At 35.9% G+C, this 72,089-nt stretch overlaps 4 protein-coding genes across 4 annotated transcripts; 2 read left to right on the top strand and 2 right to left on the bottom strand.

The window, feature by feature from the left end:
* Positions 1–333: 333 nt before the first annotated feature.
* On the bottom strand, positions 334–10,559 carry LOC139143108 (perlucin-like protein). The gene is made up of 6 exons (XM_070713265.1): positions 10,495–10,559; positions 3,221–3,307; positions 2,727–2,879; positions 2,384–2,469; positions 1,536–1,695; positions 334–878 (listed from the first exon to the last, which is right to left on the bottom strand). Exons 2-5 carry the CDS (start codon positions 3,276–3,278, stop codon positions 1,537–1,539), a joined length of 456 nt encoding a protein of 151 aa, XP_070569366.1. The 5' UTR covers positions 3,279–3,307; positions 10,495–10,559; the 3' UTR covers positions 334–878; position 1,536.
* Positions 10,560–23,757: 13,198 nt separating this feature from the next.
* Positions 23,758–31,190, top strand: LOC139144041 (perlucin-like protein). The gene is made up of 6 exons (XM_070714690.1): positions 23,758–23,894; positions 24,861–24,940; positions 26,681–26,833; positions 27,102–27,187; positions 29,642–29,801; positions 30,616–31,190. The coding sequence occupies exons 2-5, from the start codon at positions 24,883–24,885 to the stop codon at positions 29,786–29,788; spliced, it is 444 nt and encodes a 147-aa protein (XP_070570791.1). The 5' UTR covers positions 23,758–23,894; positions 24,861–24,882; the 3' UTR covers positions 29,789–29,801; positions 30,616–31,190.
* An 11,075-nt stretch (positions 31,191–42,265) lies between these two features.
* On the top strand, positions 42,266–45,697 carry LOC139144040 (perlucin-like protein). The gene is made up of 6 exons (XM_070714688.1): positions 42,266–42,350; positions 43,105–43,191; positions 43,522–43,674; positions 43,933–44,018; positions 44,499–44,658; positions 45,145–45,697. Exons 2-5 carry the CDS (start codon positions 43,134–43,136, stop codon positions 44,655–44,657), a joined length of 456 nt encoding a protein of 151 aa, XP_070570789.1. The 5' UTR covers positions 42,266–42,350; positions 43,105–43,133; the 3' UTR covers position 44,658; positions 45,145–45,697.
* A 2,946-nt stretch (positions 45,698–48,643) lies between these two features.
* Positions 48,644–63,553, bottom strand: LOC139143107 (adhesion G protein-coupled receptor B1-like). Its single transcript, XM_070713264.1, has 22 exons — positions 63,322–63,553; positions 63,030–63,203; positions 62,623–62,718; positions 61,641–61,735; positions 61,020–61,205; positions 60,420–60,488; positions 58,906–59,026; positions 58,597–58,767; positions 57,647–57,722; positions 57,386–57,530; positions 57,181–57,230; positions 56,647–56,773; positions 56,362–56,459; positions 55,911–56,016; positions 55,578–55,705; positions 55,121–55,210; positions 54,239–54,305; positions 53,056–53,141; positions 52,741–52,870; positions 51,915–51,956; positions 50,876–51,061; positions 48,644–50,455 (listed from the first exon to the last, which is right to left on the bottom strand). Exons 4-22 carry the CDS (start codon positions 61,728–61,730, stop codon positions 50,360–50,362), a joined length of 2,064 nt encoding a protein of 687 aa, XP_070569365.1. The 5' UTR covers positions 61,731–61,735; positions 62,623–62,718; positions 63,030–63,203; positions 63,322–63,553; the 3' UTR covers positions 48,644–50,359.
* Positions 63,554–72,089: the final 8,536 nt, after the last annotated feature.

Raw genomic sequence — 72,089 nt, 5'->3', positions numbered from 1 at the left:
GTTGGATTCTTGTTCGGTGATAAATTTGTCGATTTTTAGCGATGACTTGGCTGTTTACGGCTCGTGACGAGATTTCACAGTGCAGTGGTAGTAGCAAACGTAGGGAGCAGACGACAGTGAACCCTCTCGTTTTCTCCAGTTGAAAAAAAAACAACTTTCACAATCATCGGTACCAAAAGCTTTGACGATTTCGCTATTTATTACCTTTACCGCATTTTTCAGAATACTCCTTTGTGCCCATTCAAATTTCATCTGCACGAGAATGCTTACAAACAGAAACCCTTATGAAGAAGTGGTAACACATTATTAAGTAAAACATACATAGACAAGAACTAATTTTTATTTTGAGACAATGTTTATTTGGATACCGAAAGGAAGTCAGCAATCGTCATAACCCTGACATTATGCAACAGGTCCATTTTCGAATGACTTTTCTGTGGCTGGAACACTCACACCTTCCGTTGTTATGATACGTTATTAAAACACAACAATGTCTAAATTTGATGGCATAACAAAATGTAACTGTCACCACACAATATCTTCAGGTAAACGTTTTTCTATGTTTAGCCCTATCTTAAATTAATGTTTAAAACGCCAGCTTAATTTTAACATCTGCCTTTATGTATTTTATTAGCCATCACGGTGATTAGTACATTTAGCCTGTTTTTGATTGCTGATTGATGCCCCTTACAAAGTTAAACAAGAAGATCAGTACGGAATAATTTAATAATGTGTACATTTTACTATTTTACGGTTGCATTACCCGAACACAAAATGAGGCCAGAAATTAGATAAATCAATGAATATTCAAATTGGTATATTGTTAGTATTTGACATCGCAGTGAGTAACTTGGACGATAACTTTTCTTAGCCATATCCTGCAAAGAAAAGATAAAACTGTATTGTCAGATAAGGAATGATATTTTATACAAGTTTCCAAAGTCGTTAACGTACGATTTGCAAAGACTCCCCAAAAGCAAGAAATTAAAATTGATGTCAACATACAGAATACTGTCTTACAGATAGTTTGAGAACAAAAATAGATGCTATATTTTTCATTGCCACCCATTGAGCTTGGTATAATATAATCTGTACTGAAGTTTCGGATATATAATAATGAAGGCAAAACATCGGAAACTGACTGCTCGCTCGCATATCATTTTACATCCTTATGCACAAAATATATACTTATTGTGAGCAGGCGAAGTTCGGTATATCGTAAACTATGATATATTATCAGGCTAATTTTCGAAGTGGGCACATCAATGATATTTTGTATTTTTTTTTTTGCATTGTTAAAATGAAGAAGACAAAACTTTTTAACGCTGAAGCTTGCATTAAAATGCCGACTGTATTTTTGGAGAGTTACAGCTTTAGGTTTGATATTTGGAGAGTGACAACTTTAGGAATAATCTTCATGCTCCATGAACTTGTGTTCACACTGCATATATTCACCAATTTGGAATGGAAAACGATCGGAGGGAAGTGGAACACTACTACATTTTAGAAGGATCAATTTAAATCATACTACTTACTTTAATTTTTATCTCGTGACTTCCTTTCACAGACAAATCCCATGCGAGTTGTACATGGATAATCATTCCACTTTCCATCAAGGCTAGACCAAAAGTGTGCACAGTCCTCGATGCCACCAGCGTCATTTGGTTCTCCCGTATTCCAGTTAGTGTACGACACCTGTCATTGAAAACTCATTGGATAAAGAAATAATACTCTTTTCAACCTCAAAAGTAAATGCAAAAATGAGAAGGTGAATAACAAAAACACAAATGAACCCTGGTAATCATCAAAGTCTTTCCCTTATCATGATTTCATGTCCCTGGTAGTAAAATATTGCGTGTTGTCTTTGCTTCTATGCAGATGAATTGATTCATTCTACTGCTCATACATGTATATGCCCTGTCTCCCTCCTGAGGTATACATGGACACCGTATAAATCTAACAACATGCAATGCAGGGTTATATGTCATGCCAGTTTGCAGCTAAGATGCGCTCTAAACTTTTTTCAAAACACCTGACATAACTTCTTGGTCTTTTGGCCAGAGGTCCATATATCTTTCTTTCATGAATTTGACTTTGTTTGTGTACCGGTAATTTACTGTCTGTTCTGTGCTGTTTTGTGTCTATTTTACAACTATTGTATTACGAATTTTGACCTACTTTTATCGGAATACGGATACGTATGATTGCGATTATTATGCTAGTTATAAATATTGCTTCACTTCTTGGACGTTTTGAATATTTTTATCTTTAACATTAACAGATATAATGTAAATCAAGCTGCTACCTTAATTCCTCGCTGCAAACTCAAAAGTAATTCGCCGCATATATGCAATATCCATACACCAAAGATGTACTGACTCACCTTTGATCCATCTTCCCACTCCCAACTTCCTTCTACATCAACGTCATTCAGACCAATCCAGATGTGATATATGTTCTGTGTGTATTCTAATAAATAATTGTATTGATAAATATGTGAGTCAAACACAAAATACAAATAAAAACATATTAAAACATTTAAATAAAAGTAAATTCGATTATTATATTTCTTAATTCCACGTTTTATCCTTGTTATTGATTCTGTTGAATGGCATGTTTCATACATCAATCAGGTCAACGTCAGTATGAACTAGTCGGACAGCTGACTCGGGAGTAACGTATTTACATGATAATGTTTTTTTGCACAGCTCCCTTTAACAACTTACGTTTCAGAAACATGTTCTCCTCGGCGTCGTTAACAACTGCCAAGTTGGCACGCATACCTTCACAAGTAGTCTGGGCTTCGGCATAGGTATACATTGCAAACGGATATCCGAAGTAACAGCTAGTTTTGAACTTTATCCAGCCAGACTGACATGCTAGAAATTGGATGAGGCAAGATAAAAACTCGTTTTGTGATTATTGTTTTGAGCTATATCGAAACAGAAAGAAAACATACTGAATGAAAAATTACCTCACTCGTAAGACTGTAGGCATCCACTGGCTAAAACACCATATTGATTTTCTACAAGTCATCACAGGAGTGCTGAGCTTAATGTTCCTATTTAAAACATTCATCAGTACAAATCCGAATGAAAGGTCTTAACATAATTGAATCAGCGTCTCGGAAGTAAATGCAATAGTTATATATGAAAATACAAATGCCCTTTGAAACACAATGATTCTTGTGGAAGAAAAGGTGGAATAAAGTCGTACTCACTGCCAGCAAAACACGATGAAAACATCATGCAGGAAATTACAGCGATGACTACTCGCATTTTGCTATGTCAGCTGAATTCACTGTTTACTAGAAATAACACATAAAAACGCAAAGTCAGTGTTTTAAGAAGTCTGCGTATTAGTAGTTATTTCTCGAAAGTCTTGTAAGCAGGTAATACTTTATTGCTCGGACTATTGAAAACAACGAGTAAACAATGTCAAATTTTATGGCCTGACATCTGGAATCTGAAGGATCCTCGCACGCGACATGTATATGACGCATGACCTCAATGCAAAGCCATTCTGTAGGTTAAACATGAAAGACCATATCAAATTTTTGGGATATGCATGTGATAAAGGCATGCATATTTTTTAGAAAACCTTCTGTTCTTTGTGTAAAGACCATTGACGTTCACATTCATACTCTAAATGAAAGAGATTTGCCACTGGTCAAAAATGGCGCTAGCGACCGTTTATAGGAACCATTTTGCTGACCGCCGTGATTTAGGGGTCTGCGAATGCTCACTTTGAGGCCTTGTTGTTCAAAAAAAAAACCCTGATATGAATATTGAAAATGTCAAAGTAGGGATTTCAAAGGAATTGTAATGTACCATTTTGTTTTCATGAATTAATTTACATCTCTAAATGTGTTTGGTGATGTCATGCGTCACGTACAAATCTACCGAGCGGTAAGGTGTTTCACTGGAAAGCCTATGTTAGCACGCTTTGATTTCTGAATACTGTACGTTCTAGTATATACGAGTTTTACATTTCTGCGATGTCATTTCCTTACTTTAGACACTTATTCCTCGAAATCGATGCAAACACCTTTATTAGGTTACCATAATGTATGTATCGCCAGTTTCATTTGGATGCTTCTAAAGCTTTCGATCGTGTGAATCACTGGTCATTATTCAAGAAGCTTATCAACCGTAATGTTCCTATATGCTATGTGAGATACCTTTTAACCTGGTACAGAACGCAGGAAATCTCTGTTCGATGGGTTTCCTATATTTCAACACATTTTACTGTTAAAAACAGTGTGAAGCAAGGTGGTGTATTGTCCCCAAATTTTTCAATGTGTATATGGATCATCTTAGCCATAGATTGATTAATTCTAAGGTTGCAACATCGGTGGTATTTTTGTTAACCATCTGGTGTATGCAGATGATGTATGTCTGATAAGCCCGTCAGTGAAAGGAATTCAAATACTTTTAAATATATGTAGCAATCATGGCAATATTTATGACATTGTTTTCAATACAGAGAAAACTGTATGTATGTGTATAATTCTCAAGCGATGTATGATTGAACATATTCCGGCTGTTTATCTCAAGGCAGTTAAATTGCGATTTGTTGAAAAGAAAAAACACCTCGGCTATCCGTAGACAAATACCTTCAGTGACAATTCTGATATCGAGCGTCAGAGATCTTTTTATATTATTATTATACTTTATTGTACTAAAAAGGATAATCACCTTACAGCTCAGAGGATAGAAATTACAACCAGACAGACTTATAAAAACAAAAACAAAACAAAACACATACTAAGTCAGCAAACACACGGGAAAAAAAACACTTCAGAGATCGAGTCTCTTGATGGCTGTTGGAACAAAGCTCTTGCTGTACCTTAATTTGTTACATTTCAAGCAGCGAAATCTCCTGCCTGAAGGCAATAATTCAAATGAGGAATACAAAGGATGCTTTACGTCAGCAGTGATTGCTCGTGCTTTGCGCAGTATTGCATTATCTGTGAGCACTGAAAGGGACGGAGTGGGTCTACCAATTATCTTAGCAGCTGTTTGCGAGGTTTTCAACAACTTATTGCGATTTACGGTAGAGAGCAACGAAAAGTAGCAGATATTGCAATAACTCAGAAGTGGTTCAATAATACTCCGATATAGTAAGAGTAACAGATGTGAATCCACATCAAAGGAACGCAGTCTTCTAAGCACGTGCAACCTCTGCTGACATTTCTTTTGAAGGGCTGTTGTATGATGACTAAATAAAAGTTTACTGTCGAGAATTACGCCAAGGTACTTGAAAAAGGTCACCTGTTCAACAAGTTCTCCGCCAATACAAATTGGGTCGTTTTGGTCAGGAACCTGACGAAAGTCGATTGTAAGCTCTTTCGTATTTGATACATTTAGCTCTAGAAAATTCGAGCTACACCAATCAGAAAAATATTTAACCGAATTTATGTAATCAATTTTCCAATTTAAGTCACTAAGGAGAGCAAGTACAGCTGCATCATCTGAAAATTTGAAAAATGGGCTAGTTGGAGAACTACTTTGGCAATCATTTGTATACAAAATAAACAAGAACGGACTTAAAACACATCCTTGTGGGGCACCAGTGTTTGTAGAAATCATCGTAGATTTGAACTGTCCGACCCTTACACATTGTGATCTGTCAGTTAGGAAATTATAAACCCAGTGAATGATGGAAGATGGAACATTGAACTTCATTTATTTATCTATCATAATATGTCGCTGAATAGTGTTAAAAGCAGAACTGAAATCAATGAATAAAATCTTGGCATAGTTACCAGCTTTATCAAGATGTTCTAACAATTTATGGAGAAGGCAAGCGACTGCGTCATCTGTACCTCTTTTCCGTTGATATGCAAACTGATTTGGGTCCAGTTTTGATTGAACGTGGGGGAGGAGATTTGACAGGATCAACCTTTCAAAACATTTCATAATGAGAGATGTGAGGGCTACTGGTCTATAGTGATTTAATTAAGAAGGTGATGAAACTTTGGGAACGGGTACGATTGTGGACGTTTTCCAAATTTTAGGGATAGTGCCAGTGTCAATGGAACGCTGAAATAAATTCTGCAACACAAAACCAAGTTCATCAGCGCACGCCCTCAGCACTCGACCAGTAATACAGTCTGGGCATGGGGCTTTTCGCGGTTTCGTACCTTTCAGCTGGCGCCGTACATCACATGTAGTAATGACTATGTCATTTTGAAGTGGAAGTGGACAGGAGGTCAGCCTTCTGTTACATTCTGCAGAAAAGTCTTTTGTTTTGGTCAAACCTGGTGTAAAACATATTTAGATCTGAAGCCAATGATTGTGGATCAGATAAAGATGATGTTGATTGTACGACGATTTGACCGGAAATCTTTATCTCTGGTGACATGCTTTTGAGAATTTATTTTATGTGTTTTCAGAGTGTTAAATGTAAACTATTAAAAGCATATTGCTATCAATTGTATGGTGGTAACTTATGCGTCAGCTATAATAAAAGCGCCTGAAACAATTGAAAGTTGCTTACAATAACGCTGGTCGCATACTTCTACGATATGATAGACGCAGCAGTGCTAGTACTATATTTGTTTAAAACAGGATTGACACTTTTGATGCTTTGCTTAGAAAGCAAATCGACATTTTGATGAAAAGGATTTCTATGAGTGAGAACTTAATTATACGTAAGGTGTATGATGTTGTGTACTTCACTTCTGACTTGAGGAGAAGATGGATAAATTCAGTCTTCTAATCTTTGTACAGAATATGTCTTCATGGTCTAACCCATAAATGAATATTTCTCGATGTCATCTTTTTTTGCATCATTCTTTACTCCTAATCCTGTAACCATTTATATATATGGACATGCTCATTGTCCGAAATAAAGAATTAATAATAATAATAATAATAATAATAATAATAAAATTGTGACAGCGATCACAAATACTGTGTCAGTTATAGGCTGAGAAATCGTAGCTTAGTTTTGCTATCTTTTGGCCAATGTTGCCGAAAAGAATCGGCGCAATCATTTCAATCCAGTTCATGAGATCATGAAAAATAGTCGATCAAATCTCCTCGGCTTATTTTCATCTTCCACAATTTCTGTTGGACATACTTGTAGACTTTTGAAGTTCTAGTATGTTCATTAATAGTGCATAAATTAGCAGAACAAAAGCACGGTTAGCGAAAAGCATCGTGCGTCTTGTGTGTGATCCCACTCCTTGTGTAACCGCAGTTTTGTTTGATGGGTTGATACTCCGGCGAACACGGTATATATCTCAGTTGTTCGGCGGATGATATCTGTGCCGATCGATCGATATTCCCTGTGCGTACACTGACATGGGCTAAATCACCAGTGTAGCGGCAAAAACTATTATTTCGTGATCAAATAACGCTATTGAAGGTTATTGAGCTTTCTCGATAATTTTGCTGCATTATATCTTAGAAACATGCGAAATTAGAGTAATTTTTAAGAAAACAATTCTTTACGTAAAGACTATTCTTCTTGCTCGTTCTACCTTGAATTAAATAAGTTGATTTTCTTTGATACAGCTATTTATGAGGTTTAAAGACATCATGTCCGGGTGTCGTATAACAAGTGAAATAAGATTTCATTATTTCATTTACGTCATAAATCATAGCTATTTATTTATTTATTTATTTATTTACACTTTTACTGAGCGGCCGAGTTACTGAAATAGTAATTTTCATCGGGGCTAATACAATTTTCGAAAAATTAAAGGAAAAAAATACATCTGTCAATACAAGAAAGCAAAAGTATACTAAAGGGGAACATTTCTTTTAACATATTCTTTCAGTTTACATTTGAATGTGTACAGACTAGTCAAATTTTTCACTTCACTCGGTAATGAATTCCAAACTTTCGTGGCACGGAAATGAAAACTACGTTGTCCAGTGCCTAAAACACATCTTGGTACATGACAATTCTCACGTGCAGTAGAGCGTGTAAAATAATCATGAACATTACTTTGTGGAGTAAATAAATTAGATAAATATTGTGGAGCATAACCATTCATACATTTGAATCTTAAAAGTGCCATGAAATAAAAAATTCTCTGTCTAATCGACATAACATTGAATGTAGAAAATAAAGCATCTGAGGGAAAATCAATTGACAACTCAAAAAGTGTGCGTAACGCCCGTTTTTGAAGAGTATAAACTTTGTCAAGATTAGTTGCCGTTGCATTACCCCAAACAACACAACAATAATCTAAAGTACTCTGTATGAGACCATGATATAAGATAATACGACTATCAAAAGGGATATATCGACGTAATCTGCGCAGTAAACCAATTCGTTGACTAAGTTTTTTGCATAAATTACCTATATGGACGTTCCATGATAACGTTTCATCAAGTGTTACCCCTAAAATTCCACCACATTGTACTTGAGGAATAAAAGTGTCAGCAACCTGTACAGATAATGAACTGTGAGTTTCATTCAGACGACTGCGCTTAGAATGGGTTGTAATCAGAAGGCATTTCGATTTCCTGGCATTAATTCGCATATGATTCGTAGTAATCCAATTTGAAATAGGAGTGATATCTTTTCGTATTGCATCGTTAACATCAGTAATGCATTTACCCTTTGCTAACATTGTTTGGTCATCTGCATACATGTGTAAAGTAGAGAATCAACGAATAAAGACATGTCGTTCATAAAAATCATGAATAAAAGAGGGCCTAAAATTGAGGCTTGTGGAACGCCTACTGTAACATCATGTCTAACAGAAATACTACCCATGTAGTCAACAACTTGCTGGCGATTTGCCAGATAAGAGTTAAACCAGTTAACAGTACATTCAGACAATCCGTACAAAGATAGCTTTTTCAATAAAAGGTCATGATCAATAAGGTCAAAGGCCTTGGACAAGTCAAGTAGAATCACGCCATTAGAAACCATAGCAAGTAATTCTCATACCGGTGCAAATATTCCTATATGAAAGACGTTGATTTTTTAAGAAGCTGTTTGTTTAAATTCCCGAGAAAAACCAATTATATCTAATAAATACCAACGTAATTATGACTACATGTAAGTGTTTTTTGCCGTACCGAACGTCAGTGCTACACGAACGCGACGTCTGGTTATCACACGAGACAATAAAACGCTACGCTACACGTATACACGTACTGATGAAACGTACTCGATTTTACTGCCTCTCCTCGTCCAGTCGGGGAAGCTCGGGGCACCGCAAAACAAACGTGATCGACGATAGCTCGTACGTTCATTATTTTATCGACATGTTGATAGTATTCGCTCTGATGTCTTGTGTGGTGTTCGTAAGAACATTTGCCACCCGTAAGTACAAAGAGTTAACACTATATAACACTGTATGACAATGTATGACCCTGTAACAATGTATGTATGTATGTATGTATGTATGTATGTATGTATGTATGTATGTATGTATGTATGTATGTATGTATGTATGTATGTATGTATGTATGTGGACGGGTTTGTAGTTTGGTTCATATAGTCAGGTAGGTTGAAGGTAGGTTGGTAGGTTGGTAGGGCAGGGAGGAATGGGTGATTGGAGGGAGGACGTAGTTTTCATGTTGAAAAAAGTTGATGTTTTTGGTCTTCTTTTGTTTTATTTTATTGTATAGATATCAAATTACAATATGTGATATAATTCCCTCAATTTAATTTGTAGCATGCAAATATGGCTAGAAAAAATTTGGAAAAAACTGTCACTAAGGATTCGTGTATCCTCTGTATACGTATGATGAGGCAGAGATTGTGTGCGGAATTGCGTAGCACTTTGATGGTTATTGATGATGAAGAGGAGAACCTTTTCCTGAGACGTGACATTTCTAGGACAACTCTTCAAATGCGATCGACTTCTGTTGAGATTAATATTTTAACAAAATTTGCTTCATTTGAATTAAGATAGCTGACAAGTTATGGTTGGTTTGCACAGGGTCTTGTGTTAGAATTACAGATGCAAGGTAGGCACACTGGAGGCTACCACCATAAGTGAAGTTCTTGACAAGGAAAAAACCCTTGCAATTAGTTCTAATTGATTTATTAATTAATTGTTATTGAATTTAATTGTTTATTTCATCATCTATTCCATAATTTTATTTGTCTATTTTATGCAATTTTTTTTTCTGTATATATTCTTCGTTCAGAGTATACTAAGAAAGAGTATCACATATTGGCCCACATGTTATGTCTCATTAAATTTAATCCTGTGAGTGAGCTAATTTGCACCATGATTTTAAAGGTCGTAGCCATATTTTTTTCTCACTAAGTTTTGTATGGCCGATACCTGAAAATGATTTCATGTAAAAAAATCCGCAAAGAAAAAAGTGCAAATGATGACCAAACTAAAGCAGATGCCGCACTCAAAAAGGTTCTGTTGTAACATAAGATTGTATAAATCCTTAACATTGTAACATTAAGATTTCAATTTCTCTGCAAGTGCATCATAACTGTCTTTGGTAAAATCGCAGGTCTACTGAATGAATTTCTTTGAAATGAAATAAAAAAAGAACTTACTTTCTGAAGAGCTGTACAGGTCTTACCTCGCTTGCACAGATCAATCAGCGGTTTATGCCGCAACAAAAGTTACTGTTCCTAAATCGTTGGAATAGGCCTTTTATTGACTATTGCTCTTGCTAAAATTAATTTTTCTTTTGTTAGCAAGCCTAGGACAAAGACACTTCTACACCTCTCACTTTTGCAAACAGAGAAACGACTGAAAGAACAAACAGCCACGTCACAGAAGTGTGGTCGGGAAAGTGATTGATTATTTTACCCTTTGATATTTCATTATAACGCCTCTCTCTCTCTCTCTCTCTCTCTCTCTCTCTCTCTCTCTCTCTCTCTATATATATATATCGACTGCAAAGTAATTGAAGCAATACACAAATACCGGGATTTTTTTCCGAGTACATTGAGCAGCGGAGGTATTGTCCGAGATGCGCAGCGTAAGATGTGCGAGGACATGGTCATAAATCCCGATATTTTGCTAATGGCCTTATTGTACACCTTATTATTGTACACCTATTTTAGTACAATTTGCCAGAAAAGAAGTCGAAATCAAAGCGTTGTTAGGATACCCGTGGCAAACTGCACTGAGCGACCGCGATCAGACTGGGAACGCGTTCAGCTTGACAACTGAACGCACAGAACGAAATTTCAACCTACGTAGGTCGGCAGCATGATTTCAGCTCAAATGACTTCGCGAGGTACTGAATGTGTAGAGGTATAGTAAAAATTCAAATCATCCCTCCTTTTCCCCCGTGTTGGCGTAAAGGTGTTTTGATATTTGAGGTCCTCTGATACCGAAACATTTTGTACGACCAAACCCAATATGTTACTTAGTCTAGTCGGAAGGTAGGGGTCCCAGGCACCCCCATGGATATATATATATTTTTATATATATATATATATATATATATTATATATATATATATATATATATATATATATATATATATATATATTTTTAACCTACATTTATGTGATCCTTAGGGTATATAGTAAATTAATTTTGATGTTCCGAAAATCGAATATAGCCCCATGGGGTTTACTTGGCGCCTTCTTAACGGCCATCTTGGATTTCAACAATTTGGTAGCGGTCACATATTTACCGCTGGACGGAAACAGAAACAAAAAAATACTACAAACGTTACATTTTAGAAAGCCCAGATGATGGCCTTTGTTGTCCAAATGTGAAAATCTATTGCCAGTCTCACTTGCACCCGTGTAAAAATTTATGCTGTTTGTTTCTGTTTTTTCCTATTATGATTCCTGAATTTTCAAAAATGAATTTCCAAATTCGAGATCGTCACACAGAACCAAATTTAAAAATCGTGTCAAATACTAAATAGTGAGTGAAAATGCAATTTCTGATTTGAAACGAACACCAAGTATTGAAATAACGCCAAAATTAAGTTCGTCGATTTCAGGAAATACCTTTTCCTTTGCCATCATTAGCCATGGACCCAAACAGGTGTAATGAAACCAAAATAGACCAAGCATTTTTTTCTCTAGAACTGGATTTCACAGAGCTTATAGAGCATTGATATGAAAGGCGTCAATAAATTGCAACTCTAAAAATATGCATAAGTCATATTTGAGGGTATCCAGTTGAGATGTAATTCCCTTTAGTTGACACGTCGAATGGGATCAACTATTCACTGATGATTGTATTTTCTTTACCTCGATTTCTAAGTTTAAACAGCTTATAATACCTTGTCGTGGACTGCAATATATTACGTTTACATGCATTGTATATTTGTTGTTCAAGAATTACTTAAATGCAAAAGAAGAGAGTGTAGTACAAGACTGTCCTATCTCATAGAATACAGAGAATTTTGAAAATAAAAATACGTGGACTGAAAATGAACTCCAGTTATTTTAACAATTTCTAAGAAGATTTCAATAAACACAGAATCTCGTATCTTTGTGTGTTCAATATGAAAAACCTGGCCATCTTTAAAATCATGCGACTGATTATGTCTAGGCCAAGCTTTAAAATGTACTTTTACTTAACGTTTGCTCTCTTTAGTTTGGCATTAAAGGTTATTAATTTCAAATACCTACGAGGCAGATGTAAATAGGGTTGTAAATATCTTAATATGGATTTTCGCTCGATTTAAGTTCAGCTACGATTTCATCATTCAATGCTTTATTTCAAAAGCCGAACGTAAAGGATAATACTCCTAGTCGGAACAGATATAAATTTGCAGATATATTTTTGCGATAATGACATATTCTTTTCTGTCTATTTACATTGCAAAATTTATCATATTAAATATGGCGGAATATCCATTTGGACTTTAATCGGCATTGTAGGTACGAATCTACCTTGAGCAATTTGATTTCATTTTGAGGGTTTTAGAAAGCAAAAGAAACAAAACCCATGAAAATATCCATCTTATTTATAAAAGTGTACTCGTAGTCGTTACTTTTTTCTGTGTTCTTTCCATGGCAGTAATGAATAAGACGTAGATACAATTAAACGAAAATAGAACTGAAACTTCCTGTTTCTGGACTTTCGATTCAACCTGACACGTCAACTAATACGTTGCCATTTATGAATACGTGTCACTAATTTCTACAACAGTAACCTATGAAAATTGACAAAATGTTAATAGTCAGGGTATCCAGGTTGTGTGATTTCCTCCATAGTGCAGTCATTGAACCTGGTATAATAAAGTAAACAAATGAGTCACGACATTCGATATCTGTTCACATGAAACAATCAAATAATAGTAATGGAAAAAGCTAAAAGCACTGTGGACATTTTACCTACTTTTACAGACATGATACGCCATTGACAAAAAAAAAGTTTTCACTTTACACGGACTACGACTCGTCTAGAGTGATACCCTTTACAAACCTCGGCAAACTCGTTTAGACGTGTTTCATAAGAAGGAAGCCTTGAAGAAATTATTAGACTGGGGAAGGCTAAGAGAGGTGGTCCGTCTCCCGACGCTTGGTTTTTTTGAAAATTTATGTCAATATAATGTCGTTTAGTGAATGTTAGAACATTAAGTCACATCATGAGATGTCCACCAGTCCTACTTCTGACCACAAATGCATCATACATACATTCAAGTGATTGATAATTTGAGATTTATTAATACTAATCTATATTAACTTAACTTCCTCCCAGTATCATCTTGGAGTGTGCACTGAAAAAGAATACAGGAAAATTTTGAAGCTGAGTGCAGTGTGTGTAGTCTTTGTTAAATAAATTATGCGTGTTTGTTGGAAAGGTAGCTACAGTGACAGAGCAGGGACCAGAGAGACATTCCCGATGCGGAAAATGTTTGAAAAGTTGAAAACCAAAGTAAAGGCGTAAAGATATTTTATACAACCTCCTGTTTGTTAAGCATATTTGATTAGCTCCCCTCTCTCTTTAATATTTTTGACTGATCCCCCTATTCCTCCGATTCGAGTGATATTGTCAATAATAACGACTGCTCCGGGAATATAGATTAAAATTTTGTAAATACAAGATATTGTTAAGTGTTCTTCTTATGTCGTACAACTTTTTTGTTTTGCTGAGTATTTGAACACATGACAGGTAAACAGAATGATGAACCTTAACGTGAGGCGTTAAGGATTTTAAACACCAGTATTTTGTGTTCAGTATTGCTTTAACAGAACACTGTATTCAAAATTAAACATTTGCAACTAAAGTTTGACCAAGTAGAAACTCACCTTCCTAGCCTTTTTAATTTCATTTTAATAAGTTAGAAGGCGTTTATCATTCTTTGTTTTCAGCACTGTACCGAAAAATATGTTTGTGTGTGTAAATTGAATAAAGTCTTATTTAGTTCGCTTTTGTTTATTATTACATATGTACCTCAGTTTACTTGCATCGAAGCGCGCGCGTACTACCGGTATCTGCACTGCAGTGCAATACCAAAAACATTATGCCATTCCTTTATGTTAATGAGTGTTTACCAATTTTGACCCGGAACTATTTTTGTTTGTAAACACAAAAAATGTCGTCCACAAGATTTCATTTCATTTTGGTTCGATGCTAGTTATAGTAAAATGCATGACATTACCGATAAAAACTACGAAAAAGAAAATTGCTTGTACTTATTATAGTGTGAGGATGATTTTTATTATCCGGAATAGCAGTTTGTTTGTCAGCGAAGCAAAAACACTGACAACGGGCGACGTCCGTTTCTAGCTCCATGGATACGCGGTGGCCGCCGTGCTATATAGGCATCATACATCGAAACACACGTAACTGCGGGCGCAGTGGAGCCAATTAAACATTAACATTTTCAGAGACGTTTTTGCCAGTATCACCGGACATTCCCTGTTTACAATAGAAAGTCACTTTTGCATGCAGTTTATTCTGTGCTTGTGTGTCCTACACGCTATTGCTAACAGTGAGCGCTTGTGTGCCACGGTGAACGAGACGGTGAACACTGAAATTTGATCATTCGACAAGTTACGTTTGTCGTATCTTACTCTTAAATTTCCCGTAAAAATCTTCGAACTGTTATTTGTATCGATCACTTAGAAGAATTTCAAGCTCAAAATGTGAAAAAATCAAAAGCGTTCCATGTTCAAAGTTCTCTTCGTTTGGCTATCTGTGGCATGTTGCTACGTATTTGTGAGCGATCGCAAGCAGAGTTCGAGCCCTCCGACGTTCCTCTTACGTCATCCTTGATAAACAAGTAAACAATAGTTTAGCCAATCAAAATAGAGGGTGTGACGGCGTTGACCAATGAAAAGTGAAAGCTGATTCGATGCCTCATTACAGTGATGTCAATGTTATATAACTCCGCAAGCTCGCCCTGAAGCTTTGACAGACAAGTAGTACGCACGACTAATCGTCGATTCTCTCGATAAATGATGCAAATAAAAGATAGAACATATGTAATAATAACAGAACCCCATGGCCGGTGAGTGCAAGCGCGCCGTACTAGCGGTATTTGCACTCGTGCTGCGGTGTATTCGGCTGTCCTTTCACTCGCTTCGCTCGTGAAAGGACTGCCGCCGAATACACCGCAGCACTCGCGCAAATACCGCTAGTACGGCGCGCTTGCACTCACCGGCCATGGGGTTCTGTCATATAGTCACATTTTAATATTACATTTGTTAGTTATCGGCTTTACGTTATTACTGGTGGCTTGTTTTGAATCCTGGACGAGGCTGACGACCGGAATACAAAGCGAAATGCTGTTATGTTTCAAATGACCTTTTATAGTCATCAGTTCTGAGTATCTGTCAGTGCACAGGCTACTGCCTGTAGCTATCACATTATCATTTACACAAGAGCTACCCATCTCTGTGGAATAAATTACATTTGGCTAACGTATGCGGTTGTTTGAGCAACTGTCGAGCTCGTTTGGATGATCGATGGCGTCCACGATTTCAATGTGTATGTATATATATATATATATTATATATATATATATATATATATATATATTTTTTATATATATATATATATATATATATATATATATATATATATATATATATATATAATATATATATATATATATATATATATATATATATATATATATATATAAGAAACTGTAGGAATTCAGGTGATCCCCAGTGGAGCGTGGAATGGGGTGAAGATAGAAGAAACTTGGGTTGAAACACACTACCACACCTGGTTGTTAGGTTCCAAATACGTTTGGAACCTAACAACCAGGTGTGGTAGTGTGTTTCAACCCAAGTTTCTTATATATATTATATATATATATATATATATATATATATATATATATATATATATATATATATATATATATATATATATATATATATATATATATATATATATATATATATATATATATATATATATATATATATATATATATATATATATATATATATCACCAATTACCTGGTCATGAGGGCTATAGCACCCTTTTATTACCCGAGGAGCTGTGTATTATCCAAAACACATCGCCATTCCAGAGGCCGTAGGCCGAATGTTAAATACAAGACCTCGAGAGGTAATAAACGGGCGCTATAGCCCGAATAAAAACCAGGTTATAGGTGTTTTATAACACACCACACTCTCATGTTGCAATATGTTATAGTTTTTAATGCGTTTTGATGTTTTGCACTGCAACAATTCATTGTGACAAGTTTACCTGGCGATATTTCCACAGCGATTACAGTTGTACGCTTTACCAATTTCTTTCAAAATATATTCTAAGCATACCAGCAATATCCTTGGTTGCACCTGAGTCTTTTTTTACGATTAGCTGTTCAAGTTCCTACGTTGTTGGAATGTTGGAAAATCTGTTTTTAAGAGAGGCTCATCGCTCATCCCGGACGCACATCATGTTCTAGTCACCCGCCATTGTGGCAAAGCGGCAGACGACACTACGGTCACGCGACAGGGTACTTTTCCAAATTTGGTTAAAACTATTTCCCTAGGGAAATAGCTCTTCAAAAAATACCCTCTGACGTCACTTTTATAGATTCAGTGGGGACTAGACGTATCTATTTTCTCATCCCGTCACGTATTCAGGCGAATAGCGACATGGAATGAGCATGTGACGTGTTATAAAAGTATAAATATATATAATCAAAAACAAAGGTAATATGTAAAACTTTATTCGTTTAACCTTACAATACCTGTATATTTTTTCGATTATAATTATGTTTCTACTGTATCAGTTTCCATTACATTATACATTATACATGTATCTACTACCAACTTTCCTTTGTATTTCAGCTAATTTAAAAATGGGGTGAATTAATTCCTCTCTCCTGTAATGATAACTACACAATATCTTATACATGTTAGAAAAGTTTCTTTTTCTTTCTACAGTCTGTGACAAATGAATGTGATAAACAAGGCGCGTATTTGAGTTCGAGTAGGTAGATGATTTGGATTATCATGCACCTCTCGTTGTGTAATAGTTGGCATGGGTGTATACAGTTTTAAGTTGGAGTGGATAATGAAGATGCTTTCCCGCTCCTACTGTAGAAAGTTTTTAATTTTTAAGTCCAAACAGTGATTCATCTAGTGCATTCTGAGACGGACGTCAATACAATTTCAAGTCCTCCCTATACTAACTCAGTATTTTTTTTCGATATCTACTGAGCATAGTCTAAATCTTTTTTCAAGTCTCCCTAATCCGGTTAATTCCCTCTTCCTCTTGAGGTGTTTGTCAAAAGACTTTTGTCAGCCTTTAAATGAACAAATTCAGTTGATATGTTTCTTCAAAAGTGTAGTGCACTGCCGAGTAGTATCGTCATTGACTGATGACATTACGGTATTTTATCGGAATCGTATAAAATTGTACGTCAAATTATGCAAAGTGCAAGACATAACCTAGCAGAAAGGAGCCCCGTCTTTAACATTTCTTTGATATTCAAATTGGATAATTAATGTTTAAAATATTTAATTACACAGCATGACAGTGTTGAGTCGACAGATTACCACATGCACAGCTGGTCATAAAGAGTAGGCTTGGCCCCTATTTAGTAAAATTTCCCTGACGCTAAACTGTTGATGTCAGAATGTGAAAATCTATTGTCAGTCTCACTAGCACCCGTGTAAAAATTTTCGCTGTTTGTTTCTGTTTTTTCCTATTATGATTTCTGAATTTTCAAAAATGAATTTCCAAGTTCGAGATTATACCACAGAACCAAAGTACAAAATCGCGTCAAATTCTAAATAGTGAGTGAAAATGCAATAGCTGATTTGAAACGAACCCAAATATTGCAATAGCGCCAAAATTAAGTTCGTCGATTTCAGGAAATATCTTTTCCTTTGCCATCATTTGCCCCGGACCCAAACAGGTGTAATGGAACCAAAATAGACCTGGCATTTTGTTCTCTAGAACTGAATTTGACAGAGATATGAAACGCGTCAATAAATTGCATTTCTAAAAATATGCATAACAGTAATATTTGAGGGTATCCAGTTGAGATGTAATTCCCTTTAGTTGACACGTCGAATGGGAACAAATATTCCGTGATGATCGTATTTTCTTTATTCCGATTTCTAAGTTGAAATAGCTTATAATACCTTGTCTTGGACTACAATATATTACTTTTACATGCGTTGTATATTTGTTGTTCAAGAATTACTTAAATGCAAAAGAAGGGAGTGTAGTACAAGACTGTCCTATCTCACAGCAAAATTCATTTACTATATACCCTTAGAATTACAAAAATGTATGTTAAAAATATATCCATTGGATGCTTGGGAACTCTACCTGCCGACCCGACTAACAGTCGCAGGTGTATAATAATATATTTTACTTAAGTTTCTTGCATCCAGTAAAGATTGCAGGATGCATAAAAATAAGTAACAGGTATTATTACTATGTACTTTTGCGTTTCTTTTATCATCGAGCAACGTAATTTCCCACGGATAATATATATATATATATATATATATATATATATATATATATATATATATATATATATATATATATATATATATATATATATATATATATATATATATATATATATATATATATATATATATATATATATATATATATATATATGAGTGTGTGTGTGTGTGTCGCCATAAGCGATTATGGTGATAACCGGGAGGGCACATTGTATACATTTTGTATATATATATATATATATATATATATATAATATATATATATATATATATATATATATATATATATATATATATATATATATATATTATATATATATATATATATATATCATCAATTACCTGGTCATTAGGGCAAGAGCATTAATATAGATATAATTGTATAAATATATATAAAATCAAAGACAGATGTAATGTGTTAAACTTTATTCGGTTATTCTTACAATACTTACATATTGTTTCGATAATATTTATGTTGCTACTCTATCAGTTTCCATTATATTATACTTTATACATTTCTCTACTACCAATATACCTGTGTATTTCATGTAATTTAAATATAGGTTGACTTAATTCCTATCTCCTGTAATGATAACTACACAATGTCATACACAAGTTAGAGAAGCTTCTTTCTCTTTCTACTGTCTGTGACAGATGCATGTGATAAACATTGCGCGTTTTTGAGTAGGCAGATGATTTCGATTATCCTGCACCTCTTGTATTGTGATAGTTGGCATGGGTTTATGTAGTCTTAAGTTGGAGTGGATAATGAAGGTGATTTCCCGCTGCTGCTGTAGAAAGTCTTCAATTTTTAAGTCAAAACAATGGTTCATCTAGTGCATTCTGAGACGGACGTCAATACAATTCCAAGTCCACCCTAATAATAACTCATTTTTTTTCGATATTTGCCAGGCATACACTCATACTTTTATCAAGTCTCCCTAGCCCGGTCAATTTCCGCTCCCTCTTGAGGTGTTTGTCAAAAGACTTTTTTCAGCCTTTAAAAGGTCAAATTTCAGTTGGTATGTTTCTTCCGAAGTGTAGTGCACTGCCGAGTAGTTTCGTCATTGACTAATGACATTACGGTATTTTATCGGAATCGTATAAAATTGTATATCAAATTATGCAAAGTGCAAGACATAACCTAGCAGAAAGGAGCCCCGTCTTTAAAATTTCTTTGCCCATTCAATTTGGACAAGTAATGTTTAAAATATTTACTCAATCAGCATGACGGTGTTGAGTCGACAAATTACATCATGTACAGCTGGTCATAAACCATAGGCTCAGCCCCTATTTAGTAAAGTTTCTCTGACGATGACTAAACTGTTGATGTCAGAATGTGAAAATCTATTGTCAGTCTCACTAGCACCAGTGTAAAAATTTGCGACTACAATATATTACTTTTACATGCGTTGTATATTTGTTGTTCAAGAATTACTTAAATGCAAAAGAAGGGAGTGTAGTACAAGACTGTCCTATCTCACAGCATACAGAGAGTTTTGAAAATATAAATACATGGACTGAAAATGAATTCCAGTTATTTTAAAACTTCCAAAGAAGATTTCTATATACACAGAGTCTCGTATCCTTGTCTGTTCAAAACTCTGAAAACCTGGTCATCTTTTAAAATCAAGCGACTATCATAATAATTTGTATTATCAGCTTTCGGTGAAAACAAACTTTAAAGATTGCATATCACCGAGTACCTTAAACTCATAATAAGCACAACAATCCATACAATAATCTATACGAAAAACCATGGTCCAATATTAGACAATTTCTATCCAAACATTGTGAAACTTAAAGGAACAGCTTATCATATATATCATTCTGTGGTGAAGCAAGCTAAATTGAAACTAAATATCGTTGTTAATGTTTTCTGAAGTGTGGCACGGCAGTCTCGTATAACATAAACTCTCATGCAATTGTCATTGCTTCCACGTGGAAATAATTTCCTTCGACTCATCATCTAACACGATGTTTGCAGCCAAATAACCTATGAATAAATTCAAGATGGACTACCCTAAAATACTCCTATACCAGTAAATGTGAAGATTGCCATATGGGAATGTCGTTCAACTTTGCTGATACGTTTAGAAAATGAAACTAGTGTAACTTCTTAAAAGGATAATGTTGTACTACCACTAAAGAACTAATATAATAATTAATATAACTAACTATATATAACTAACTATACTCCATGTAGAAATAGCCCTACATACATCTCTCAAATGATGTTGCTGCTTTCTTGTGCAAGATGTACAGACGTGACAATAATGTATACGAGCAGACAAACAGAGGAAACCCGAGCATCCTGAGTGAACAGTAGTTAGTTTTTCGTTTGTTTGCTAACTGTTCTTTAGATCGTTAATATTTCATAAGGTATCTATTATTTCCCATTGTTCCTTCTAAAAACTTGTCAACGCCAGTCATTAATACTACCAACAATAATTAGTATTGTTTTTCGTCGGCATTAGATTGTTCTTTGTGCGGTTTGTCATCTTAGTTTCATTTTTCTTCAGGTAAGGGTACTACATTATGATTACGATGTAAGTTGATCACCAGTACTAAAACAAACTGTTTTATATTATCACAACTGTATCTGTATGTGCCATGATAGACCAATGGAACCTGCCTTATTCAAGAGATTCTGTGACAATTTCTATTACTATGCAAGCAACACAATAACAAGACAAAGAAGTTTGAGCGAGGACCCACAATGTCAGTTAGTTTTTCGTCGACATATTTTAAGGCTATATCGCCCATCAGGCACAATAAATGATTAAAAGTGTATACTGATAACACCGTTGCCAATATAAGGGTTATTTTATTCTTAGCCCGCAATTGAGCGATGCGCTATCTCCTCAATAAAAATAAACTATCACGTAGTCTCATGTGCATGTTTTTTAAAGATGAGAATGGAAAATCGATTGTGGTTCCATATTTACTGAAACCGACTTTTAATTGCGGAAAAATAGGAAACTGACGGTACAGTGCTCTTGGAACTACTTCTGAAGAATTTTTTGAGCGCTACCCAAAAATGTTTACGTAATAGACGTGCATATCTGAAACTCATTGTCATTTATCTTCAGTTTTGGAACCTGCATCTCCATTTAAGCCATGTCACCACAAACAATGCAAATTACCACAACTTACAAGGAATGTGTTCACGCATCAAGTAGTCACACCACCAAGAAACACCGAAATGTATTTTTTCCTAGCATTCAAGAAAATGTTAAAGTAATTCTAATCGAATATAAATGCTGATAGCTTAAGATGCCAAAGGTAAGAAATACTTGATTCAAGTTTTTATGTCAGACAAACATTTCTCATTCGGTATCAATTTGTTTGAAACATAATGCCAAAAATAAAATTTTTACCATTATTCTTAAAAATATGTTAATGTTTCTGGTAATTTATTATATTTTTATTGTTACGTGATTTTCAGAGAAAACAGCACCAAACATTACGTATCATTTATCAATTGTGTGGCACGTTAATGAAATAGACAAACTTTGAAAATAAAGGCCCGGGGAAACTATCGTGTGAATTTTTATGGTTGTGAATTGGTTTTAGTTTGTTTCTGGTTGTTTTCAAATAATGCAGTATCGCTTGACGTGTCCGACTGAATCAACCTACCATAATTAGTCCTGATGTTGTTCTGCTGTAAGTGTGGCGAGACAGTGGCATGTGCGAAACACTCTTACTGTGGATCAAGTTTTGACACAGCTAACTTCAAATTAGTAGATCTTTCTGTGACTTACTTATTGCTCCCCTCGACCTTTGGTACAAGTAATAATCCGGATGTGTTGTTATGCATACAAACACAGTCAATAAAAGTCATCGCCTTTTTTCGTTAATCTAAGTATGCTTTGTGCTTGAGTGAATATATGTGTACATACGCACTTCAATAAACCTATTTTAACAAAGACTTTTTAGATGAAACATTTTCTTCAAAGTTAGCCGTGTAAGTGTTTCTCCTATTTATTTTATGTTTCATATAAGCTTTGTAAAGCCTAAATGTACAGGGAAACAAATACATCCGTGGTCACTTTAGTGTTGATCAAGCCTACTCGATAAAGACAAAAATTCTGCTTGTATAAAGACAAAATAGACCCTGCCAAGGGTTGTAAATGAGAGCTCTTGATTGGCACCCCTTGTTAAAAATTGAGACACAAGATACCACTTCCATTCATGAAAGCTGCTACTCGATAATTAGTTTATTGAGGCAACAGACCTTAATGAGCTCACTGCAATAGCATCAAGTAAAATTGTATGTTCCATGCGGACAGTGTGTCTGGAGAAATTGAAATAAATAATACTTGCACATGGACCGGAGCATGGTAATGTAACATTGTATCTTAATCTTGAACACAGTTTGCCAATCGTTAACTCTCATTTAACCCCAGATAGAGCTAGTTTTTCCTTTGTACAAACATAATTTCTGTCTGTATCAAGTAACCTTGATCAACACTAAAGTGGCCACGGGTGTATAAACCTGCGGGTGTCTAATTTGTTGAAATAACCTTGACGTGTAGAATCGCTTACAAAAACCAATGAATAAATTAGCATTTGGTAGTCCGTTAAGTCTAAAAATTAGAGAAATTTCGTCATGGCTTTGTTTGTATTTGCAGCCAAAACTAAACAAGTTATGAATATAATGAATTTCAGTCGAAATAAGTTTCAATGATTATTGTAAAGTAATTCCAATTTAATTTTTTTTCTGTACTTACGAACATTTAAGCATACATAAGTGAAATCAAGGAAGCCCTTGAAATTATTCACCTTATTTTTACCAAACTGGAAAGTATTCTTTGTGAGTGAATAAATTAATGTCAATTGAAATATTTTTAACATTATGCTTATTTGTAAAATTAGCTTTTGATATATACATGCCTTCATTTTTCCCCGTATTGTTTGAGATCGGAAAATTAGTTTTGCAGTAGGTTCAGAAAACAATTAAAATTACAATTTTTGGATACAGCGAGTGAATAAAAGCCCATAGCATTGATAGAGAACGTAACTTTTGTCGCAAAACATTCATCGCCAGTTTGTTGCCCGAGAAAGAGAGGTAAGGTCTGTACAAAACTTTTAGGCATGAAATATCTTCGTTTGTCAATTGCAATTTTTCAAACTTAAAATGCTAAGCTACCTTCCAAATCTAAGACAAGGTATTTGCAGAGCAAAGAGCAATTACCTGTATGTTTTAGGTTCATACTGTGAGTGTCCTTGCATGTCACAAGACTGCAATTATACGTTATAGAAAGCAGCAGTGTATGACCAGTACTTTTTTATTTTTTATGACGGCAATTCTGCATGTCTTTGACGATGTTTCCAAACTGCACCCTTCAAGAGCGATATAACCTTCCCACTTTTCCGTAACAGCATATGTTCAACAAAATTGAAACTTATTTGGAAGAATGGGGTATTCTAATAATGCTGTTTTAATCAGCAAATTTAAGCTCACCTATATTTCTTTTTTGCAATTCACTAATTCACTTGTTGTTTTGGGTATTTGCTAGTATTGCAACTTTCCGCTAACATTTCATCTTCACCTAACGTTTTTGATAAACTTGTACTATTAAAAGGTCATTTACTCGCAAATTCATTCCGACTGCGTTAAGCAAATGGCTCGATTGATTCAATTTGCTTATGCTTAAATGAATAAAGGTACACGAAGATGGTACATGGAACATGCTGTACAATGGACATTGACTCCTGTTATCCTAAGGTCTTCATTTTCACGTTAGACATGTGTTTAATTATTCAGATACCATTTGTATATGTTTCATAAAATAATCACCGGCGCATGGTTTGCATGTTTTTATACTGCCGAGAAATAGGAGTTGGGCGATGAAATATTGTCAAATTGAATGAACGCCATCCTTTGTGTTCTTACAAGATGGTATTTTTGATGTTCTGCTACTAATTCCCATCTACTATAGAGATAATCAAACTTCGTAATTAATGAAACACGCAAGTAATCTTTCCAATTTTAATTGCGTGAGTACAATTATCTTTGATCTCAACTACATAGGACACACGATAAATTAGCCAGGATGCTGACCATAGTCGCCCTCGTTTCCTGTATGATGTTCACAAGCACATTCGCTGGAAGTAAGTTCATCGTCGTAACAATCTCTATATCTAGGAGAAGTCTTGTAGTTTCATTCGAACGTTTCCTTTAATACCTACATACAAATATAGTTACCTTTTACATAGATACATAGATATCTAGATGCATATATACATACACAGATACACACTTAAATATTTAGACAGATAGATCGATCGACAGACAGATAGATACTCAGATGCACAGATACACACATACATACATACATACATACATACATACATACATACATACATACATACATACATACATACATAGATACATACATACATACATACATACATACATACATACATACATACATACATACATACATACATACATACATACATACATACATACATACATACATACATACATACATGCATACATACATACATACATACATACATACATACATACATACATACATACATACATACATACATACATACATACATACATACATACATACATACATACATTCAGTGTTGTCCTTATATTCAAAAGTAGCAAGGTAATTTAAGAGAGTAGACGGGTGGACTGCGAGAGAGTGAAGCGAGCGAGGGGGGAGAGCGCGAGAAGGGGTGTCCCCCGTCTCGCAAGGCAAAAAATGAAATTTTGGAGTGGAAATGGTGTTGTCTGGTGTCATCTGAGGTGACATTTGACTAATACATTGAACATTTAGCTGAGACTGAAACAGTACTTTTGTATTGTGTCTTAGACGGCTCATATACAACAAAACAAACAAACATGATTTTGTTTTGTTTATATTATTTGTGACATACCGGTACTTATGGTTTTAATCTTAATCTTAATCTTTATTTCTTATATAGCGCATTACATTAAAAATAATCTCAATGCGCTTTACACTTAAAATCAACAAAGAGAGGGATGGAACATAAAATCGTTTTAAACTGACAGTAAAAAAGCAAAGCACTTTGCTTATGGTTTTATTTGCAGTAAAGTCTCCTGCAGTCTGCTCATTTCATTGCTCATTTCCCATTCTTCATTACTAGTCAGTATAACCCTGGACTCACTAAAAAAATGTTAGAATTATAATTAGAAAGAATATATGATAAGTACAATCTACTTTAAATTAATACTAGTAAGCATTCACCATCTAGCCTACCTATATAACTGTTCTCATGATGATATTTAAAAAAATGATATTTAATTCGATCAGAAAAGAGTTAATTAACTTTGGGACCACGCTAAAAGATGGATGTCGGATAAAAAACTTAACTCTTTCAAACTTCATTTATGAATATTTACCAAATGTTATGTTTGTATAGTTCCAAGTGGGGAAAGGGGTCGCGAACTGCTAATCGTACATGTGCCGTCTAACACCTAGCAGTGCGATCCCAAAATTAATATGTCTATAAAAATAATCGAATTATGTTAAAAGTAGCCGGGAAGAAACGCAAAACAGGCGGGTTGTTTACCCGGCACCCGGCTTCTAACGACAACACTGATACATACATACATACATACATACATACATACATACATACATACATACATACATACATACATACATACATACATACATACATACATACATACATACATACATACATGCATGCATGCATGCATGCATGCATAAGCTTACTTGCATGCGTGCTGATGTTGCTTTGTACAACCTTTGTTCAACTCCATGTTTTTTTATTGTAGTTTGTTTTAATTCATAATTAACTGACACCACAATGACTGTATTTTATCCCACTCTGGTCAACAATCAGTATGTAAAGATGGCTGGATAAAATTTGACAAGAATTGTTACTATGCATACGTACATCCCCTGTATACCTATGACGAAGCAAGGACCATTTGCGATGGAATGGGCGGCGATTTGGCAATAGTGGACGACGCCGACGAGAACTTGTTTTTGCAACGTAAGTTGTTAAAGGAAAAAAAATAAAGGAGTTTTTAGGTTAAGTTGTTTCGGCATGATGATAAATAGTAATCTTATTCAGCTTGTGTCATACATAGAAGACATTGTTGACAAGTATAAAGATCAGGAAAGTATTGGACTTTAAACTATAACAATTCCTCTCCCTCTCTTCGCGTATGTCTGTTTTTTTATTTACTTATTTATTGATTTATTAAAAGGCCATTTGTTTGTTTATTATATCTAGCTTTTCATTTATTGTTTTTCATCAGAATATACACAAGGCAGTTATCACATCTGGATTGGGTTGTCTGACGCAGTTGAAGAAGGAAACTGGGTATGGGTGGACAATTCAGGTGTAAGTACGCCAAAATACTTGTTATATAAGATATCTATTATGCAAATGGCGATCGGCCTTTTGCGGCGTGGAAGTTGACATTCAAACTTTTCGCAACACAAAAACTGAACAGGTTGGACCAGTCACAGTCTCTTAATCCCACTGTTCTCAATGTTTGTCTCATCAATATAACACGGTTTTAGCACCTTTTCTCAGGTTCTTGAATCTGGGTAGTCGAAATTGACTGATCTTGCATGGCATATACGAAATACGCTTTCTGTGGATGAACTTTTGAGACAGCCAACTTCAAATGAGTTGCTCTCTCAGTGACTTACTTATTGCTCCCCTCGACCTTTTGTACAAGTAATCATTCGCGCTGTGTTGTTATGCATATAAGCATAGTTAATTAAAAATCATCGCCTTTTGCGTGAATCGCGTGAATCTATGTATGCTTTGTGCTTGAGTGAATATATGTGTACATATGCACTTCAATAAACCTATTTCAACAAAGACTATTTAGAAGAAACATTTTCTTCAAAGTTAGCCGTGTAAGTGTTTCTCCTATTTACTTTCTGTTTCATATAAGCTTTGTAAAACCGAAATGTACGGGGAAACAAAATATACACCTGCGGGTGTCTAATTTGTTGAAATAACCGTGACTTGTAGAATCGCCTACAAAAACCAAAGAATAAATTAGCATTCGGTAGTCTTTTAAGTCTAAAAATTAGAGAGATTTTGTCATGGCTTTGTTCGTATTTGCAGCTAAACTCAACAATTTATGAATACAATGAATTTCAGTTCAAATAAGTTTCAATGATTATCGTAAAATAATTCCTTATCGTAAAGTAATTCCAATTTATTTTTTCTGTATTTACGAATATTTAAGCATACATAAGTGAAATCAAGGAAGCCCTCGAAATTATTCTCCTTATTGTTACCAAACTGGAAAGTATTCTTTGTGAGTGAATAAATTAATGTCAATTGAAATTGTAAATTAGCTTTTGATATATACATGCCTTCATTTTCCCCTGTATTGTTTGAGATCGGACAATTAGTTTTGCAGTAGGTTCAAAAACAATTAAAATTACAATTTTTAGATACAGCATTGATAAAGAATGTAACTTTTGTCGCAACTTTTGTCGCAAAACATTCATCGACATTGACATTCCAACTTTTCCCCCACACAAAAACTGAACAGGTTGGACCAGGCACAGTCTCTTAATCCCACTGTTCTCAATGTTTTTCTCATTAATATAACACGGTTTTAGCACCTTTTCTAAGGTTCTTGAATCTGGTTGGTCGAAATTGACTGTTCTGGCATGGCATGGCCATCTTGATCACCCCTTTAAAATGGTTGGGTAGGGGACTTGGAAAACAGCATTATTATTCAAAGTAACCTTGAGCTACTGTCAACGTACCAATTGTACCATATGTAAGATGCTGTTTGGATCTTTGTGTATATGTTCCGTTCTCTACGTTACCCTCCACTACAATGGAAGGAAACATAGTGGACGAACACAAATCACCATACGCAAACTTAGGTGGCTGCAAATTTTGCCAGGACCAAAGATTAAGTGTACAATTGAAATGTACAAATGAAATTTGTGAAACCAACAAATTTGTCTTGCTTAATTCGGAATCGTCACTGTCTTACAAAGAAGAATCTTAATTCACTGGCCACGTGTGGGGGTTGTCAACCTGATAAAATGGTCATTCCCGAAATTTCCAATCGATATAAGTATGTACGAAAACAAGGAAAGTTATCGCATTAATTTTGATAGACTTATGGCCGATTTTCCCCGTTATCGGCCACACCCACCAAGATTTAACCTGTGTGGCGAAAAATTGTCATCGATACGCTTCAGGTTGTCATATGATAGCTTCAACGATTGCTATCCACCGGCCATGTATGACAACAAGTGATCAATAACTACGCATGACAGTGACTATAGGCATTAGAATAGCTCTTCAGTTCACTTTGGTTTACAAAGACATGTCACTTTGTATGCTTGAAAACCCTGAACGAGGATAAAGTAACTGGGCTCGGGGCCGAGACATGAACTTTGACTCCTCCCTGTCACTGTGCATGACTGTGACAAGGCAATGGGACGATCTTACCGTATTCACTACACGTTTTGCAATTAATGATACTTGTTTGTACAATGCATGATATAAGAACATTAGACATTGTCGAAATAGTTATCATAATTCATTCATTTGTATCTTCATTCTCTGGAGGAAGAATTATTTGTACGTGTAAAGAGAAATTAACAAATTTAAAGTAAATGCTTAACTATCTCTATCATCTTACTTTGACTCATGTCAAAAGTGCATTATTATTCATTTAAAAAAAACGAGCCCATGCAAATTTAGTAGGTTTGCTGTCAAACAAATTGATGATCTTTTGAGATAATGACTGCCATATTCGAATAATAACCCTTGTGTTTGGTATACGCATTTCTTTTTGAACGACAGACATCATTTATTAACTGGAGTGATGGCGAACCAAACAATTCCGGTGGAAATGAGAATTGTGCTCACATTTGGGACAACAAAGATGGGCAGTGGAACGATTCTGGATGCGAAGACCTTCGAGGCTTTGTCTGTGAGAAAGCTTCCTAAAGCAACGAATTAAGTGAGTCATAAAACGTTTAAGATGTCGAAAAAGTGTGACTCGCCCAACATTCGATAGTTTTTCCTCGCTGTGTACCGTTAAAGGTATACGGTCACCTGTAATCTAAATATGCCCATATCTAGTCAAAGTGGCGTTCCTTGGTATTCAAAATGCCCATGTGAGGGCGATGTTTTTAAAAAGCGGCCACCCGCTTAAAATATGTGATTGGTTAGATTTTCTCTTTCCATGGTAACTGTGGCAAAATTGGAACAGGTGACAGTATACCTTCAATGCATTAATGAATATGGTACAAGTCAACGCAAAAGTGTTATCCTTCATGAGGACATCTTCAAAGCCGCTGTCATTCTAGTTTACATATCCATCTCGGTGACATTTATTGGCAGTTTTCACCCATTTAGGTTTCATGATTCTTTCATCTGAGAACATGTAGTAGTGATGCCAATATCAAACTAGTATCTTTTTCTGAGACTAGGCCGAGTAAAATTTTGCGTTAAAAACCAAAGCTAAAACTTTTACAAAATATTTCCTCAAGCAATACAATAGGTTTGTCACATAGGAATTCGTACAAGAATGCAATCGGCTTGTATCTCTATTAAACTGTAAATCGGTAATAAAGTGTATCACGGCATGTTTAATGGTGGCGATCAAGAGCCTCGCATTACTTGTCAACAGTCTACTTGCCACACAGATCGTATTTGTTTTTAAAGAATTTCAGTTATTCTTCCTTTTATTCCATTTTACCTGTATATTATCAAACGACAGAAATTACTGTCATGATTCAACAAACTTACGTATTCTATTTTTGTATTTGCAGGTGACAGGCATGCTCACGTTTTGGACAACCACATTCCTATGTGTGTCTCACGTGTTTTCGATAATTTGTTGAGTTTATCTCTCTTTGATCATACTTTTAGATTAAATTTCGTCTTTCCAAGTAGCATTAGATTCAACGGTAAGATGTATAGGTGAGCTGCTCACAATTCTAAATAGACAGTGAATTTAGGCAATAAGGAAAACGATTCCAACTTATCTTGTAAGCCATTATCGTTTTCCATCGGTAGGAACATTTGAATGGCATTGCGTTCAAGTACAGTTTCCCACACGTTAGCGGTTTGTGATGTCATCGATGAAATGTGTCAGAGGTATCAGAGAACTATAAAGATGGTAAAAACGGCTGTAACATACTTCTCATCCAAAATGAGGCATTCCGATCTCGCCAAATATGTGCATTCTTATTAAAGTAATATCAAAATTACAGCATTGATGAGCTAGTGCAGCTGACTGATCTCCTTACCGTAAAATTGTTTTCGTTGGATGTTCACTCCTCATGCATGACTGAACCTGTGGTTATTCAATTATGGGTCTAAATAAAATGAGCTGTATCTCATGGCCATGTGTATGGTATCTTTATAACTTTACCACATGTCTCTCAAAAGACATTCAGGGAAATATCGCGTGGCTTTAGTGTTGGCCCGTGAAATCTTGTTCTCATGACTAGTCGGGGTAGTCGGTTTCAGCCATACGCGTGGCTGATGCCTGAATGTCACGTTCAAGTTGGATGCAGGAAGGGTGACAGGCTCAATCTATAGACGAAGAGACCTTGGGCAAATCTTATTTGCACAACATGGCTTGGCTTATTCTAAAGCTAAGACATTTTTTGCTTATGAAAAATACGCATCCTTTTGATCCTCGAATAACGACGGTTACCGTCTTCAGTGTCGTCAAGTAGCGTAAACATTCACAGAAGAAATAAAAACGTGATATATCAAGAAAAACGGACAGTCATTTCACTGATATACCCAAAACATATGTAGCAACAGCACACACACATTCGTCCACTATCAAAGCTTTTTTGTTTAATTAAACTTAGCTCTCATCGTAGATGTCCTGTAAGACGTTATATTTGTTTACAGAGAAGGTTATTTATTGATTTATTTATTTATTTATTTATTTATTTATTTATTTATTTATTTATTTATTTATTAAACCTTGTTTAACGAGGGTAGCCTGGTAAGCTTCAATAAAGATGCTTATCTTCCCCAGGGCCCTAAGATGAACATACAAACTGATACAAAGCAGAACAACATGAAACATGACTAACAAAGCTAGAACAATACAATGCGCAGAAAAAAGTGGCCAGGAGTCACCACCTGCACACAGGAGAAAAAAAATGCACAATCACACTAGATAATAAAAACAAATTTGACAAGAAAACTTAAACTCACAAACACAAAAATTATACCCAATAAGCTTTCAGGTAAGCAGTTTTAAAACTGCTCAATGAGTAACTAGATCTTATATTTAAATTGACATTATTCCACTGATTGGCACTATCTACAGTAAACCCTTTTCGATAAAAATCCTTATTTGTTGCAGGAACCACTAACAATTTTTGCATCTTAGATCTTGTAACTCTTTTATGATCAATTTCGGTAAAAAGACTTGTCATATATTGCGGTGCAAGATTATTTAAACATTTAAAAACCATACAAACATTCTTATAAACTATTCTATCTGGTAATGGCATTTTATGCATTGTTTTAAATAAATGCTCGGTCGAAGCATTATACCTTGCATCACACATCACTCTGATAGCACGTTTCTGAATCTTATGCAACCCTTTCATAAACGGTGATGCTCCCCATAAATGACAACAGTAATCCAAGTGTGGTAAAATACAGCTATTATAAAACCGTTTTCGTATATTCATAGGTAAAAACTGTCTTATTCTCTTGAGCAAAGCAATATTACTATTTACTTTTTTAAAAATCTTGTCACAGTGCTGCTTCCATGACAGATTTTCATCGACAAGCGTACCAAGAATCTTTTCACAGTGTACTGCTTGCAGTTCCGTTTCACGAGGATTACAGTCTAAAGTTTGTTTATTCAAATATGTACGTTTTTGTTTCGTTGTTACAATCATTGTCTTTGTCTTGTCGCAATTAATGACCATTCTATTATTCTTACACCAATTATAAACATTATTTAAGTCATCTGCCCTTTAGTGGAACAAACATGAGACAGTCTTTTGCATCTTCAATGAATATCTACCACGTAAAATATGTAATTTATGATTTAAACCTAGTGCGAGTATTTTTTGTGTTGTTTTCCTCATCGATAGTTTAAAAGCAAGTTCAACTCTAAAGTCTTGTTCTAACTGTTTAATTTTTCTCACGGCGTTTCTGGGTCTGAGTTTACGCTCTGCAAAATACAGGAGATTGGCCCGAGAAAACTGTGTGCGTCCACACGCGTTAGTTCAGTCTGGTTCCGTGACCCATTTCTACCACTGGCTGCGCTGCAATGAAAATAGCGTCAGGTATGGGGTATTGTAGGCATGACTATCATTGGTCAATAGCATGGGTGCAGTGATAGCGTGGAATTTATTTCCAACTTGGAGCTACCGTCTAATTTAGATCACGTGTGCCTATGGAATAATTTTTCCTCCATTGTTTCCCGAACCAAGCATCCTATATCGACATTGAATGAAAAACGAAAATCATTTATTTTTGAGATATTGCCGTACATGGCAAAGGTCACTATGATAACAAGTCAAATCTAAAAAATATCGTAGACTATAATCGTCATTTCACCACTAAATACCATAATAGAAGAACAGAGTCGGAGACTTAAAGAGAAGCCGTGCAAACAAATTCAACGTTCGCTGTTTCGTCATCTAATTTCCGAGCTTGCCACTGTACAGATGTGCTGATCACATGTTTTTGTCAGGTGACTGTGCTCATTAATATGCAGTCAAAATTCTGACTGAAACATCAGACCATACCTGACCCTTTTCGTTAGCAGCGCAGCCAGCGGTAGAAATTGGTCATAGGACAAGGTTACTGACACAGACCTAAACGCCCTCTACGGTCATATTGGGTAACAGCAACAACAACAATGGCGGACGTCGAGCACACTATAGCGACATGTCTCCAGTCGACAACACTAATCCCTGATATCCATTTGCATTAGGAAATTACTGTAAACGACTTACAGAACTTACCTGAGCACAAGAGAATGAATCACCGTCCAATCATTTTGGTAACAACGTCATTTCTTATCACGTTAACTGTGCTGTAGCGAATCCCAGACCCCAATACAATTTATGAGTGTGTCAAGTAATAACAATAGGTAAAAGTTCGCAATATCTTAGACGGGAACGTCCTCTATAAAAGGAGGATTATCGTAAAAGTATGTTAAAAAGCCACGCTGCTAATCGGACGTGCCGTGTTTGATGTCAGACCCACAATTTTGCCATGTTTTTGGCGTTCATTGTCAATCTTGCTTATTATATCTGTGAGTATATAGCGACTAAACTTGAATCGAAAATAAACTGAAAAAATCTGTCATTTTTTGGTCGGAGAAAGCATAATGTCTGAAGGTTCCAAGACAAGAAATTGACCTTTTTAATCTAACAATTCTCTGGTGCTTAATAAGCTCACAACCCCGTAAATTATACATTTTCTGAAAGCCTAGATATAGGGAAACATTTTCGTAATCACATTGTCACCATTGTTTAAATAACTATCACATGACAAGTGATTTGAATAACCTTTCAAAAATCGGTTTTCCCTATGTTTTGTCTCAATACTTCAAAATATCTGACTTAAACTTGTTGGAATGCAAACTGCCACAACGCACTTTCAAAGTATGTCTAAGATTTTTAATAACTTGCTTAGTTTTTTTTAGCACAATTTTAAAGAAATTTACTAGAGTTATGCAAATTACCTGTCACGTGATAGTTATGTAAACAATTGTGACATTATGGTAACAAAAATGTTTCCCTATATCTTAGGCTTTCCGAAAATATATAATTTATGGGGTTCTCAGCTTATGAACAACTAGAGAATCGTTAGCTTAAAAACGTCAATTTTTTGTCTTTGAACCTTAAAATGTGTTTCCTGTACAACCATTTGATGCCTCTTGCATATGTCACGAAAGTGCTCATCCTGTTTATTCAAATTTGTAATACGGTCTAGGCGATGCTATGAGAATTCAAAACCTTCAACTCAGTGTACACAAATGCTGCGTCACTAATAATCTCTCTATTATGCACCCAGGGTCCTGTAGCTTCCCCTTTAAGCCCCGAAGAAGTAACAATTGCTACGTTGGTGTTTGGGTAATCGAAAAATATAAAAAGTTACAAAAGTAAGGAATTTTATCTCCTGCAAACGTTCATACAGCGCCGCCTGTGGCGGGGGTCAAGAGGTCATCGTGTGGGCTTGTACCATCCTCTTTTGGCCTGAGACGTCCTCCAGGCAAGACTGCCATTTCGGCAGCTGGACCTTATCTGATCTTTAACAACGGTAACGGTATTTATAACATTCCTTTCTTCACAAGAAACCATGCCCCTATCCGTGTAGTACTTTTGGGGCATTCTTTCATACGCCGTCTAGGAAAATACACGCGCCGTAACTCACTCATTTTTTCTGTTTGTTCGAAGCGTGTTTGTGAGGGGTACCAGCGGAGGTTACTTTCTCGGAGGACATCGTACGTGAGAGACGTTTCGCCAGATTTTGTATTTTCGGCATCGGTACAAACGATCTCTGCAGTGTGCATGGTTCACAAGAGGCTATTGCTCATAGGGGTTTTTTTATTCATGCAGAATTTCCATCGGCATTTCAACGTTCGGGTATTTTCATTAGTTGTAAGCTAAGTTTTGCATCGTGCCCGGGGCCGTGTACAGAAAACATCCGGGACTTCAATGCACGTGCAGACGCCCTGTACAACAACTTGAGGGAGGCTTTGGCGGGAAATCCCTTTGTGTTTCCTGGTCACATGTCGGGTTATGGCGTTCATCGCTACAAGTATTCTACAGTGACGGGGTACTAACGCGCCGTGTATGCGCCGGGATTATCGGAGTGTACGAGTGTACGTTGTGCTTTACTTCGCGCTTGTCGAGCATTGGGGCATCATTTTAATTTTTTTTTAAAGTTTTAGCTGTGGTCGAAGTGTCGACAGAGTGGCATCAAACCAGGACATGGGAATCATATGTGTGAATCTTGCTACATACTTCTCCCCACGCGGCTTGTTCAAGTTGTTGCTGTGCTTACAGCCCATTACAGGTCCCCAATGTCGGTTGTTGCTGTTTTTACAGCTTGTTCATTTTCCACTTTGGTGGAATGTCAGCTGCTCTCGTAGCGCTGTTGTTTTTTTTCCCACATTGTTGGGTTCAGCTGTGTTATTCAGCTTGTTTTTTCCCTCAGTTGTAGGGCCCCTTCATTGTTGGGACCGGCTGGGCATGCAACTATGACATTTTGGCTGCGGAAGGGGTGGATGTATTTTCAGGGCAGCGTCCCTGAGTGGATTCTCCATGCCTTGGATCTTGCTACCACTCAACCAGAGCTTTTCTTTTCCTCATCACCTGTAGTCGTGCACATGTCCAATTGAGGGAGCGTTGCAATTTCAGTTTTCTGTCTTAGATTTGCAGTAGTTTAGCATGTGACCAGCTGTCGTAAGTTTGGAACGGTTTGGTTTATTGTAAACTATTCAGTGGAAGTCAGGTAATTTCCTTTTGCTGCCTAGTTTTCTTTTCTTGCTCATAGCCATGGCTCGAAGCAAAAAGGTAGCACAGAAGAGGCAGCTAGCTCCAGTGCCTCAAGTAAAAGAGCAGTTACAGGTATGGTTCCTGCCAATGGTAGTTGTCTTCAGCAGCAGGCAGTTAACAGCATCATTGTCATCAGCTTCTACAACAGTGGCAAGGGCTTCAACTCAGCTTGAGATCCTCACAGTCAAAACAGCCTACTTGAGATACCACAGCATCAACAACAGGCATATCTGCAGAACACTATCCATAACACGGTCCTTTTAATCAAAAGGCAGATGTAGAGTCACGCTGACATCACTCCATGTAGGTAACAATTACCTTATCCACAAATGGGGCTAAAGTAAGTATATAATACCTGTTTTCACCTACAGGCAAAAACAGTTTGTTAAGGCAAATGACGTTTGCACTTCTTTTGGAGCATTCATATGCTGTCAGTCTGAGGGATTCTACGCGAAGTAATTTCTGTCAGTTCAAATTTATGAGAGCAATAGTAGTAGAGATATCATAAATTCGCGGTGAACTTCATGTCCGCGAGAGACTTGTCGCCCAACATTGGGTTACAACTAGTGTGCTTTTTCATTACCATTACTAGTTATGTGTACAAGATCGGCCAGTTCACATTTGTCAAGATTGTACTTCATAAAGTTTGCTTGCTGTACATTTCATTGCTGTGGTCGAACTTTTGCTGCAACAAAGTGGCGTCAGACTGAGTCATGCGAATTATGTTTGGCAGCCTTGCTTATTGCTTCCCATTAAGCTGGATTTTGCTGGGCTTACAGCCCATTACAGGTTCTCAATGTGGGGTGTTGCTGTGTTACAGCATTTTCACTTTTTCCCTTTTTGGAATTTAGTGTGTTTTTCAGCTGGGTTTTCCCCTCATGGTTGGATTCGGCTGTGCTGGTCCACTATGTTGGTGTTGCTGTATGTTCAGCTTTGCATTTTTCCTTGTGGAATTTCCCTCATGGTTGGATTTGGCTGTGCTGGTCCAATATGTAGGGTGTTGCTGTGGGTACAGCGTCTTCCCTTTGTGGAATTTGTTTCCCAGCTGTGTTTTTCCCCACATTGTTGGATCGGCTGGGTCAGCAGCAGTGTCATTTTATCCGCTTGTCATATGTGGGAGGCAGTGTCAGCATGTTACTGCCCGGCTCCTTTAATGGTTTTCCCATGTTTGATTCTGTCTGCCACTCAACCTATTAGCTATGTAATAGGTATAATGCATCCACATTATTGAGACTGTCGAATTCTTTTCTGCCTAGTTCTCCCTTTGTTTTCACCAACAGGCATGGCTCATAGAAAAAAAAAACTGTACAAAAAGAAGAAGGCAGCTAACATCATTGCCGCTCAGCATATTCAAATCCTGCATCAGACACTAGGGCTACAAGGCAACAATCAACAACATCAACTTTACAAAATGGACATATTTTAGTGTTTTCAGTTATTCTTTAGGATATATAAGTTTATCCTCTCTAGATCAATATGAAGCTGTATTATTGTTCATAAGACTTCAAAGTTATAGTAATGGCTCATCTATCTTGCTATGTCTTGCACATATATTTACAAAGGCAAGCCTTCCAATAACCAATCAGAGGTTTCAGATGTTTGGAATCTACTTGCCAGTTGAAGACCCAGTTTTAGTACAGCAACTGTGCGCCGTGCGTGGTACAGAGTCAAATGTTGTAAGCCAGCTTCCCCTTTCAAGTAGAGTCAATTTACGGGAAATCAGCTGTGTTTTCTGGTTTGCCAGTGTGACAATTTGTTAGCCTTCCTTTATCAATATGAGTGCATTACTGCTACTTTAAAAACAGGCTCTCCAGCAATCATCTAGAGGTTCTGGACGTATGAAGTCTATTTGCCTAAATGGTCATTGGGTACAATCAGTTAAGTTGTGAAACAAGTATATATATAGGTCATCAGTTTAAGGCCAAGTTTAGCATAGTAACTGTTCGCAGGGGCTGCAGTAAGTTGTGCCATTCTGGCTTATTATCTGATGTCCCGCAAAATGTTCAAGTGTCAACATATAAGGAGCAAGTATGCTTTGTAGGGTGGGGAGGAAGCTGGTTAGAAATAGGTTTATAAAGTTCAGGAAGTTTTTAGGTTCACACTATGCGCTTCCTCCAGACTAGCAGATTCCATTTCACATTGCTAACAATGTTTTTTGCTATCTTTGCATTCCACGCATTGTGATTCCATATGATTGACTAGGCTTTTTCAGAGAGAATTTTTCCCTCCAAAAGGGTTTTTTAATCTCTGTTTTTTAGAGCAAGTCTCTCTTTGGTTTGTGTTTAGCCACAGTAGGAAATACAGTTACTCAATTCGAGTTTTGTTCCTTGTTTCCCAAGGTAGTAGGACAAAGAGGGGGGTCAACAAGACTCGTTTGTAGATAAAGTACAAAACGTAGTTTACAGACTTTACAATTGTTACGGGTTTACCTCTATTGCTGCAATAAAACAGAGGGTAGTAGCGTAGCCAAGCACAGTATATAAGTAGGATGGCTAAGCTATTGCTAGTTAGACACTGGTGACGTGCCAGTATAAATTTTGCATACATCTGTGAAACATGCATGAGTCACAGTTCATTTGCCATTTTCTCAACACGGCACGGGTCAACGTAGCAATCAAGACAAGTCACTGTTCGCAGGGGCTGCAGTGACGTGGACTTTCTTCTTGTGGGGCCGACACAAGGTGTGTCTTGTGGCGTGTTTGGGCCCCACAAGATTGGGGCAAGATTAAATGAGTTACCTATGTAGGTGAATTCTTTGTTAGACTGTTAATTGGTCACCCATTTGTGGCCCACTTTATGTATTTCACAGTTAGCAGCATGTTAATCATTGTAAGGAAATTTGTTTGTGTGTCAGTTTATTGGTCACCAATTTTGTGGCCTAATTGATGTATCTCATCTTTGCAACTTTAATTGTATCACAAGTGTAAGTAGGTTAGTTATTGTAAGGTCACACGTTTTGTATTATGCTTGCGTGTCATCAATTAGTGGCCTGTTTGATGTATTTTACAGTTACAGTTTCTCATTAAATGGTCACCCATTTGGTGGCCCATTTCTCCCACAAAGACATGAGTTGGGTATTCCTTAATTTTGCTGGTGTTGTAGCTGGCCGGGGCACGGCATCACTACCAGTGATGTGGGGCCTTGTCCAGCATTGACAGCGTTTGCAGGGGATCGAAAATTATATATATTCACACACAAACTGATATATTTAGGGGCCCAAGCCTATCGATGGGGTACTTCAACAATTATCGTTAATATATACAGTAAGGTGGTTCCAATCGGGTTTGAACTCACAACATACAGCATCCACCCTCCCATCGGAGAAGCCACAAAACTGCTCGGCCAAATCTCCAATCCCACAATTGGTTCAATAAACAAGCTCATAGTTGTTACAATTTTTTCTGACTGCGACCCCTCCACATGCTGTAGAGTTTGTGAAGAACTCGCGCTCGTATACTCACTATCAAACATGGCACACAAACTTTATCGAAGCAATGAATGCATCGCTTAAACCGACCGAAAGACAGTGTGAAAGAAATTGTGCACTTTCTAGGTTGCAATTGTAGATCGGTCTTTTGGTTAGGGCCCATATTGGTCTTTGCGTAAAAACACTGTTCAAAGATTTTCTTTTCATATACCAATGCACCATTTGAACTGAAAGTTTACTCATATCATCATTAGTATATGTACGTTTATATGTTCAATCATTGCTTAACTGCTTGGGGTCCGGTAACGCTGCTTGCAACTTTGATTCAATTGTGCTAATACCCCTCTGAGTTATCGCAGAATGGATGCAATTAGCTATCGACGACAATACCACTTCAACATTTTCCCGAACCAAATATATTGCTGTTATGTGTTGTAGGAAAACACTGAAGTTGTCGCAATTCTGAAGAAAGCTGCTGTCATTTCTTGCATGATGCTCGCAAGCACATATGCTGAATGTAAGTATCAATTATCCATTTGGTAGAATGCCAGCGTACTGGTATACAAAGGCGCACACATATTATAAATTATAATTTTAAAATAGCACATCATTGTATAATTGCTGGTATAGATGTATTATTTTGCTTGAAATTGCAACCTACATTGCTTACAAACAATTTCCATAGAAAGACGAGTTGCGATCCATCATTTTTTGTGGCACTGCAAGATATCCGAAGCCTTTTGTCGGTCTACACTCTCAAAACTTTGGTAGTTGCGAGAACCAAGAGTATCAAGAGAAATAGAAAAATAAGCTGATAACAATAGCTGTGATTGCATTTTGTAATGCTGCTGCAGCTGCATACAAGCAGGTTAATCTAACTATTCAATGTTTCCCTAGACAGCGTGATGTCGATGGATCGGGCTGACTTCGTTCAACGCCAGTGTTTCACTTGGTTCCTTAAGAATATACATACTTCACGCTACCGGAGGAATTGGTACTTATGAGGGGGACTAGTGGCCCTAATATAAAATTGTGCATTAACTCTTGAGACTCAGGTTTAAGATATAATTTGATGCAAGCACGTATTATATAATGCGTGTGTCTAGAATAATGGATGACGAGTAGTAATTTCATCCTCCCTCACCGAATATCATGACAATATTCACGATTTTGACGACTAGTACTGTTGTTTACACGATTTCAACCATTGTGACGCCGAGTCAGCAAAGATCAACGAACTCTGTATGAATACGGATAATGAAAAACCGAAGGTAACTGTTTCATCTGTGTGGCATATGGATTGTCAGTATATTTAGTCTAATCCGTCAACCCTCACAATAACTACTATGTGAATTTTTAGAGAAAACAACCGCTAATTTATTCATGAGTTTTTTCAGTGTGTTGTGTTAGCTGATTACTTTACGGGTGAACAACTACAGGGCATAGTTGTTTTGTAGCAAATGCATGACATCATACGACACTATCTGCGTAACAGAGAAAAGTTGTATATTGACATCCAACTTACATGCACCCTTCTCCCAAGAACATTCTTCTCACTTCAGAGGGAGTTTAGTCTTTCCTTTGGATAGGACAGATTTTCGAAAGCACGGAAAATGTTCTGTTTTCGAATTTATTTGTAAGAGTTGTTTTATCTTAGGGTCATTTGACAACAGCTTTGGATTATCTCATGAAATTGGTTTTACATTCCCTTGTACAGATGCTGCAGGGTTTCTGGCCGAAATATGCTTCAACAATATACCGCAACTCAAGAAGGGTGCATGGCTCGCGGCTCTCACATTTTAACTTTCTTTCTTATATTGTGATAAAGACTCTAAGGAGTTAGACTTAGGATAAATCACTAGTCTAAAAGAATCGCACAGTATGATGATACCATTCCACCATACATTGCCCATACATTTACAACAGCATTTGATCACTAGAGAAATTCCGACAAAAAACACTGAAGGGTTTTCACAAGGGAAGGTACATGTAAAAGCCGATATTTTTGTGAGATTATTCAATTTACTGCAACATGATACGTACATAGTATAAACCAGAGCATTTATCGGTATCCAGCCTTTCAGAAAAACTAACTTTAAGGGTAAAGGATCTCCTTTGATTAAATAACGAGCCAAGTTATTTACAAGAGTTTAAAGAGTTTAGTATATTTCTCCTCACACATACATTGAAATTGCATACGAAAACAGCCAAATAAACGTTTTATCAATCGATCAGTTTTTGAATATTTTGAGGACTCTCCTCGGTGAAAATATTTTTTTTTCGATTTGCGTTGTGAAGAATTAAATAGGTATCGTGGAATAATATTGTAAGGCGACCAAAAAAATCCAATCAATCATTATTCATAGTGACAGTTCATGTTCTGAAATTCTATTTGTTCGCAGAAATACACTATACTATCAATTTCAAAGGGCTTGTAAAGTCATTCATTAGGACAACCAATCAAAATTAAAATGCCATTTTTGTAAAAACAGCTAGAATCAATAAAAGGTCCAATTTATCGACTTATCAAAACTAATGTGACGCCAATCGTCGCTGGTCGACTATCTTCGTTAACGAGGTAAGATATTATGAAGGTATTTATTATGCTTTTTAAAATTTGAAATTAAATGTGCTACAACCATTTATCAACGTAAACAATCGAAACATATAAGCAAAGAGAATGGAAATTTACGTCGTAAATGTTGCTATGTGGTTATTTAAAATAGTTGCAACAAACCAGACTAAACACAAGAAAATACTGTAACCTTCTGAAATGTAATGAGTTTGCCTATTTCAGAATATATTATGTATACAAATTATTATGTGCTTCATGACAAGTGAATACACATTCGATTCTCTTCGAATTTAAGCTTCTTCTTTAGTATTTCATGGGCAGATTTACACAAATTAGCAAATAACTTCTGCAAAGTCAGAAACGTTTTGACTTTTCAAACCGAAAAACAATTCGTTAATTTAAAAGCATTTTGAAAATCCTGAGTTTGCATTCGATAAAATTTGAATATTATTTTATAAATATTACTTTCGCAAAAGGTCTCAGCGGTTCGATTTCCACATGCTAAATAAAAAAAAATCACAAAATAAGTATATGTTGAATAATATGACGAGAAAATCAAGTAGTTATCCATTTAACTGACAGATTAATACTTCCTTCGGAGTCCAGATATCAGGCCATAAATGTTGGCATTTTTAACTTATTCTTTTCAATAGTCAGAGCCACGAAGAATTACCTGCTTACAAGACTTTCTAGAAATAACTACTAATACCAAGACTATATAAAAAACTGACTTTGCTTTTTTATGTGTTATTTCTAGTAAACAGAGAATTCAACTAACATAGCAAAATGCGAGTAGTCATTGCTCTCATTTCCTGCATGATGTTTTCATCGTGTTTTGCTGGCAGTGAGTACGACTTTATTCCACCTTTTCTTCCACAAGTGTCATTGTGTTTCAAAGGGGATTTGTATTTTCATATATAACTATTGCGTTTACTTTGAGACGTTTATTCAATTATTTTTGATAGGATTTGTACAGACGAATGTTTGAAATAGTAAAATTAAGCTCAGCACTCCTGTGATGACCTGTAAGAAGTGAACATGGTATTTTAGCCGCGTTGATGCTCAAATACGTAGGAATGAGGTAATTTTTTATTGTCTGTTTTCTTTCTGTTTCGATATAGCTCAAAACAATAATCACAAAACTAGTTTTTATCTTGCCTCATCCAATCTGTAGCATGTCAGTCTGGCTGGATAAAGTTCAAAACTAGCTGTTACTTCGGATATCCGTTTGCCATGTATACCTATGCCGAAGCCCAGACTACTTGTGAAGGTATGCGCGCCAACTTGGCAGTAATTGACGATGCAGAGGAGAACCTATTTCTGAAACGTAAGTTGTTAAAGGAAGCTGTGCAAAAAACATTATCACTCAAACATGTTTCTCTTGAGTCAGCTGTCCAACTAGTTTAATGATCACGTTTACCTGATTGATGTATAGAACATGTCATTCAACAGAATCAATAACAAGGATAAAATGTGGAATTAAGAAATATATAATAATCGAATGTATTTTTATTTTATATGCTTTAATATGTTTTTATTTGTATTTTATGTTTGACACATATTTATCAATACATCTATTCATTAGAATACACACAGAACATATATCACATCTGGATTGGTCTAAGTGACGTTGATGTAGAAGGAAGTTGGGAGTGGGAAGATGGATCAAAGGTAAGTTAAGGTACATCTATGCTGTAAGGATATAGCTTTCATGCGGCGAATTACTGTTAAGTTTGCAGCAAGGAAGGAAGGTAGCTGCTTGATTTAAAATATATCTGTTATTGTTAAAGATAAAGACTATTTAAAACGTCTCGGGAGTGAAGTAACATTTATAACTAGACTTAATGGCAAACTGGCATGACATATAACCCGGCATTGCAGGATGTTAGATTTATACGGTAGCCATGTATATCTCAGAAGGGAGACTGAACATATAAATGTATGGGCAGTATAATGAATCCGTCGATCTACATAGAAGCGAAGACGACACGCAATATTTTACTATAAGGGATATGGAATCATGCTAAGGGAAAGACTTTGATGATTATCAGGGTGCATTGCGTTTTTGTTTTTCACCTTCTTCTCATTTTTGCATTTACTTTGGAGGTTGAAAAAAGCATGATTTTTTACCTAACGATTTTTCAATGACAGGTGTCGTACACTAATTGGAATACGGGAGAGCCAAATGACGCTGGTGGCATCGAAGATTGCGCACACTTTTGGTCTAGCCTTGACGGAAAGTGGAATGACTATCCATGTACAACTCGCATGGGATTTGTCTGTGAAAGGAAGTCACGAGATAAAGATTAAAGTAAGTAGTATGTTGAATTTGTAAAAAATGGCCCTTATAATATGTAGTAGTGTTCCACTTTCTTCCGATTGTTTTCCATTCCAAATTGGTGAATAAATGCAGTGAGAACACAAGTTCATAGAGCATGAAGATTATTCCTAAAGCTGTAACTCTCCAAATATCACGTACATTGTAAATACAGTTGGTATTTTAATGCAAGCTTTAGCGTTAAAACTTTTGTCTTCGTTATTTTAACAATGCAAAAAAAACAAATATCATCGATGTGCCAAATTTGAAAATTAGCATGATACTCTATCATAGTTTACGATACCTAACTTCGCCTGATCACTTGTATATTTTTGCATAAAGGTGTAAAATTATATGCGAGCGAGCAGACAGTATCCTGTGTGCTACCACAATGATATATTTTCAGTACAGATAATATTATATCAAGCTCAATGGTAGTCACTTCTTATCTGACAGTTCAGTTTTATCTTTTCTTTGCAGGTTAACGCTAAGAAAAAATTCTCTTCCAAGTTACTCTCTACGATGTCAAATACTAATAATATACCACTTTGAATAGTCATCGGTTTATCTAATATCTGGATTTATTTTGTGTTCCGGTCATGCAATCAGTAAAATAGTAAAATGTACACATTGTTAAATTATTTCGTACTGATCTTCATGTTGAAGTTTGTAACGGAAATCAACCAGCAATCAAAAATAGCTAAATGTACGAATCACCTTGATGGCTTATAAAATACATGAAGGCATGAAGCCGGCGTTTAAAACATTAATTCTAGTTAGGGCTAAACATATCAAAAACGTTTACCTGAAGATATTGTATGGTGACGGTTAGATTTTATTGTACAATCAAATTTAGATTGTTGTGTTTTAATAACGTGTCATTATAACGGAAGGTATAAGAGTTCCAGCAATTCGCAGAACAATCATTTGAGAGGGACCTGTTGCATAATTTCGGGGTTATTTGTGTGAGTACCAGGATGGAGATTGCTGACTTCGTTTTGGTATCCAAATAAACATTGTCTCAAAATAAAAATTCGTTCTTGTCTATGTTTGTTTTACTTATTTGTGTGTGACCGCTTCTTCAGCCTTCTTTTGGTTCGATTTTGCTTTCCAGTCCCTTAGAGACTTATCTCGAACTTCAACTGCATCCACCTCAGTCTGGTTATAAAATGTATTTGTGATGTTTTACCGGACACTATCACAAAATATTGACCCTCACAATTACTGTTTAAACAATTTTTAAAATAACGATATCAAATTTATTCATAACTTTTCTGCGATTCTTTTGAGCTAACGTGCCATGACAGTTATTGATGAGGAGGCAATGACTGAAATACAAATATCGGTTTCAATCGGCGTTGCCTGGTATCTGGTTTTCCGGTACACAGTTTTTTTAGATACGTCTTCTTATAGAAAAATTGTGCTTACATGGTCCTAAACTAGTTTCACCAAGAGTCTGTTTTCGAGAAATACACAAACAAATCGAGGTTGATGAATTAGATTTCGTAATCAACATCGATAACGGAAAAGAAAAAATCTTCCAAATTAAGGACAAAATGTAAAATTTTCCGCAATATCCGCCGAAAAAAACGGAAAGCAGCATTTCATTGCTAGTTTTAGATAATTGAGAAATTAAAATGGCAATTATGATGATAATTGACCTTCATATTTCGGAGATTTAACTTCGTAGGAAAAAGCGTAACCATTTCATTTGTAGACTCGACCATTAACAGGAACATGAGGGTGATTCTACTTAGAGGAAACAGATTTAAATGGCGAACAAATTGATGTTCTGGTACGTGCCTCACAGTGTACTGTTGCAAGGGTAAAGCACAGAATTCATTAAGTCATTTCTATAATTTGAAAATATCATTCCCATGTCAACAGGAGGTGAGAACTCTATCAACGCTACCGTACTGCTCTCAACCCATTGATTATTCCTGAGATCTCATTCATTCATTCAACCAGTCAGATACTTTAGGCCAAAGTAAGTAAATTCTTTGTTTTGCGTCCGCACGCGCCTAGGATCTTTGGAGATTTTTCGGAAAAAACACACAAACTTTATTTTCACAATTTCGCCGTTAATGGCGCTATTTTGTCGCAAAAACAAGTCGTGGCTTATAACTTTGTGACGAAACACTCCTTTACGACAGTGGAACACTAATGGACCATGCGGTGACATAAAACGGTACTCTCTACACATTTTCCCCTGTCGATACTCGCCGCCTCACGTTCTTGCTGTCGTGGTTTTGCACGACAACTTGAAGGCATGGTCATTGCGAGCAATCGGGACTTCAACAGAGAGAAATTCAGTCGGCCGATTGGACTTTTGTACCACGACTTAGAGAGCATGCCAGACGGAAAATCGGAAAATGTTGAAGCCTATCCTACTTTATCGGTCTTTCAGGTTTGCCAAAAATTTGTTTCATCCGTCCATTTTAACTTGACATAAAAACAAACCTTTGATCAGTCCTGTAAACGAAATGCCAGATCTGAGAAAGTTCACACTTTTAGTAGGCGGTCTTAGCTGCTCATGAAGGAGGTCACACTTTCTGCATTAATGACATCGGCTTGTATCTGCAATTCTTGCTGAAAAAAGTAGTTCCTTGTGTTAAGTCAAACGGTTAGTTTAGGAAGTATGGGACAGTGTCCGCGACTTCTCGAGTAGGCTGCTAACTCAAGTGAAAGGTTGCAGTAGTCGTGACCCCATGGCCTTGATAATTGTGTAGAGTTGAACCAAGCCGTTTAAGTCTATTTTGATAACTGTAGTGTTGGAGTTAAGCTATTGTTTTTGTTGCCCTGCGTTGAACGTTTTCTAAGATGTTTATGTCTTTTTGTAGTCATGGTGATCAAGCTTGTACCGCACATTCCAGCTGTGGTCTGACAAGTTGCTTGTAAAGATGAAGAATGCCATTTTTGATTTGATCGACAATTATCGTTTGATGAGATCAAGCATTCTGTTGGCCCTTTTTGCAAACTTATCACACTGGTTTGAAGGCTTTAAGGTAGAATGAAGTAGGACGCCAACGTCATTTTCTTCAATTGTAATATTGCTCATTGAGTATTTATGGAAGGGGATGTTCCAGCCATTATGCATCCGCCAGTGTTCACTCATTTTTGTTGCTTGTCCAAATCAGCTTGTAGAATTTCAGGATCACTACAATTTCGGAGGGGGTAATATGTCTTAGTATTGTCAGTAAATTTTTTTGAGTTTAGAAAGAATTTCACCGCTAGTGTGATTGATATAGAGAGAGTACTGTTCCAAGAACTGAACCCTATGGGACACCACTTGTGACGTATTCTCCATTCAGATGATGCTCCATTTATGACTACTCGCTGTTTTGTATTTGTCAATCAAGCTTTGACCCATTGTAGAATATTTCCATTTATGCCATGATACTTCATCTTTTCAATCAATCTCGGGTGTGGTACTTTGAAAGTGCAAGGGATATAGATATGAAGCGTCAATCTAAATTTGGGTCTGATGAGTCTGTGCTTGGAGATTGGCAATTGCGAAATGATATCATTGATTTTATGGAAAGGAAAGGTGCTGGTGCTCCTCCCGAGGAAGAGTTACAGGGAAGACTTTTGTCAATTATATCACCGGTGTCTTGTTCTCTCTGACCCCATCTTTCTAAACTTAATGCAGAGGCCACAAGTTATCCGAGCTGTTTGGTGTTTTCTTTCAAAGCAAAGACAACTTTCAGCAAAACTATGACATTCCATCAGAGCATAAACATTACCCAAGAAACTTGAAAGAATCGTGCAAGAACTTGAGGACAAAACACTGCTACTGTATACTGTTATGGTGTACCCATTCCTCAAACTGAATTCTATGAGGCTGTTAAGGTGCTTTGCAATGGTATTGAGTTCCAATCGCGTCAGAGGCTCTCTGCAATCAGGTAGGCGACAAGTCAACAGATGTTTGTAATTTGTATGCTTTACAAGGACTTTGAAAGAAGAGGAAAATAACACTATGCTGGTTGGTGCGTATGTTTTATTACACGACAAACGGTGAAAATGGGTCTTTAATACAGTATTGATTACATGATTACGATAAAAAAGATACCTAGGTTTTATTTTGTTGACAAACTTTAAAATAGCTCCGTTTACCTTGCGTCAATTTTAATGCATTTGATTTTAAATGCAGTGAAGTATTAGAGCATGTCATTTATAAAACCTTTTAACTGCAGCACTCTCAATCTTTCCTACTCTTGAGATTATAATAATTTCTGATTTCTTGAACCAAAAACTTCCATGAAATCTTCCCCTACTTCGGCATTTTTTCTTTTTCTGCTGTCTCACACAATTATTTTACCTTTCGCTATAACCATGTGAGTCTCCTCTATCTATCAAATACTTCAGTATCTTTTCCCCGGTTTTTCCCACACCTTGTAAGACCATTTTACAAAATAATACGCACGTAACGTAGCGACACGAAAGAGTAAACTTTTCTTTAAATGCAGTATACAAATCTACGAAGTACTAAATTTGCTTGAAATGATTATCGATACCCCTTTTCGAAATCGAAATAGCTGTTAACATGTACAACATTTATAATTGAATTAACAGTTACTTAAAAATTATCTAACCGAGTTCAATGATGGTGCATTATTGTCTTGCTATAGCTCTGTATATCATGCATCTCTAAAATTCAATGTTCAAGCGGTATCGAAACAAAACCAGCAATCAGAAATCGTCAAAGTATACAAGTTAACACGATATATCTAACAAAGAAGATACATTCCATGACAATCTTAATCAAAATAAAGATTTTACATTCTGAATAATAATAGTGAAAACATCTAGGCAAATTGTTTGTAAAACGTTGAAGTAAAATACTCGTTCTACAAATAGTTACGACCATTTTTAAATGTAATCAGGATTTCGTTAAATTGTAAACACACTTCTTTGGAGGACAGAATTCTATCATCTTGTGTAGTTTCATGTTTCATCTACTTTTAAAAGCATCACGTCCCGCACAGTGCCTTTTCTGTACACCATCGAAAACAGATATCCTTAAAGTGTTTATTAAAGATAAAAAAACCAAAGGAAATCGCCATAATCTCTTTGTAGTTTCTCTATTCATCTCGAAAGAGTCCGGACAATTTAGTAAATGACGTAAAACTGTGTGATATATGAAAAGCCGTATTCCTTTGCTTGAGAAACACTTCCTTACATCTTGAAATATACAACCTCCATGCTAATCATTAGCAAACGGCAAAACCACTGGATCAAGGTATACAGAAATTTAAACAATACTCATGATTTTTAATATTACCATTAAAATTCAGTAAAATATTTTTTGATCCAAAAATGTATCATGTGTTGCCGACACTACTATGCTATACTGTCTCGAAATACAAGAAATCAGTTATTGACCATAATGCTTAATTCATGTTCTTGAACTGAACAGAAAGGTGTCAATTTTTTAGGGTAACGTTGCTTAACTTTAATTTTGCATGTTAAAACAAGTACTGCGTATTTACCGTTTATTTATCGAAAAAACATTTTGTTAGTTAAGGAAAAGGCGTGCATCAGCAAAGGCTGATGTCGGAATATTCGTTCTCAGTGCCTTGCAAAGCATCAACTATACGTTTCAACTACTTTACCGTAAACCAATTGATGCTTCTTCACTGGGTACTCCGTTCACACTTTGAAAATCACCAGGTCATATAGTCTGAATGTCTTGCACCTAGTCCGACATGTCTTCTAGTACAATTCTGTTCTTTTCGGGATTCATCCTGGTGTGTCTTGCGTCAATGGCTTTATCTATTGTCCCAGAACCAACCTTTACAACAGTAAAACCAAAGATATGTGTCATAGTGAACATTATACACCATTGACATCGAAAACTAAATAGCTATTTTCACATTCAGTATTTGGAATCCGCATAAAATATTATGGGACGTTTTATGAAACAAGTAGAGAAAGGAAAAACACATAGTGGTGGGCTAACAACATTCTCTAATTATCAAAAGAGTATTTCTGTTAAATTGTTGAACTGCTATGACATTGGCATTAGTTGTTTTGATAACATATTTCTCAAAGACATGTCTTTATTATTCAATGTCAACACACAAAGATCAAAATACATGGTCCCGTTAACGAATTACTTACTTTACCCTTACGTCAACACGTTTACCCGCAGGAAAAAATACTCTAAGCATTTGGGAAATTTGGATAACCAGCTTCCTGTCTATGGACGTACCTTAACAACGGCAATTTGTGGCCGTCGTAATCGAAGCTCAAACCGGCTTTGTCCTTCTTTAACCCTTTCCTTTAATACGTCCTTCTGAATCTTGAGTCTCTCAGAGTCTTCAAACTCAAAATCCTGCAACGCTTGTTTGTATTCTTCATCTTTTTCAAAGTATCGAGCTCTCAGTACAATCAAAATCTGAGGGAAAAAGTCATAAAAATGCTGACCTGACCAGTAAGAATATGCGACACTTCGGTCTTCAACTACATAATCCGAGGCCCTTTCAACAACCGCGTATTATTTATTCGCTTGCAATCATTCTAAATATAAAAGTGCGATGGCAAATTTCTAAAAGTATGTAACTGTGATCCGAACTTTATTCAAAAGATAGCTCCTCTTGAGCAGTAGTGTAATATTTATGAAAAACCATGGTCTATCTACATATTTCAAATTGATTGGCTTGATATGTAGTTTGCTCTAACGTAAGAATCTAAAGTTTCTCAGGTAGCGAAATATACATTACTTACATTGAATTTCAAAATAGCGATGAATTACAACGTGCTGGGTGATAAGAAAATCGTTCTTCCTGGTGACAGAAAATGACGCCACCTGAGTTCATCACATACATTCTACTTCGATAAACTTTGCGACAATTTAACCCAATACGACGTTCAATGTGCAACAGTCAACATCGTCAGTGTTGCCGCGCTCCAATTGAAAACTTACCCGTACACTGACTGTTTAAACATTCAAATAATATTGCCTTTATCACATTTCCATTCAATGAAACTGCACAGAGGCTAACAATAGGTTTTTCCTCGGTACAGTGTGTACGGGTCAGTGCAACTATTGGTGTTTCCTACACTCAATGTGTTCAGTGAGTAAGAACAGTAACGTGGACGTCGTATTGGGTTAAATTGTTGCAAATTCTAAGGAGAACGTTTGCAATGGATGCAGTTTTAGTAATTTTCCATCGCCAGAAACGTTTTTCTAATCACTCTAGGATATTGTAATTCCTAGCTATTTTGAAATTTACTGTAATGACACTAACCTCTTCATTCGTTGCGACATATCCAAGAAAAATGACAGAACCCTGTGAGAGAGGACAAACGTCATTAAGTCATTTACCAAGAATAAAATTTAGCCTGAGTTGTACACAATTTTTAGATTTATTGCAAAGTGACACACAGAGTTATACAACGGCCATAAACTCTACTTCATGGCATAGTTATGTTCTAAACCACGATCGGAACAAATTTGCGATAATTGGATTTTCATATTTTTCACATTTCTCAAAAGTATTAGGTGCCCTATATCTGAATGTTTTAATATTACAAATTACTCATGAAAACCAGTGTATAACATAAAAAGAAGAGCAGATGAGCTTACATTTGCAGACTAAACACACATAACTTAACCATCCAATTATCCAAGATAAATTCCAATCGCGTTCTAAATAAAACTGCAATGAAATGAAAGATATTCTCCTAAAATACACACTCTTGAAGCATCCTACCCTTAGATTCTAAACACAGAAAGGAACTTTTAACGTCTTTGTCATCAACATTACATCAATTTAACCTCCCTTAATATGTACAAACATTTATTGATCAAGCCCTCTGAGCACGCAAACACATACACATGCGACACATTCAGAATGCATAGACACACGTGTACCCTCAGAAAGATAGACACAAGGACATGTCATGCATACATGCAGTCTGGGACATAAAGACAGCAAGACTCTTAGTTCTTTAGGTTAAAAGTTATTAGAACGCAGAGTCGTTTTAAAACATGATTGACAGATTCTCTGGTGTGATCACACAAAAGGGAGCATAAATATTCAGGGTAACTGTGGACAAACGTTTCTGACTAACCTCCATGAAAATGAAACTTGCCAAGATATAGACAGAGTATACTGGTTTATCCGTCATCACCTCCAGTATGTTGACACAGCGGCAGAAGATCATAATAATATGGAGAATCATTGATGTTTCCATCTTGTTGCTGAAGTAAAATTTTGGTGAAATACTTAAATTCAAAGAGTACAGGCAAATGTGAATAATTTTTACATAGGATATGAAAGATTTCCTTACACATTTAAACATCAGCCTCTGATTATCAAGTATGAAAGCCCTAGCATTTATGCTGAAAACGAAATAGATTCATTTTAACAAAGGTTGTGTTCTTACCACAATATCCTCTCCTCAGGTCCCTTGAAAACCGAGACCAATTCAGTCAACATATTGTAGTTATAGCAATGGGCTAAAATGGTTACCTTAAATAGGAAAAGATGTCAACATGCGCCGGTTCATTATATGCTTACGAATATGGTACAACGTTGTTGCAACAGACGAAAGAAAATACTACATCTCCTGCGATATCTTTCTAAAGAAAGCTAAAACAATACTTTTACCTCACTGAAAGTTAACTGTCGCTTTCATTGGAATGGGACATGATATGAACTACTTCTGTGTCACGAAACGCGATCATATTATATATTTCTCTCTCTTGAGTAAAACAAATAAGATCCAATAATTGTTATTTTAAAGGGCAAGTCTCGCGATAATTTGAGGCTTTTTTCGCTTGACCTCGAGGCCTATACTGTAGTCCTCGTTGTCATTAAAATTGTCATTGATTAAGAAAACATTTTCACACAAATTGAAGCTTATTTGAGAGGTTTTTAAAACAGTTGTATTGTGCCATTATGACAAATACACGGGAAAGGTTACACGTTTTGACTTCGATTATGGCGACATTTTCCGGGAATTGCCTAATTAGCAATGACATCACTAACAGAACGCCCGATGGTGACTTAGTGCATCGGTTATAATGATAGTGAAAATTTCATGAGCGAAATCAGTGCAACTGGGAATGTCACCGTAACAGAAGAAGACAACTCCAAATGGCATTGCATAGATGTTCTTCAGAATTTACGGGCAAGGAGATTTTAAACGATCAGGACCTCAACATAAACGAAAACAAGAGCGGAACTCTCGTCGACCCTCATGACGAGCCCACCACAGGCAAACATTTAGTGCACTACCGTACACACAACACAAGCTACCAAAAGATGAAGAAAATCTGGAGTTGCAAGCCCACCTCTTTATTCCTTCTCATCATGAACTGCCTCGTCCAAAATCTGTACGTAAAAATTCGAATTACACTGACTTTTGTGTAGATACATGTATTAGAGATCCAGTTGGAAATTGTCAACCATTTAACATTTTACACCTGGTCCCGATTCTCGGCTTGGAACTTGTGTTCCCGAATATGAGTATGAAGACTACTTCCCTATACAGTGCGGTGGAATCAATATTGAAGAGTACGAAATACACACAGGGAAGCCGTTATCTATTGTTATCAATTACTCACCCCTGCAAGTAAAAGGGCCATCAGATGACTGAAGAGAGAGATGGCTGAATATTGGGCAACCAAGCAACTGTAAATGAAACGGAAATTTATAACTAAGCATATAAAGGAAATGAAGTTCATATTGTTCAGATGGATTTCTTTGCATGGTCTCAATATTATCTTTCTACATCCGTTGATGTTTACTATTTACTACCAATAAACCTCTAAACTACTTAAGCACCCACCCGCATACCCGGCTAACCGCAGGGATGTACTAAACAGCGATTGCGTACACGCGTACCTGTCCACTTCGAATTATGAAACACAAACTATAAATTTCAGTTAAATCGGAGGCGGGGATCAAAAGTCTATATTTTAGGCCCATACTCTTACCACTGTGAACAGCGTTAATTAGTGAATATGAAGGTAAGGAGCTAGGCATTGAAGAATTTGTTTGAAAGGTAATATGAGTAAGTGGTACAGACAGTAGCTCAGTAGGAGACAGACGCACCGTATAGAGGTCCAGCACCCATACCTTAATGCAACAAATGTCTTTCGTTTCAATTCTAATTACTTTTTACCAAGCCAGCCTACGTCTCTTTTAATCAACAAACATGTATTCCCAACATTAAAATATAAATCCATGCAATCCATGGCAACAACTATCTATTACCACTAACGCACCTGCTAACGCGTACCTTTCAAGTTACTTTCTCACCTACATTTTTGCCTGTACAAATCGACCTATCCACCCAATCTTTCATCAACCTTCTCACAAGCGTGCATAGATAATATCCCCATCTATTCTATGTAAAAGTCTGAATGCTCAGCTACAAATTGCAATAGTAAATAATGGCTTTATAGGAAACACGAGAGAGATGTCTACCTGAATTATGTAATTACCTTTGCTGTTTATCATCCATGGGAAACTGTTCTTTCCAATTAATGAAGACAACACAGGGTATAACCCAGCCACAGAAGGCGTAGATTAATCTGCAAGACAATGGAGCATTCTTAAATATATTTTCTCGAAAGAGGAAATTGAATAAACACTTACATGTTAACCTCTTTGTATACAGTTTGATATTTAATTTTTAGCTACTTGATCTACTAAAAATTTAAATTTAAATTTAAATTTAAATTTCCATGTCATGACTTTTTTGACAACAATACACAAGGCGGTGCATTGAAGTATATTCAGATTTTTCAAGAAGACACGATACGATACATGCTGTATTCGGGAAAAAAACAGGATTTTTACATTATGCTATGTGAAAGCAATATACAGTTTTCAGAAACCTGCTGGTAAATGTCACATCGACATATGGAAGTAGTGAACAACTTATGCTCAAATAATCACCTTGCGCTTGTACTTTTATACACAAAATGCTTCAGACGTTTGAAGAATGGAATACTGAGATTCATCATCCACACAGAGTTGCTGAGAAGGGCATAATGACTGAAAGCCGCTATCAGTTGACAAGATTCCTACGGGAAAACGATGGCATTAGTTACGCAAACATGTTACCAATTGATGGATACTAACCACAAATTTTCTATCAAAATATAAATATTAATCGCATTTTACCTTTGATTTGAAAGTCATAGATAGATAGACAGTCAATGTTACATGAATCAAGCAAAAATGTACAATGTTTTAAAATGATAAATGTATATATATATAGTCAGTTACCTTGTTTTCTCCCGCAGCAAAATTGGCGTCTATAGCAACGAGGATGGGGAAGATTCCCAGAGACAGGATTACCTGGCCTAGGACCAAGTAGAAGTCGGACGTCAATCTAAAATGAAATAATATGAGTTTCCATCAGTCCTATGTGTTTTTCACCGCTGATGTCACGGATACACGTTATTTCAAAAATGACATTATATACAAATATACGCTTTTACCATATATCTTGAAGAGACTGAGGAAGATTCGTGTGCTATTAAATAGTTCACCTGCTGGTCGGAATACTGGCACGATGGTGTGATAATTAACCATCAAAACAATGAATTACAAAAATCAAAGAGGGTGGTGAACTTTTAAGTGTCATGCCATTGCTTCTCATAAAACCTCTCATTTAGCCTCTCATTAAGCCATCCCTGTAACAATACCTGTATAACGCAGGGCAAAATATTCTTACCTTGCCATACAAACAGCCGTGATACTGATAACAATCAATAATGAGGAAAGTGCGCAGGATATTGTCAAAACAACTTTGGCAGCAGCTTCCACAAAAGGCTGTCAAAATGACAAAGGGCATGTTAAATATCTCCTAGAAACTTAGAATAGTTTTCGCTAACAGTAATAGTTATAGAAGCTTGTTTGCCTCAGTAGGACATTTGGACCGATACTATGTGTTAAATGAACATTTTTTTAAAACGACATTAGCATAGGAAATAATTGCACTAGAAAATCAATGCACAACCTTTGGCTCTTTTCCAATAGTCATTATGACAGCAAAGTTTCCGAAGCGGCTGCACGCGCATTCTATGTACTCCCATATCTCGTGGGCATCACGCACAGTGAGACTACAACTATTCGTCGTCCATATCCTGAAGGAAATAGCAGAATGGACGTGGTGTTAGTGCTTTAAACCTGAAGTCACAAAATTAAAAATTATCATGACAATAATTCCAGCAAGGAAAGATGTTTTTCACTCAATTTTGTTCACTAAGAAATATTGCAGTATTGAGCCAATTTGCATCAGTATCGCTGATTCGGGTTTGTTTTTTTCAAGTATGACTTTATCCTGATAATTGACGGTAGTATTATTGACTTGCCATATTGTTGCAAGCATAAAATCACACTCATCAAAATATGATTCACATATAAGTAAAGACATATTTAAGTAGAACGTTAAGCAGAGGTACATTGCGATCACTTTTTGCAACACGAAAGATGCCTTCAAAATGAACAAAGTGGAAATGTTAACGGTAGAATTTATACGATGTTTTCATACCCATACTTAGCTTCTACTTCCATGCTGGAACACTTAGGAGAATAGCCATCCTGTAAAAGAGAAGTGACAAAATAACATTTTCATTTATCCTTTTGTACACTGTGTTATTCTCAGAACTTGTGGGTCAATTTCTATATTGATTAAACTTTGCTTTCTATCGGCATTTTTGTCATTTGTTTAAAACATGTAATAATGCTTATATTACCTCTTTTGTGTACATTCTCATCTGGACATCGATATCAATATCTCCTTGCAGTTTTGGATACACTGACACCGAGATGACAGGTGTATTGACTTTCTTAATTCTCGTCACAGCTGTGATCGATTTTACCCATTGGCGCAGTTTTGGCCTGTAGATAAATAAAGCGAATCAAAGAAGAGTGAGATATGACTGTACATATGATTTTTATTATGTTATAATCTCATAATTACGCATACCTAAGTGAATATTTTACAAAAAATTCACCTTGTTGTGACGGCATCAGATGGTAGAATATCCCCCGGATTTTGGTAGACGTAGGATATCACTGCAAGAGGCATCCCTATACACATTGAAAGAATACGACAAATTTGGTTTATTTGAAAAGGCGATTTATATAAAATTCTTTATTTGTCATCCGCGTGCTTGTAGGTTTTCAGAGAAAATTAAGAAAACAGACACAATATTAACACCATTACAAATAAAAATATTATTTTTCAACAATAATACAAATAATAGTTAAGCTTATGTTAATACACCTGTGTTTTTTGTTAGTGGTTGCTTTTTCCCCTGGCTGGCTGGTAGGTTTTTCAAAAGTCCAAGCACGGCAAACAAAGACATTTCTTTAAATAGCCTAACGGGAAATTCAAAAATGTTACTAATTTGAAAAGGTCCACTCGGACATAATTATCGTCACAGTCTGTATTTGTAATCTAGGTTCGTAGAAAACAGTAAGGGTAGTGGCAATTATCCCGTCGATTATGAAGCACTAGCCACCATTATAATGAAAGCGACTCTACCACTGTCAAATGTTGATAGAAAAGCGTTTTCTTTTAAGAATATGTATATTGGTCAATTACAAAGATTGTGGAGCAGTATATGTTACATTCATGCAAAAATTCGTTATATCCCCAAGGTCTGAATTTATAAAAAGTGCATCAAAATTCCACTTTAGGGATTTTTCAAGTGGCGTCAAAATGTTACAAATATTAATTCCTAAACATCTCGCAACTCTGAAACAGTAGATTTTATCGAACAGAATAATTTCTTTTAATACCTACATGACTCTTTTTCAAAAAAAGGCAACTTATATTTGTGCAATAAAATTGTAATCTTTTTCCAAAGCAAAATCATAAATTGAATCATTGGAAAGGTTGTTGTAAAAGTTGGAAAGCAACATAATATGTTTTCGGTCATTTTAAACAAAGTTATGATACCTGTTGACCTTGAAGACTTTATTTTGTCCAATGTTTTCTGAGATACTTTTAGGTAGCTTTCGGGGACATCAGGATTGATCTCTTGGAGAAGTCTCCTCTTTGTAGATATTGATATTCCAGCGGTATCAACAATGTACTCTTTGGTGGAATTGACAAAAACTCCTCTCAAAGCTGGAAATAAAAGGTACGCTGAACTGTTGCCAATTTCAACACTTTCAAGAAATTGCATTGAATATTATGAATTTGTGAAAAAACGTACTTGTGGTAGTAAATCGGATCTGAAGAGGATTTTTACATAGCTTTACTCACCAATTGTACCATTTGACAATATAACATTCTGCCCAGATTGGCGCATCACTTCATACACTGTGTTGCTAAGTTGTTCAAGAGCAGCAAATACTTTTATTACTCCATCGTTTGGTCCATGTTCCTTTGGAACAAAAAGGGAAAAATAGAAGTACAGAGTACACTGAACTCAATCAAAGCTAAGTCAGGGACGTTTCATGGTGAAGCAATACCGTGCATTATCCACTAACACGAGTCTGGGTGAAAGGAATATCGAATATTTCAAATGTAATTTTAGATGGCTTTGTATGTTCTCTCCTGAATGGAATTACCAGAAAAGCACATGTGCAGTTACTTTTTTGCAGAAGGCATTAGTGCATTGATCTGTAACATTTTGCAAGGGAGAATTACCAAAACTGATTAGATTTTGAAATGTCTGGCTGGAACGATACTCAAGCTATCAAGGCCGAAACTATGATGGAGAATTAACTCTCACAGATACAGCTAACACGGGAATACGGTATGCTTCTAACACCTTTTATTGCCCTTCGAGCTATTGCTATTGCTATTCCTTTGCACAATTGTAAAGGAAATAATTGCAATATTTTGTTCCTTCAGCTGTCAGGTGTGTTGATTAACTGCAAAACTTTATTTCTCTATTTCTGTAAAATATGTCGAATATAATCAAGCTGAAGTGAGTCTACAAAGCAGAAGGCCCAAGTGTAAAAATGGCCAGTTTTGCCAAGTGAAATGTAGGCAGTTAATTTCCCTTCAAATGAAATGGATTCACTTGCACTTTACTGGCAGCTTTACTTAGACTTATAGTTTCAACAGTAACGTCATGGCATAATCAGTCGGTTAAGAGTGTGTCTGAACGCCGTCACAATCACTCCAGCTGAAGCAAAACTTGTAATGCAGTTGATTAAAACTCTGCATGTTCTGTTGCCCGATTTCCTTACATCTGGCGTTATTCAGAGAGAACATGTTTCGTTGAGAATTCACCGTTCGTAGTATTTGTATGTATATTCGTGATAGCTTTTGTAAGTAAAGGGGAAGCTTATGGTATCAAGCCAATTCATGCTTTGATGCAGGGAATTACAGTAGAGTCCATAAGATATCATTGACAATTCTAGCTTGAATATTTACGTTCGTTGAACGGTATACTAAAATACATCTAGGCATCTATGTAGTAAAATGTCATTACGAAAGTTGTAGCAGTAAAATTTTAGTCGTCAAATGTTCCTTCCAATTAATCACTGTTTTATTTTAGCCCTTATGTCGAATCATGCAATGTTTATATGGATTGAAGATACAATATTTTATTGGCTATTATGTTCTGGCTAGAAAATTGCATTTGAAGTTGTAAACTACATTGCATACGTAAATTGTGATGTGATTTAAAATAAAGGAAGCATTACAAAAACCATGCATGACCATTGGCGTTTATTTGAGTTCACATCTGGTTGATTGTGTTAAGAGGCAGAACGTGTGTAGTTCAGAGTTAATCGTAAGGTTAACAATAGCACTGGTTCCCTCACCCGGTACGCCTGCATCCACAGATCCTCATATCCAGGAGAAAGAAGCTGACACTCACGTTCCATGAAAACCTACGTGGTAAAAGCAGGAACAATTGTGGTCATTATTTATAAACGAATTTTGGTATGATTTTCAAGATTTTCGAAAACTATTGAACAATTTTAAGGTTTTGCTTCATCAAAAGAATGGGTTAATTCGTTCAAATCGGATACAAAACTATTGCTGTGGTCTGCCTTTCAAGGAAAGGCGCAGGAAGGACATAGAGGATGATGAATGATGAACTGGCGCGTTCGAGTTTTCAGCTGCAAATAATATTCGAAGTCATTGATGTCTGAGAGAACTAGGCCGAGGACCATAATGAGTAGTTGATGTTGGGTAGATAATTGGCGGTTTGGCGAAATATTTCCATCAGGAAGAATAGGAATTCTTTAAGGATGTCGACATAGTATGCTAAAGATGATTGATGCACCAAAAGAGTTATAAATGTATAAAGTCTTGGAGAAATAGTGCGTAAGTGCTGTTTAAAAGATAAACAAATCAACTCCGCACTTTTACGATATGATTACAGGGAGTTTTTTGTTAAGTGGTTAAGTTTTTATTACCTGAACGTACTGTTGCATAACTTCGACGCTAGAACTTTCGGAATGGGAAATTTTTGAAGCAATATTTAACAACATGTCACTTAAGAGTAGCAGATCACCTCCATATGCCGAGCTGTCAGATTTTGATATATTGGTAAGAGAATCCAAAACTGCAACCGCATCGGCTACACCTGTTATATTTGTGATCTATAAGTAAGGGGTTCACACACAAAAAACTATATGTAACTCTTTCAATAACATATCGGTTTTGAATCACAAAAATAGCGAATAAGTAAAAAGCATGAATTGGTAATGACACTGTGCCAATATGATTCGTTCTTAATCTATATAATGATGTTAACATGGTGGATTCGCCGAAAGCGCCGCGAAAAATAATATGTTCATATGCCGTTTGAAATATGATTCGTTATATATTGAACATGGTTGCCATTCAGTGATGTGAAAACAAATTTAAGAATCGAAGGATATTGAAGAAAATTGTTTCTTTCATCTGTGCATGAAACAGCGACTGAGAACATTCCAAGTGTGAAATAAGCGTAAGCATTTTTGAATGGACAAAAATACACTAGGAGCGTTTTTCCATGCACATTTGAATATAAGTGGTGTTGTTGGAACTCGCACCTGTTTGAATACTTGTACTAACTCCCTTGTCCTACATTCGGTTGTGTCCGGTTTCTCCCATTCACCATCAGCATTACAGAATCGTCTCATCACTCCTGAAAGTTTAAGAAAATATTATATTCATAAAATACACTGAGCACTATGTCATCAATAATGTTTTGCTATGTTCTTTGCAGCCAACCATCTTTGCTTATACTTAGCATGTTACAGGCATCAATGTAGAAAATGTGTTGTGTCCTTTAACCGACATTTACAGCGACGATTTGAACTACAATTGTCTGTCCTATATATGTAAATAAAGGTACTGTAACAATAAACTAAAAAAGCACACGATGTCAATACTTGACCCCCTAATTATCGATATCAAAGTGATCTTATATATTGTTCGAAACAAAGAAACCCTGTCATTATATTTTGATTTTCTGCATACTGTTCTATTACTCGATTTGCAAGGGCAACCACACTAAAACACATGTTCTGAAATACTTCCTACAGAAACATTGTACCATTTGACTATTAAGGCAAATTTTGTTTGAGAGGTGGCTTCATTGCTGCCTGATAAATGCTGATGTAACTGCAACGGTAAGCGAGGAAAATATTACAGCGCCATTATCTGTAAAGTTTGACGTATTTTCATAACCTTTTATTCTGTATGTTTGCTAGACTGTCTTGTTCAACTATCATTCAACTTCTAAAGGTAATCTGTACGTATGCTAGGATAAATTGCATTTCCGCAATTGAAATTAAGTTCGTACTTAAACTGGAATTCATCTATGAAAAATAACATAGTGTATTATTAGCTATTTGGCCAGTTTTGAAGGCTGGTTACGTTGATTTCAAACAACAGTGAGGTTCAGAAGAGAAGTACTTTATTAGTGCAACCACAATAATAACAATAAAAGCGTTGCAGCAATTGTGAGTCATGCAGTTACACATAGCTCTGCACCTTGATAAAATGTGAAAGTGTACCATGTCGACTTACCTACAGAGCCATGGGGACAGGGAATCCAAGTCGAATGGTGATTTGCTTCTGTTGCTTCCCATGTATAGTTCCCATCTGCTGGACAATATCCTACCCCTGTATTAGAATTAACGCAAGTAAACCCATGTTGAATTAACAATCAACAATTAGGATAGATTGAAGATGTTGCATATCATAAAATCATCGAAGGCAAATACTCCTCCTCCTCCTCCACCTACTACTACTACTACTACTACTACTACTACTACTACTACTGCGATATTGTAAATGTCCTGACTGGCATGAAGTGGCCAGTGAGTCTCGTTTTGGTAGAAACCACTCTTTACCATTCAGCTATTTCAAATACTTGTCGAGCCATTCATATTCTTGGTTCATGAGTCTGCCCATGGATTAGAATAACCACTTACCAATTTCCTGGCCACGTTGATTTTTGCTCTGTTCTTGAACACTGCGTTTTGGCACACAGAGGCCATTAATCTCGATAAATCCATCTTGGCAGAGACATTGATAGCTGCCAGGTGTATTGTTACATATTCTTTCCAAGTCGCAATTATGTAATCCATTTTCGCACTCATTGTTATCTGTAGGTTTAACATTGAGTAATCCCTCAAATAACTATAACATAAACATTAGCATATATAACATCATAAAGTCATCTGAATTATTCTATTTACCTAATTCAAATTACTCTATTCTTACCTATACAACTGTAAAACTCGTTAAGTCCATCGCTACACGTAATTGAACCCTCAAATGAAGCTGCGTTGTCCTAGCCTCATTCCTTTTGGACACGTAATATCTACTGTTACGCCATGTGGTACAATAAGATGAGTCACAACTTCAGATGCACTGATGTTAAAGATACATGGAGTTTTGGCAACAGGATCAGTACAGAAACAAGGTGAGCCATCAGCTGACTGGGTCGATTTACCTATGTAAATGCATGATAAAGATATATAGGCGAGCGGCAGACACACCATTTTCACACTTAATGTACCCACCTTACATACGGCCACATCATACATCATTTGAAGCTTATTATCTCTACTTCAAGAAAATTGACGATGTGGAGCTGCCAAGTAGGGCCATAACCCCCTAATTTGCATAATTCACATGGGTACCCAATTTGCATAAATGTGATATAAAATTAGGAAATTCATTGTTAACTACTCTAAACATACTTTTAAACTATGAGTGATATATCAAATGAAAGGTATTTGCATGTAGAATACAAAATTGATATCCAAAAGATATTTTAAAATGGTTTTACTGAAATGTTTTTATATTAATACTGAGAAAATATTTAACCCTTTGAATAACAATATCTTAAAAATTTGAACACATACAGCCACATCATACAGCCACATTATACATCATTTGAAAGCTTACTATCTCTACTTGAAGAAAATAGACAAGATTTAGTTGTCAAGTACGGCCGTAGCCCCAAATTTGCATAAGTCCACGGGTACCAAATTTGCATAAATGCGATTAATATTAGATATTTATTATTCACTACTCGAAAAATACTTTTAAACTATCGAGTGATATATCAAATGAAAGGTATTTGCATGTAGAATACTAAAAAGACATCCAAAAATATATTTAAATTCATTTTACTGAAATATTATCATATTTATATTGAAAAAATATTTTCCCCTTTTCAATAACAATATTTAAAAAAAATTAATACAAAAAGCCAAATCTTACAGCATCATCATACGTTATTTAAAAGCTTACTATCTCTACTTCAAGAAAATTGACAATGTGGAGCTGTCAAGTACGGACGTGGCCCTTAATTTGCATAATTTACATGGGTACCCTATTTGCATAAATGCGATATAAAATTAGAAATTTATTAACTACTATAAACATACTTTAAACTATCGAGTGATATATCAAATGAAAGGTATTTGCACGGAGAATACAAAATGGATATCCAAAGAGATATTAAATGATTTTACTAAAATTTTTTCGTACTAATGGAGAACAATATACTTTAACCTTTTAATAACGATATTATAATAATAATAATTTTAACACGTAGAACCGCATCACACGACCACATCAAACGTTATTTGAAAGCCTATTATCTCTGCCTCATGAAAAAAAGACGATATGCAGCTGACAAATAGGGCTGTAATGATTTAATTTGCATAATGCAAAAGGGTACCTAATTTTCATGAATACAATATAAAATTACAAAAATCAATCGTAGAGTACTCTAAACTTACTTTTCAACTATCAAGTGATATATCAAATGATAGGTATTTGCATGTAGAATAGAATCATGAACTCCAAACGTGTATTCAAAATATTCTTTTTGAATATTTTCAATTAAATCGTAAACGTTTTGACTAGTTTATAATATTCAAAATATTGTGTACTAATAACGAATAATGCTAAAGTTTTGGGGATAAATATCTGAATTTGTTTTGCACTGATTTTTGTTTATTAAGGATACGAAAACTGGAACATTTCCTGTCTAATTCCCATATAGCTGAACAACAAGAATACATAAAACCAATTGGAACTAATTTGGGATAATTGGGTCTTCATATTTTGCAAATTTTCTAAAGCGTGTTTTGTGCTCAATAGTTGAGTGTTGAAATATAACAAATTACTCTTAAAAACATTACAAGTAAAAAGAAAAGCAGATGAGCTTAAATTTGCAAATTAAACCGACATTACTTCACCATCCATTATCCCAAATTAGTTCCAATCTTGTTATAAATAGCTGTGTGTTGAATGGCCCTTTTTGTATTATTGATGTCATTTTTGTTTCAATTTCTCTAGAAATCTTGTTTGATGGAGACATCATTGGTTACTACATCTGTGTTACATCTGTATTTTCAGTTCAGTTATGTGGAATATGTAGACGGAAGGCACCATATTTCATTTATCGTATTTATTGTCATATAATGAAGGAAAAGCAACTCAACACACCGTTCATATCTTCGTTGTTTGCATTTTGTGTATGATATTGTGTATATTGTCTGTGTATATTATGTTTGGCTGTTTTATATAAAGTGTTAATTAGCCATGGCGATTATTCTAGTTAAGAGTAAAACACTAGCACCACTTACAAGTTGGTACCTTATGCTAAAAATACAAGTGAACAAAATGACGCCCACGAGAAAAGTTCGTGGGCCGCCCAATTATAAGTGGATGATGCAGTCCAACCTTTCACAGATCAAAATTCATTGACTATTTTCTCAAATAACTTGTGAAGAAATAAACAACATACATCAAAGATACAACAGATTTTACACGGAAAATTGAGACAATAAAAGTTCCGGCCAATGCGACATTGGTAACACTAGACATTGTTTCAATGTACACCAATACAACGGACAATGAACCAATGGAATCAGTCGACAGAGCATTAAATCAGGAAAGATCATCAAATGATATTGCATAATCAAACAACCAACAACAAAATACATGATAGTTATGCTGAAAATAATCTTGAAAAACAACACTTTCAAGTCAACAGTGAATTTTACCGTCATGTATTTGGGTGCGGTACGAGATCTCCAGTTTTACCAGAAATTCCCGACATTACATTTCACAAGACAAAATGAGAATAATTCAGCAACACACTGAACAAATAGTGCTCTGACTGAGATTCAGAAACGATGTATGATTCTCATTGGAACTCAACACGAGCTTAATGAATCATATCAAACATGAAAAAATGCATCATACTTTCAAATTTTCGAAAGCTCTTCTCAAGAAATCATGTCGTTAGACCTCATTATCTATAAAGGTCATCGGTGGAACAAAGAGGACATTCTCGACTGCAAAACACACACAAAACCAACAGATACATTGCGGTTCACGAAACCAAACGGCAACATTCAAGGGCCTTGTTAAACGCGAAACATTACGATACATTAGAACAATCATGCAACAACAAGGCAATAGAGAATACAAGATATTTTCGAGATAAAAGTAATGAAATGCGACCAAACGATTCTAAATCTGTTAAATTATTACTAATTTGGACAATCGGATGACATTTAAATGTTATTAAATTTTCATTAAATTAATTTCAAAACCTTGGAATCGTAAATAGTACAAGGGAACCAAAACATTTTCAGGTCCCCTATATGCTGATCAAAATCTCCAAGTACCCCTCTACAATCTCCAAAAATTTTCGAATCCAACCCGAATTCCTCTGCCTCTCACCGTTATTTGTGAGCGTAGCCTAATCACATACATAAGAAACGGAAATATAAGCGTTACGATGATGCCAAACTTCACAAAACCTACAACAGTCCGATCTCCGATTCAAATGAGCGTACACAAATACAGCCTGAACGAACAGTAGACATCCTAGCTTCCGTACTTGAACAAACTGAACTTTCAGTGGAACAACTCGATTGGTAACACCTACAATCATTCAATCAGTGCACATGAAAAATGAAGGGCTGATGAAGACAACTCAGTACTCTCAAAAGGTAGCATCAAAGGATCGCGGTGTCACATTAGTCTTGCTACCCCATGGGGCAGAACACGTAGATTAGGGTTACGTCTCGCCATGGCAAATCAACACTATACATAAAACGGCCAAACATAACATAATATACACTTACAATATACACATGTATCGTACACAAAATTCAAACAACTAAGATATGAACGATTTGCGGAGCTGTTTTCTCTTATTACATGTCACCAATTGTGTCTACTGTCGAATTAATCTTCCCTGCACAGACCTTTGTTCCTGCAAAGGCAGCGATAACTGTGGCAACCCTTTTACTCATGACAATGCTGGTGAAGAAGAGGATGATGAATTCCTACAATTACTAGATTTACTGGAAATGACATGAATGATTTGGATCATGAATCATGCCATTACTTTGACTGCAGCTTACTCTGACACATTGTTTCAGCTACAAAGCTACATTTCAACAACTACAATAGTGTCTTTCGTGTGGATCTTTTTGTTGCATTGATACTTAAATTAATTTTTTTAAATACCATTATTGAAAAGAGGAAATATTTATTTCGACAGAAATATGAAAATATTTCCGTAAATTAATTTAAATATCACTTTTGATATCAATTTTGTGTTTTACATGCAAATACCATCACCACAGACCATATATCACTCGATAGTGTAAAAGTGTGTTTAGAATAGTTAACAATGAATTTTCTAATTTCATATCTCATTTCTGCAAATTGCTTACCAGTGTAATTTATGGACATAAAGGGGTACGGCCTTCCTTGATAGCTCCACATTGTCAATTTTCTTCAAGTAGATATAATAAGCTTTCAAATGACGTATGATGTGGCTGTATGATAGGACTCTATGTGTTAACATTTTTAAAATATTGTTATTCTAAAGGGGAAAATATTTTTTCCATATAAATATGAAAATATTTCAGTGAAATCCATTTCAATATCTCTTTGAATATTCATTTTGTATTCTACATGTAACTACCTTTCATTTGATATATCACTCGATAGTTTAAAACGTATGTTTAGAAAAGTTAACTATAAATTTATAATACTATATAGCATTTATGCAAATATGGGTATGCGTGTTTATTATGCAAATTAGGGGGTTATGGCCCGATTTGGTAGCTCCAAATTGTCAATTTTCGTGAAGTAGAGATAATAAGTTTTCAAATGACGTATGGTGTGGCTGTGTGTTGTTGCTGTATGTGTTAAAATTTTTAAAATATTGTTATTCAAAAGGGGAAAATATTGTTTTCCATATAAACATGAAAATATTTTTAGTATAATCAATTTCAATATCTCTTTGAATATCCATTTTGTATTTTACATGGAAAGACCTTTCATTTGATATATCACTCGATAGTTTAAACGTATCGTTAGAGAAGTTAACAATAAATTTCAAATATTATATCGCATTTATGCAAATTGGGTACCCTTGTTAATTATGCAAATTAGGAGGTTATGGCCCTACTTGGCAGCTCCACATCGTCAATTTTCTTAAAGTAGAGATAATAAGCTTTCAAATGACGTATGATGTGGCCGTATGTAAGGTGGGTACATTAAACTCCTAAAATAAGGCCCTTTTTGTGGATTCGCCGCTCGCCTATATGTCGTGACAAATCAAATTTTAACGGTCCTAGTTGGTCTTGAAAATATAGTGATGTGTACCATTTAAATTAAACTTTTCATAATACAGATGATCATAGATGCTTTGAATGTATCAATGCAAGGAAAATATTCGGAATTTTCTAAATATTTTTACAAATAGGGCACCCATAAGTTAATTTTAACCTCAGTATCATATACACATTATCAATTAGTCGTCATCACCGGCGAATCAGGTTAGGCTTTCAATGTATACACATTAAATGAGAAGCTGTCTTGATACGCGCTGTAGGCTTTGCAAATGGATCATTCCATTGATTGGATCGCGGTTTTTTGCGGTCATAGTGACTGATGCAGTGTTTTCAGTCGTACTTTCTAAATTTGTGTGTCCCTGAGCTTCTGTGTTAGAAAGCTTATTTGTAAATGATTTCTTCACCCATGGCTTGTTCTACTTGTGGATTTTAATTTCTGTTTGTTAGAAGTCATTTCAATTTATTTTAAAACTGTACAATTAACGAAACCGGAATGTTTTAAACAACGATAAGTCAGGCAGTAATCACGACGTTGTCGACTGTTGACGTGGCATTGTCAGAACAATGGCACAAGGCAAAGAGTCATATTAATGCTGTCGGCTTTCTTTTTCTCGCCCGCTTAATATTAGTAAAGCATGTACAAACCGATGGAACTAATGAATGAAAACGAAAAAGAAATCATCCTAAAATCTGATTTGTGATGTCAATATAGTCGCCCCGAGAGCAAGCGCCCTCAGACATCGTGAAGCTTTAAAATGAATCAACCGATGCCTGTTCTCTGGCAAGGCCTGCATCGTGCCGATAATTTTTTGCACCAGTATCCTTTTGACTGTAAAGAGTAAAGTCAACTTCTGTTATTTTGATATAGTGATCTCAAATTGTTTCTATAAAAAGACGCAATCGGTTCATGGTATTTGCAATGAAATTGTCTTTGGTGTTAATTATGTAATGTTCAACGCGATGAAAAGATGCCGATAAATAGTTGAGCACTATCCTATAAAAGAGTTAACTTATTGTCCATGCAAAATATAGAGTATCTGATCATCAAAACACCTAAGCTTACGGGCAACTAATATATTTAACGTGTGCTCAGACTTTTAAGACCACTGACCGGAGATTCCATTCGCAAGTCACAGTGATGCAACCATAATATAGAATGTATATGGGAAAGTTATAACAATGATTGTTCCAAGTACAAGAGTAATAGGATTATTCATGCAACTTGTTTAAGTTTTAATAAAATTGAACATGCTTTTCAGAGCTCAGGTCAGACCGAGTTTTCATACACAAAGAACAAGCAACAGTATTGAAACTAATTTGGGATAATTGGATAGTAAAGTAATGTCGGTTTCATCTGCCATTGTAAGCTCATCTTCTTTTATTTTAAAGTTTACACTTGTTTTTATGAGTTATCTGTAATATTGCTATAATTCAGCTATAGAGCTCCTAACACCTTTGAAAGATGTGAAAAAATTGGAAGATCCAATTATCCAAAAATAATTCTACCTACGTTAAGCCGTTTACTCCGAAGTACAAGTTCATATATTCTCGTATTGGTAACATTTTACATTTGCCGATCAGGTGATGGGAATGCAATGAATGTGTAAGCTGCAGGAAAATTTTGTAAACAAATTTGCAAATCCAGATTTTCGGAAAAAAAGAGGCTAAACTTAGCGCACACATGCTTCATTTTATTTTGTGATTGATTTCGCTCTTGTTTACAATCATAATTTACGTTTTAGCTATAAGTTACTATTATTGTTCACATTCACGGGCATGTAAATATCTCATCTCAGAAATTCGTGACGTTGACGTTCAGGTAAAACGTGTAGCCAAACCTGTCTAACTTTGTCGCTACGCCCATTTTACTGCCACGCGAGTTTAAAACATTGTGCTATCCTGTGTCTATATTCAACCTTGTGCGGATCTATGTATAGCAGCTGATGCCATAGCCAATGACACCCAGATTATGCTGTCTCGCTATCCTGACGCTTCGATGTTTATATCGGGTGATTTTAATACCTGATGATAAGAAAAAATGTTGCCATACTTCCATCAATAATTCGATGTTGAAAAAGAAAAGACTATCGATCTTTGCTATGGGAATATTACCAACGCGTACACTGCCCGTGTTCGTGCACCTCTGGGTCGTGCCGACCACAACGTAATCCAGCTCATTCCAACTTATCGCCAGGTGCTCAAAAGAATGAATCTTCAAAATCAAGGTTCATCATTGGTCAGAAGATTCCGCCGCACAGCAGTAAGGCTACTTTTCCAGCACTAGCTAGGATGCATGTTTTCATACCAGACACAAGTTTGAATGATCACGCATCTGTCGTTACTGATTATATTAACTTTTGTACGGACTAAATAGTGTCTACAAAGTCTGTTTTAGTTTATCCCAATTCAAAACCATTGGTAACTTCAAACGAAGGGCTTTGCTTCAAATATCAAGATAGTGACTGTAACAGTAAAAAATCGCACACAGTTAGGTTATTACAGCTACGAATTCGTTTTACCCTCGAATTCGACCAAATACGTAAGCACATTAATACATAGCGAGACGTTCTCGTAAGTGATTGGTCTTTCATGGCTTTTGTGTTCCATAAAGTGTTCCATAGTTTTGCGCCAGTGTATGAGACTGAAGATTGACCTGCAGATGTATACATTCTAGGCAATACTAAATTCATGTCCACCTTTTGGCGGGTATCGTAACAAACGTCTACAACATGAAAGTAATCTTATAAGTCGTGAGGAAGATTTTGCTGATCAGAAGTAAATCAAACATGAAGGTACAGACTAGTATCTTGAAGAGCTTATGAACATCCAGAGTACGTACTAGATTGTTGGACAAATTCAAAGGGGAATATGGCTCTCGAAATTCAGAGAATGTTATACTACGCATACACTTTTTCTGGGTGATATAAATTGGTTAAAAAATACGATGAAAATGTATTTCCATACTTCTAAGCCATATCTTACATAAGGGTTGAATAAATGATATATAGAGCAAAATAAGAATAGTTTGTGAAACAACATGTCCCCATCTAAATAATATTCCAGCCTTCTTTCTTATCATCGCGTTTACCTCTGTAATGTTTGGTTCCATAGAAGGTGCTCATCAATAATTACCCCGACAAATGATGCTTGATGACTCTGAAATAGAGGCTGATTTCTCACACACACATTAGGGAGCGTTCAGTTATTATGGCCGGAGATTTGCAAAAATTTCAATGATCCCCCCATTGCTTGAGTAAAGCTGCACACACAAACACCTGGATAGGGTGCGGGGCGATAGAATAATAAAAAAGATTCTCAGATTTTTCAAATGACCCTCCACACAAACTCACAAGTTGTTAATGTTCA

Source organism: Ptychodera flava, chromosome 11 (assembly GCF_041260155.1).
Source record: "Ptychodera flava strain L36383 chromosome 11, AS_Pfla_20210202, whole genome shotgun sequence".
Taxonomy (NCBI): domain Eukaryota; kingdom Metazoa; phylum Hemichordata; class Enteropneusta; family Ptychoderidae; genus Ptychodera; species Ptychodera flava.
The sequence above is the reverse complement of the archived record's forward strand: the minus strand, read 5'-3'. Positions and strand labels throughout refer to the sequence as shown.

Coding starts and splice junctions, on each gene's coding strand:
- LOC139143108 (XM_070713265.1), bottom strand. CDS start 3,278: ATGCGAGTAGTCATCGCTGTAATTTCCTGCATGATGTTTTCATCGTGT. Junction 2,880..3,220: donor TTCATCGTGTTTTGCTGGCA/GTGAGTACGACT, acceptor TCCAATTTCTAG/CATGTCAGTCTGGCTGGATA. Junction 2,470..2,726: donor GGAGAACATGTTTCTGAAAC/GTAAGTTGTTAA, acceptor ATTATTTATTAG/AATACACACAGAACATATAT.
- LOC139144041 (XM_070714690.1), top strand. CDS start 24,883: ATGCTGACCATAGTCGCCCTCGTTTCCTGTATGATGTTCACAAGCACA. Junction 26,834..27,101: donor CGAGAACTTGTTTTTGCAAC/GTAAGTTGTTAA, acceptor GTTTTTCATCAG/AATATACACAAGGCAGTTAT. Junction 27,188..29,641: donor TATGGGTGGACAATTCAGGT/GTAAGTACGCCA, acceptor TTTGAACGACAG/ACATCATTTATTAACTGGAG.
- LOC139144040 (XM_070714688.1), top strand. CDS start 43,134: ATGCGAGTAGTCATTGCTCTCATTTCCTGCATGATGTTTTCATCGTGT. Junction 43,675..43,932: donor GGAGAACCTATTTCTGAAAC/GTAAGTTGTTAA, acceptor TCTATTCATTAG/AATACACACAGAACATATAT. Junction 44,019..44,498: donor AGTGGGAAGATGGATCAAAG/GTAAGTTAAGGT, acceptor TTTCAATGACAG/GTGTCGTACACTAATTGGAA.
- LOC139143107 (XM_070713264.1), bottom strand. CDS start 61,730: ATGAGACGATTCTGTAATGCTGATGGTGAATGGGAGAAACCGGACACA. Junction 55,211..55,577: donor TATAAAAGTACAAGCGCAAG/GTGATTATTTGA, acceptor ATTGTCTTGCAG/ATTAATCTACGCCTTCTGTG. Junction 53,142..54,238: donor TGGCCCTTTTACTTGCAGGG/GTGAGTAATTGA, acceptor TTCCTATTTAAG/GTAACCATTTTAGCCCATTG.